We start from the raw sequence: 69,271 nt of genomic DNA on the forward strand, positions 1-69,271 counted from the left end.
GCGACGAGCCAAGACTTACGTCCTCTGCAACGGCGAGTTGTATAGGCGTAGCCCATCGGGTATTCTCCAACGATGCATCACCACCGAGGCTGGCCACTCCCTACTTTGGGACTTGCACGCGGGAGTCTGCGGGCACCACGCGGCGCCTCGGGCGCTCGTGGGTAACGCCTTCCGCCAAGGTTTCTATTGGCCAACGGCGGTGGCCGACGCCACGAAGCTAGTACGCTCCTGCGAGGGATGCCAGTACTACGCTCGACAGACGCACCTCCCGGCCCAAGCCCTCCAAACCATCCCCATCACATGGCCATTCGCTGTGTGGGGGCTGGACATGGTTGGGCCTCTGCAGAAGGCACCCGGGGGCTATACCCATCTGCTGGTAGCCATCGACAAATTCTCCAAATGGATCGAGGCTCGTCCGATCACTCAGATCAAATCCGAGCAAGCGGTGCTGTTCTTTACGGACATCATCCACAGGTTCGGGGTTCCTAACACCATCATCACTGACAATGGGACACAATTCACCGGTCGCAAGTTCCTAACGTTCTGCGACGACCACCACATCCGGGTGGCCTGGTCGGCCGTAGGACACCCAAGGACGAACGGCCAAGTAGAGCGTGCCAACGGCATGATCCTACAAGGCCTTAAGCCAAGAATATTCAACCGGTTGAAGAAGTTTGGCAAGAAATGGCTTGACGAACTCCCGTCAGTCATCTGGAGCCTACGAAACACCCCGAGCCGAGCCACGGGATTCACACCGTTCTTCCTGGTCTATGGAGCCGAGGCCATCCTCCCCACTGACTTAGAATACGGTTCCCCGAGGCTACAGGCGTACAACGAGCAAAGCAACCGCACCGCCCGCGAAGACGCCCTCGACCAACTGGAGGAAGCCCGAGACGTCGCGCTGCTACACTCAGCCAGGTACCAGCAAGCCCTACGACGCTACCAAGCCCGGCGCGTCCAAAGCCGAGACCTGAAGGTGGGCGACCTGGTGCTGAGACTGAGGCAGAGCAACAAGGGCCGCCACAAGCTGACCCCACCCTGGGAAGGGCCGTACATCGTCGCTCAAGTGCTGAAGCCCGGGACCTACAAGTTAGCCAACGAGAAGGGCGAAATCTTCACCAACGCTTGGAACATAGAACAGCTACGTCGTTTCTACCCTTAAATTTCCAAACGTCGTTTACATTGTTTCTCGAAATACAATAAAGAAGCGTTCTTAGTTGTTATAATCTTTCGAGGAACCCCCTTATAGACAAGTCGATTGTATAGAACCTAAGGACAGTACGATCGTCTCAAAGGCGAAAAGGCCGGCCGAGCCGTGAGAACGGCCTACGCCTCCGGGCTACGGCAGCTCCCTCACCACCTTTTCACCCAAAGGACAACGTAGGCTCCGAGGAAGTTCTGTACAGAGAGCTTGTCTATCAATAGGGGCTCGACGTCACAATAGCGCTATAAGGGAGACTCGGCTCTGCCTCTGCAAAGCCGAGCCTCCCTCGGGGGCTAAAAAGGGGGAACCCCCTAAGTCCCGAACACCGTTTGTTAATGGTCTTTCAAAAAATTTCTACGCCAAACTCTCTCGCGCTCCGACGGACCTTCACAAGAAACCCAAAGACCAAAAGCTTGTCTCGAGGCCAAAGGGCCGGTCGAGTCGTGAGAACGGCCTACGCCTCTGGGCTACGGCAGCTCCCTCACCACCCTTCGCCGAAGGACGGCTTAGGTTCCGAGGGATTTCTTTGCGGGTTCCCAAGATCGAGACAGAGGGCACAGGCTTAGAAGTAGAACAGAAAATGGTTAAAAGACCCACGTACACAAATAGTTTAAAGGCCTCGACGGCCACAAAAACGTCACGATACGGCAACTAACTCAATCCGGTTACATGGCCCCTTTTGGCCCAGGTCAAAGCTCAAGGATCGGTGGCCGGCGCGGGAGGGACCACCTCTTCTTCAAATAGACCAGCCAGCGCTGTGCCAGGTGCCTCGGCCGCCTCCAACAGCTTCACGACCTCTGCATCAGCTTCCTCGTCATCTTCTGGCAACACATAGCCGTCGCTAACAGCCTCGAGGTTGATAGCGTAGTGCGAGGAAACGATGGCCAGGGCACGCTTGACGCCCGTGTGCAACGCCCCCCTGGAGCCTCTTGTGGACGTGGCCACTCAACGCAATCAAGCGGCTCCCTAAGGGAGCTGGCCGATTGGACTCCCTCGACGTCTAGGGCCTCGCAGGCGGTACGGACTAGCGCTGCGCAGCGCCTCGTGCTCCCGGACCTCAACATCCAGCGCCGCTTGCGCTGCGACGGAGGCCTCAGCCGCCTGGGAGGCCTCTTTCTCTAGATCTACGTCGCAACGAGGGGTCAGGAGTCAAACGCGAACCAGAACAAAAAGAACAAGGAGCACGGTTCGGCGGAACTTACCCTCGGCCTTGCTCTTCCAGTCTAAGGCCTCGACCCGAGAGGCCTCGGCCGCCTTGGTAGCCTCGGCCAAGGCGACTTTCGTCAGCTGATGCTCGCTCTGCTCCGCACCCAGCTGCCCGGCTATGGCCTTGGCAGAGGCCAGTCGCTTCTTGGGCCCGAGACCTGGAGGCGTCTCGCTCCTCCTCCAGTTCCTTGATCTTCGCTACCAGAGGGGCAGACTGCTCTTTAGCCGTGGCCAACTCGGCCTGAATGTCAGCACAACGAAGGCGGAGGTCCTCCACTTCCGCACTCCGCGCTGACAAAAGCCCCTGAGCATCGGCGAGCAGGCCCTTCTGCCACCGGAGCTGGTCCCAGATATCCCTCTCCCTTCGTAGGAATACCGATTTCCCAAGGGATCGGGTCTCGAGCTCCTAAAGAGGCAAAACAAAAAACTGCACGTCAAACATTGCGAGGGGGCTCGGAGAGAAAACAACGCGGCACGGGAGAGGAAAGTACTTACCTGGGTGACACCGGGCAAGTCCCCTCCCATAATAGTCATCGCTGTCTGCAGCGACCGCACTGCCAGTTGGCGGTACTGCTCGAGGGTATCCCACCGCCCCCCCTCTGCGATATCTTCAAGGGCGAACACAGGCTCCCCCTCGGGATCAGCCCGGTTCCGCCAGAAAACACGCGGGAAGTTCCACCCACGGGGCTCGGGCCGTAGCCGGGCAAGGGCCGAACTCCCCTCGGCGGGATCTGGGACTGGCTGCTCCGCGGTACTGGCCGCCTCGACGTCCGCCGCCTCCTTCCCTTGGGAGGAATCATCAGACGAGATTGTCTGAACCAGGGGCGGCGCCAAAACTTGCTCCGTCTCCACCTCCATCGCCTCGGCCTCGACGGATCCAGGGGCTCTGGCCTCCGCCATCTCTACCTCGGTGGCCCCGGCGTCCACCGCCCTGACTTCGGAGGTCTTGGGGGCTCCGGCCTCACCCTCAATGGCCTCGGCAATGGTGGACGCCCCAGCCTCCTTCGCCCCAAGACTCACGACATCGCGAGGCGTGGGCTCCTCCTCCTCCACTCGCTCCGCGGCCGCCTCGGCACCCTTTTCCTGGGCAGCCGCCTCCTCCGAAACGGCCCCGCCCGACGCCGCGCCACGCTGCACGCCAGCCTGCGCCTCCGCTGCCTGATGGGCGGAGGAGCTAACGTTCACCTTGAGCGCCTTACAGGGGCGCCAAGGCAGGATCTTCCACCAGATGCTTCTGGCTAGAAGCAAAGACACTCCCAAGGTCAGCATGCGACCAAGGGGCAAACAAGAAGTACTACGGACTCCACCAGAAAAGACGCTTACCGTGAACAGGGGATGCAGCCGCTTCGACACCGCCAGCCTCCTCTACAACGGCGGTGGTGGTGGCAGCAGCGCGGCCCTCGGTGTCCCACCGGTGCCAGCTGGCCTCCGCCGGACCCCGGCACCTCCTCGACCCTTCGCGGAGACAATGGGGTCGCCCCCACCGTTCGCTCGCTCCACCTCCACCGTCGAACCCATCGGGCTGACGGCACGCTCCTCCGACACCCGCGCCTCGGGCGTGTCGGCCTCGGCCCCTAGGACGGGCCTACCACCGGCCCTCGGGACACCTCCTCCTCCTAGGAGCGTCAGGCTCCTTGCCGGCGCCCCGGGCACCATCTCCCTAATGTCGGGGAGGTGTTCCAGGCAGGCCGTCCCCACCTCGCGCCCGCCGCCAGTCGCCCGAAGAATCCGACACCGACGACGAGGGAGACTGGCTCCAACGAGAGACCGTCGAGCTTCTGACGCCGGCGACGGGCGTCCAGCTTTTCGCGCGCGAGGAGGCTTCTTCGTGCGCTTCGCCTCCTTGGCATCTTTCTTCTTCTTCTCCTCCTCGGCGCGCGCCCTGTTCACGGCTCGCCGCCGGGCGTCCTCAGGAATGGGCGGCGGGGAGTCTCGCACGTCTCTTATCCCCTGCGGGAACGACGAAGTAAGACAACTAGACAAAAAAGGCGGAAAACAAGAAGGCCGCGAAAGCGTCGGCAACATCCAACTCACCAGTGAAATGTGCCCCCGCGACGGGCGCATCGGGAACGGCATCAAATCATCGATCTTCGGCTTCCCGTCTACCGCCTCTCTCACCCGACGCAGGGTCTCATCGTCGGTAAGGGCGAAGGCGGACATCTTGATACCGGCAATCGGGTCGCTCGGGGTCATCTCGAACAGCCGCCGCCAGCCGGGCCATCAGCGGCAACACCCTCCGGCGGTGAAAGGCCGCCACAACCACGGCCGCCGAAAGGCCACGGTCACGCAGCTTCCCCAAGGCCCGCAAGAGCGGCTCCAGCCTAGGCTGATCAACCTTGATAACGCCGTATCCCCATTTCTCTGGTTGACTCTCTACAACCCGTCCGGTATAAGGAGGAAGTCCTCCGTCGTCATTGCGGAGGTAGAACCAGCCGTCGTACCAACGACGGTTGGACGATGACAGCTGGGCCGGGATGTAGAGGGACTGCCGGTCTTGGCGCACGTGAAGGGTGCAGCCGCCGGCCCTCTGCACCTTCTGAGCCCCCCTCGTTCCCCCCGGCTTGGTGGTGAACGTCGCTCGGAACAAGTGGAGCCACAACTCCCAGTGGGGAGCGATCCCCAAGTACCCCTCACAGACGGCGACTGAAGATGGCCGCCTGCGCGATGGAGTTGGAGCTGAAATTGTGAAGCTCCATGCCATAGTAGTGCAGGAGCGCCCGCATGAACTTATCCTACCGGCGACCCAAGGCCTCGCTCATGGAAGACGACGAAGCTCACCACGTAGCCGTCAGCGTGGCCTCGGCTCCGACTCGTTCCCCGGAGCAATCCACTCTGGCTCGTCAGGGTCGGTGATCGGGCGAAGAAGACCGGCCTCCACGAGCGACTGCAGCTTCTCCTCGGTGACGTCAGACCGCTCCCAGGGATCCACCGGGAGGATGACGGGACCACCAGCCATTGCGCGGTGGAGGTCGCTGCTACGGCGGTAATCTCTCTCTCTCTTTCTTTCAGTCTCTCGCTCTCGCCCTTCTCCTCCCCGGCGCTCTATGCTCTAGCAACGGCACAGAGGCAGCGAAAGCGAATGTGGAAAAGGTAAGAAGGGGGAGGACGAGGCTCTTTGCGTATTTATGCAGGGACGAGACGAAACCACCGGACGACGAAATCGGGGAAGTTTCCCCCAAAAAATCTGGCGCGGTTATCCAGATCCGGTCTTACCGCCCACGCACCCACTCCCTCCTCATTAATCGCACGTGCAGATACGTCCCGTCGGCTGACGCCACGTCGCGTCCAACCACAGCAGCAGCAGGCACTATTTTGCCTCCCCGAAAAAGCCGCCTCAAAAGACGCGCCTGCCATTATTAGCCGTAGGGAGAGAAATAACCCCCCCCATTCCTTTCAGGCAAAGGAACTAGGCACCGAGCCCGCTACGGTCTAGGGGTTCGAAGGCTGGGCCCTTAGGGGTTTCGACAGCCGCCCCAGGGCAACAGAGTCAGGGGTGACTATGGGCGAGCCTATACGAGGCCGAGGCCCAAGCAAGCGAAACGCTTGGGACGCCCTGTGTCGTGTCCGAGACCGGTAGGGAGGTCTCTGAATGGGATCCCACCGTAGGGAGGCACCGAGCCACCGAGGCCCAGCGAACGGCCTCGGCACCCACTAGAGAAACCCTCCGGTACTCTTGGAGCACGTCTCCGGACCGCTAGCCGACCCCCAGCGAATGGGGTACGGGCCTCCACTCGGACTTACCCGATAACAGCTTACCGGAAATGCCATCGCTCGCGCCCACCGAGGGTAGCGCGGCACATTCCACCCCTCCTTCCGAGCGAAAAGGAAGCACGAGGGTCGAATAAAAAAGTCAGGAGAATCCCCGACGGCCCTCTTGCTCCACGCAGAGGCTAAGGGACTCTTCCTGCAAACCATTGCAGAGGCCCAACGACTTGGGCTCGCACACGAGGGGGCTCGGCAAAACAAACCCTCCTTCTAAGCGAAAAGGAAGCGCGAGGGTCGTTCAAAAAGCCAGAAGATCTCCTGACAGCCCTCTTGCTCCGTGCAGAGGCTAGGGAGCTCCTTCTGCAAAAGACGCCGAGACCCCGCGACCTAGGCTCGCACCCGAGGGGGGCTCGGCAGACAGACCCTCACGCGCGAGGGGTGAACCAAAAGCCAGGGGGACCTCTGACCGCTCTCTCGCTCCGTGCGAGAGACTCGGGGGCTCCTCCTGCAACTTTGCCGAGACCCAGCGACTCAGGCTCGCACACGAGTGGGCTCGGCAAACAGCCCCCCGTCCGAGCGAAAAGGACGTGCGGGGGACGGACAAAAAAGTCGGGAGGACCCCTGACCACCCTCTCACTCCGTGCGGAGGCTCGGGGGCTCTTCCTGCACCCAAGATAAAGACAAGCGACCCGAGCCCGTTACGGTCCAGGGGTTCGAAGGCTGGGCCCCCAGGGGTTTCGACAGCTGCCCCAGGGTAAAGGAGTCAGGGACGACTACGGGCGAGCCTGTACGAGCGCGCCCTGTGTCGTGTCCGAGATCGGCAGGGAGGTCTCCGAATGGGATCCCACCGTAGGGAGGCACCGAGCCACCGAGGCCCAGCGAACGGCCTCGGCACCCACTAGAGAAACCCGCCGGTACTCTTGGAGCGCGTCTCCGGACCGCTAGCCGACCCCCAGCGAACGGGGTACGGGCCTCCACTCGGACTTACCCGATAACAGCTCACCGGAAATGCCGTCGCTCGCGCCCACCGAGGGTAGCATGGCATCTTCCACCCCTCCTTCCGAGCGAAAAGGAAGCATGAGGGTCGTACAAAAAGCCGGGGGAACCCCTGACAGGCCCTCTCGCTCCAGGCGGAGGCTATGGGGCTCTTTCCGCAGCATCGTCGAGGCCCTGCGATCCGAACTCGCACCCACAGGCCCGTCAAACACAATGAAAACCCCTCACTCGAGAGAGAAAAAAGCCCCTGAAGAAGTGAAATCACTCCTCCAGGGCCTCGGGGGCTACACCCGGCGGGTGCGCTCGCGCGCACCCACCGAAACCTCGAGTACAAAACACCATCCCAACAGGAACTATCAAGAGCCAATTCTCGTCAAAACCTCAGGGGGAGTGCCTCCACTCCCCCCAAGGCTTGGGGGCTACTGTCGGATACCGTGAGAAGGGGTACCCTAAACAAGAACAAAAAAACGACTGCTTAGACTTCATAAAGGTCGAAACCAGCTAAACACCACTAGCCTCGGCCGATTCTCCGACTCGCCCGAGGCCCCCTCACCGCTGACCTCGGGCGATCCCCCACCAAAGGCCTCGGCCGACCCCCTCTCGTCGCAGGCCTCGGCCGGGCCGCCGACCCTCCGTCTCACGCGAGGCGGGCTCGGCAGCACTCCGCTGCCTCTTCCTTCACCCGTCCCTCTGACAAAACGTCGTGTCGCATTAACTCAGCCAACTGCTGCCCCTGACATCGGCCGCATGCTCGGCACAGTACAGCGGAATGGCCGACGGGACAGGAGGCAGGACTGGGCAGGGGTTACCCGCCACTGTGCTAACCACTATGCACATGGTTGACGCCCATGCCTCACTGTGCTGCTAACTCCTGCTCCGAGAACAACGCAGCGTGGGGAGCCACGTCTGGGATACTGTGGCCTCGGAATCAGTACCCAGGACCAATAATTCCCTCCAAGGCCTCGGCAGTTTGCTTCAGGGGCTCGGCAGCCTGAGGATCCATGTTCGTCGAGCCCCCCACGATGGCTCGGCCTCGGCATCTGCAGAGCCACAGCTCCCTACGACGTCATCACACGATGACCAGCACGTCGCCCGCCATGTCCTGCATCAAGCTGTACTGGAGCCCCACGACGCACAAGATCAAGTATGACCAGCGCGTCACTTCTACACGACAAGGACGGGGCCACTCCATCGACCATACCACAACAGTGGCCGGCTACAGGGCTCGGACACGCCACCCCCATTTATAGAGCGCTATGTATGGACGTCCCTAGTTCTCCCTTAGAGTATAAAAGGAGGGACCGGGGCCATTTCTAGAGAGAGGGGGAAAAAGACGAACACACCGATAGAACTACACACTTCTACGCTGCTTGAAAACGACGCCTCAAGCAGCCCGCACCACCCTCGCCGAGACCTGGGGCTAGCTCCCTCTCTCACCTAGCTTGTAACCCCCTACTACGAGCACTCCGGTGCAAGGAACAGAAGATCGATCTCTCAGACTGGACGTAGAGCCTCGATTGGCTGAACCAGTATAAACCTTGTGTCTCTTTGCATCATCATCCGGGATTAGGGGTACGCAGCACAAATTCACTCGTTGGTTGAGGGACCCCCGGTTTCAAAACACCGACACGCGGCAAACCACCTTTTTGTGGAATTGTGAAAACTCTATAGAAAAACATTCTTAGGAGTTAAAAAAATGAAACGATGCACATCCATAGTGAATCTATAGGTGTGTATTGTCATAAAATTTGAGATTCAAACTCCGTCTATAAAAAAAACCATACAAAAAGAACACATTTTAGTTAAAATGAGTTTGAGTCTCAAATTTGGTGGCAATATATGTCTACAGATGCACTATGATACATGGAAAAGAGAAGATAGGTGAAGAAAAAAGGGCAAACGTGCATACTAGAAAGCTAATTGAACGGCTGGTCAGCCGTGCGTTAGCTGCATCTCAATCTTAAACCCTCCTGCTAAAATGTGGTCACTGATTTTTCATCCTCTCCGTGATAAGCCAAAACATAAAGAACTTGTGATGTTGAAAGCACTACTACCGCAGAAGTTATTTTTCTCTTGGCACTACTCGTATCATTTGAGCGTGTAGTATTCTAGGTAGCCTGGCCGCTTGGGGTTCTAATTCTAGCGCGAAAGCTAGCCGTCGGTACCTCACCACCGTTCTCCGGCATATACTGCTATACTTTAATTGGTGGATGCGGCGAGCGCCGTTGGTCAAATCGCGGCCGGCCACGTCTCTCCTCCACCGGCCATCCCCCACCCTTCTCCTGGCCCCGATCCTTGCGATGTGGCCGCTTCTAGGGGCCGACACGTCCGCCGGCAAGGGCCCTGGGTCTCTGACTTCCAGAACCTTCCTGCCGCTTCCTGGCCACGAATGCCCGTCCCAATCCAGCGGCCCAGCGCGCGCCACTTGTCAGGGACCGGCCACGTCGGCGTCCGATGTGGCGCCCCCGCCCCCGAAGAAACTGATACGGCCCCAAACCTCGCGGCTCTCAGCCTCACGCTCGGAAAAGCAAGTGTCCGCAGCAACCAACACCAGCGTCTTGCTTGCTTGCACCGCTGTCCGCGGCCCGGCCGCCAGCGATCGAAATTAGCGGTGGATTTGGAGAGGCCAAGTCTCCTGGAGGGGATGAACGGCCGCGGCGGCGGAGGAGGAGGGGGAGGGGAGGAGGAGATGGAGGAGGACGGCGGCCCCGGCTGCGCGCAGGGGCCGGGCTCGGGCGCTGGGAATAAGGAGCGGGTGGTGCTGATGTGGGGGTACCTGCCCGGCGTGTCGCCGCAGCGCTCGCCGCTGCTCGGGCCGGTCCCCGTGAGGTTGCCCCCGTCGGCGGCGGCGGCCGCCGGTGATGGGTGGAGAGACGTGTGCGGCGGCGGGTGCGGCTTCGCTATGGCCATCTCTGGTGACGTATCCTGTTCTCTTCCTCATTGTTCCCGTGCTGATTCTCTGCTACCTTTCAGTTCGTTGGTTCTTCGCGTGGGATGCGGTAGATCTGTTGGGGTCTCCGCCTGTGCCGTTTTCGCCCCGGATTGCGTAGGAATCGTTGGGGGGCGATTTTGTATGAAGGATTCTGACGAAATTTTGCGAACTGGATGGTGTTAACCCTCGATTATTCGTGTTTTCGTTTTTGTGGGGAGAGGGCGGTTGCTCCTCTTGAATTGAATCGGTGCTTAAAGGCTGAGCTCAGAGCGGAGAAGTTTCCTTAGTGTGATTTTGCTTTAGGTATAAGAATCTGTTAGGAATGAAGTAGGGATTTGATTACGAGTGTAAAGTGGTTTCAATGCTGAAGGTGAGCCTACAGGAGGCAAAGCAACATTGTTGAGTAAAGTTCCCTTTCTTAGTTTTTTTCGAACCTGATTCCTGTTATGAGGATCAAACAGTAACTGACGGTGCCGACAAAGTAGGGTAAACAAGGGTCTTGGAATGCCATTGCTTCTTTCTTAAACATGGTGACAATCATCCTTGTTTACACGTGCTATACGCGCCTTGCTGGCTTATCATCTTCCACAAAGTTCATGCAAAGTTCAACAAATTACTAGCTCTAGGCTTTTAGCTACAACTAGAAGACTCCATTAGTCCATTTGTCCTCTTATATGTCAAATTGCACATTTCCTTTGTTATACTCCCTCCGTTTCAAATTATATGTCGTTTTTAGCTTTGTCCTAAGTCAAACTTGACTAACATTGATCATGTTTATAGAAAAATATATTAGCATCTACAATATCGATTAAATATACCCTATCAAAATATATGTCACAGTGTATCTAGTTTGATGTTGTAGATGTTTGTGCATTTTGCTATAAACTTGGTCGATGACAGAGTAGTTTGACTTGGAACAAACTAAAACAACTTACAATTTGGAACGAAAGAAATAGTTGCTAATTTGTTGTCATGCAGTTCGACCAAACTCTGAACCTATTTCTTTTCATTTTTCTAATTTTCTCAGAGTCTGGAAAACTCCTCACTTGGGGTTCTGCTGATGACATGGGCCAAAGTTATGTGACTGCTGGGAAGCACGAGGTGATATAGCATTGACGCTTTTTTGCTTTCGTGCCCCATGTGAGAAAGCTCAGGACCGATTACTAAGATAGAATATTATACCTCTCAGGAGACTCCAGAGGCTTTTCCTCTTCCTAGTGGCATCGCAATAGTGCGGGCAGATGCTGGCTGGGCTCACTGTGTTGCAGTAACAGGTATTTAGCGATCCAGGTTCCTAGTTTTGATCTAAACATTGCTCATAATTGTGGTATTGTTCTTATTATTGTTTTGCTGGAACAGATGAAGGTGATGTTTATACATGGGGTTGGAAAGAATGTGTTCCAACTGGAAGGGTTATCGGAGACCAATCTTCAGTTGGAACCATGGAGAAGGATGAAAGACAAATGGCAATGGCCACTGACCAAGGTGGTAATGCTTATTTCCTACATCGTTTGCTTCCTGCCTAAAAAATATAAGCTTCTCTACACCAATTGTTTACAGATATAACAAAGGCAACTCCATTACAGTGAGCCCCAGGTCGCAGGTGTCTAGGACAAGCAGCGGAGCAGCATCTGGTCCTTCTGAAAGCAGAGGCACTGATGATAGCACAAAGCGACGAAGGTTGTCTTCAGCAAAACATGGACCTGAGAGCTCGACATCCAGTGATGAAAGTCTTTCAGCACCCCCTTGTGTTGTGACATTTAATACAGGAGTGAAAATAGTGGCTGTAGCTGCTGGTGGTCGTCATACATTAGCACTATCAGGTAACCTGCATTTGTCATTATGACACTGACAGTTGCCCTGTAAGGATATTTACTGACTAAAATATTTTTTCTCCGAACCTTCAGATTTAGGTCAGGTGTGGGGTTGGGGATATGGAGGAGAAGGGCAACTAGGTCTTGGTTCTAGGATCCGAACGGTTTCTTCTCCCCATCCTGTACCGTGCATTGAATCAGCACTATACAGCAAGGATCGGCCATCAGCTATGAAAGGTAACAAGGCTGCTGAAGGACATGTCAGTAAAGTCTTGGGAAATTGCGTGAGGGCCATTGCTTGTGGAGGTCGTCACAGTGCTGTAGTAACAGGTCAGTTATATATTTTTAGTTTGTTTCTGCTAGTAATTACTATGTTCATGTCGAGACATCTCTGTCATTCTGGATCTCAAGGTAGTTTGAAAAGTTAGCTCTATGGAAAACAAGAGATTTCAAATCAACATTTTATGTCTGCTCTGTAACAGTATAACCCTAGACTTTGGACAAACACTTTGACTTCCCAGGCTAGTAAACATATATTTACCATTTTGCAAGATTGTAGAAAATGCAAGAGCTCAGACAAAAAGGTGCTCAGTAGACATAATATTGTAATCCTGGCAGTACTTTTCTCTCTTTTTTAAGAGAATCATATCTTCAGAATGGTTATCACGTTTTTTACTATACAAGAGGAAATATAATTCTGGAATCTAGTCTGAGGATCTGAGTTGCTACTAAAGGGCTTTCTAAGCTCAAACCACAATACTATTTTTCAAACCACCTGCAACTGCAAATTTTTAGTTATCAGATTGTAGCTAATGGTTTAGTTTCATGTGAAGTTGAAGTTTTTCCAATAGATATGCAATTGTAGTCAAAATTTGCCCTTGTTTTTAATGTTCAAGTCCTGCTTGCAGATTCAGGAGCTCTTCTTACATTTGGATGGGGGCTGTATGGACAGGTTAGCTTTTTCTATCTAGCCAGTTATTTGGTCAAACAAAATTTTGATCCTTTTTCCTTTGAACCAAACACACACATTGAAGTAGCTAACAAAAAACTATATGCTCAGTGAGCAGCATTCTATGTCTTAGTGTTTGGGTCAAGGATTCAACTAGTTCAATGAGAACGGGAATTAATCATAAAAAAGCTGCCACCCTCATTTGAGTATGGAGAATATAGCAATCTTGATATTCTTTCAAATTGTCACATACTTCATAACAAACCCATGTATTAATTCCTTTAGTTCATTATTTGTAGTCTATGTATATGTTGAAATTTGTATCATTAAAAACGATGGGTACCATATTTTCACACTTCTCCTTTTTAATGGCATGTTTTGCTGTGTGCATCTATTTCTTGCTTTATATGTTATATAGGATTGTAATGTACCAATGTGCTTCATTTGTCACAACCATGCTCTTTGTTCTGTACCAATGTGCTTCATTTGTCACAACCATGCTTTTTCTTCTTCAGTGTGGACAAGGGAATACAGATGATGTTCTAAGTCCGACGTGTGTATCGTCTATCCTGGGAATCAAGATGCAAGACGTTGCCGCAGGTTTGTGGCACACTGTATGTACATCTGTAGATGGTGATGTGTATTCGTTTGGAGGAAACCAGTTTGGGCAGCTTGGCACTGGTTCTGATCAAGCTGAGGTATAGAGTTTTCGATGTTAATAGATGGCACTACAGTCAACACACTTTTGGTCCATAGAGATGCCCTTAGTTGTGGATGATGTTCACGTACCTGATGGCATTTGACATCTTTTTATTTCAATGCAGACTGTTCCAAAATTGGTAGATGCTACAAGCCTGGAGAATAAGAATGCCAGATCTGTTTCTTGTGGAGCTCGCCATAGTGCTATCATAACAGGTAATTTTTTGTTGTTCTAATGTTTGTTTATAGGGATCTCAGTTGTGTCATCTTGTAAACACCTGTGCCTTTCTTACATGACTACACTACTCATGTAGGGTATATGAGTTCTAATCTTCTTTTACTTATATCTTGCTATTAGCTTTATTATATACGAGTGCCTTGTTGCAAATGGACCTAATGTTACCTCATCTTTTTTCTGAATGCCACCTCATCCTTGGATGCTCTCATTTGAATCAAGAATAAAAGGTTCTGTGCTAATCAGTGACTGAACTGATATATCATTGGTCAACCCAGGAATAGACTTTTTTTCTTTTGATTATTTCATTAAGTTGTTCTTGCCAGCCGGTAGAAGTATCACAGGGGGTCTGCAGTCATTTACACACATACATATTGATCCCGCAGGTCTACTCGAAGTAGACCAGGGGCAGAACTAAGGCAGTGAAAAAAAAATGTATCTAGAGAAATTATCAGGAATTGTTTCCATCTGACAAGGGTTACACACAACTATTGCAGATGAAGGCGAGGTATTCTGCTGGGGATGGAACAAGTATGGCCAGGTGGGTGCCCCTTAACATACCTTTTACATATTGAAATGTAAAGTTAGCTTGATTTATCAAATTTGTATTCGCTTATGCAGCTTGGTCTTGGCGACTCAATGGACAGGAACGTGCCTTGCAGTGTTCCTGTGGACGCTTACCACCCGCTAAACGTGTCTTGTGGCTGGTGGCACACCTTGGTGCTCGCAGAGTCGCCTACTTGAAACCTGAAGAAATTACCTTAGATTGACAATTTTGTTAGGAACTTGTAGGCTCGTGCAGGTGCGGTGATGCTGCATTTCATCGTGTACGTACATGGCAGTGCATACAGATATGTGTATTCATTCTTTGCGGTGCGCTCTTCAACCTGTGCAACGTAGACAAAGCTTGTATCGCATTGCGTATACACAGTTTGAGTAGGATTGCCTCGACAAATTGTGCTTGAAACTGGGCTCTATAACTCCTGTCAAGACTCGAGAGGTTACGCTGCCCCTTCATTACAAGTGGAAAAAATGTCTACAGGCAAGTCGGGGTATAGCCGGTTTCCGAGACTGCTGACTCCAGACGCACGCGTTCCTCGTTACAGAACACGGATCTGCAATATCGTGCTGGTTGTGAGTGCGAATCAACTATGGGTCTCTGGCAGGGCTTTTGTTGTGACTTCATCGATTAAATTTAAAATCCTACCAAACGAGGCACAAGAACGGTTTCTAAATCTTAAAAAACCAAGATCCCTTTGGCAGGGGTAAACGGGGAATCCAAGAAAAGCCACGTTTTAGTGGATTCAGCTTTAACAGTTTCACCATTTTTTAAGTTAAAAAGCCATTCTTATCTGTATCCATTTGATAGGGCTTCTAATTAAGCCCGTGGAAAAGCTCTAACAAAAACTCAGCCGAAGTGGGCCCAAGTCATAAACTGTGAAGCCGAAGCCGAGGGCAAACAAAAGAAATCACCCATACGTGGCTTTTCCTGGCTTCTCTTCTCTGCCAAAGAGGGACCGTGGAAAAGCTCTAACAAAAACTCAGCCGAAGTAATTTTGCTGTCTGAGGCTTGCCAGCGTGTCTGATAAGGCATAATTGCTCAGTAACTAAAAATGACACCAATCTTACACGTCATTAACTTATATAAGTTGCATGCATGTATTTGTTCACCTACATAGCAACATCAAAACTGGAGACGATAATGCCCCGTTGCAAAAACATTTATATACAACAGATGGGGGCATTTACAAGCACAAAAAGAAATAAAGTTACATACGACCCCAGGTTTAGGATCTGCCGGAGACGATTGGTAAGTCAGCAACTGCTTTCCTGTAAGACACAAGCATCTGCAGTTTGCCACAGATGCTCGTGGATTTATTGTGCTTCCACTTGCTAGCAATCCTTGAGTTAGAGCCTACGGGCTGTTTTCGATGTAGATTGTCCTGAAACCTTCAGAAGGCTAATTGTAAGAACCACCAGAACATTCAGTACCCTGACACACTCCACAAATATTTAGCATACGCTAGATAGCTTGGATGCACAAGTTGCTTCAATCTCAAACGAGGATGAGGCTTGTTTTGAACTTTTTGCTACAGGGTTAATCAATCTTGAAGTACCATGCATATATAGTCCAAAAACTTAAAAGTATAAAATGGCAGCTACTGAGACAACGATACTAGTAAACAAGGGTATGAAACTAATAATCCTGGGCAGTTAAATATTAACATTAAAAACTAGAAAGCATAGCATTTAGTCACTCGGTTAACTTACAGGATTTTTTTCTTCAATAGGGAAGAGCAGCATAACCCTTAGAAGCGGGGGGCTTTCGATAGAGGGCCCACTGTTGGCATTGCTGAAGGTTCTGCCATCGGAGGTCGTATTTGACGGTTGCCAACAGAGTTATTAGCACCAAGTTTATTGCTTGTGCCTCTGATACCAGTAGCATCACTTTCTGATTGTTGGGGATCTACCAATGGCTTTACCTGTTGCAAATTAAAATTCAATCAACCTTCTGTTTGAGCATTCATGACAGATTTCAACCTTACAAAATAACTTGTAAAGCCTACAAAATAAACTCAAGCAAAATTCACTACCATAGTGAGGACGTTGATGTGAGTAGAGTCCAGTGGGGCTTATTGTATACTTGTATAGCACAAATGCAAAGACAAAGGAACTAAAGATAAAATTGTGCCTCTGTGCAAGATAGGTTAATGAAGAACAATAGTAATTGCAAAGTGATGTGATCTTACAGAATTTCTTTGAGGATTCTTATCCTCCCTTGAGAAACCAGGAACAGATAAATGCCAATTTCTTTCTGCAAGATAACAAATTGAAAATTAATGAGTAAAATAAGAGGTAGTAGCGCATGTGTGCATGAGAGCATGGTGAACCTACTGACCTAAGTGCAGCAACACATCCTTGGCTTCAACAACTGATGATTTCCTGTGCTTTGCCAAGGTACACGCAAATGCAGTCACCTACCGCAAACCCATGTCAGCTGAATCACAAGATATCTCCACAGATAACATATGCTCAAAACTTAGAAGAGGAAGATGCTCAAATTCTGAATTTGATAGGAAGTTATACTCTCTAAACAAATAGCAAAGCAACAACATTACCGAGTCAATGAAGTCATCAGCGATTTCTAGAAGTAAATCCTCCACTTCAGGGTCAACTTTGCCTAGGGGATCTACCTGTAATAAGACTATTGTTTAAGAACAGACCAAAGTATTATATTCAACAATAAAAATAAGAAACCTGTTTCCAATCAAAATGTGATTACGACCAGTAACATTAATTACACCAGTGACAGTGAAGTTGAGGGGCACAGAAAAGAAAAGAGCTAGGTTGTAACCTGTGCAACCAGATCTTGTATTTTTCTTTTCCCAAGAAGTTGGCTAGTTCCTTCAGCTCCCTGACTTGCACTTCCACCAGTCATAGTTCCAACTGACAAAGGTGTACCCGGTTGTGAGCCTGTAAGGTTCGCAGACTTCTGCGAACCAGATGCTGAAACACGTGGAGATTGTAGCGGTTGCTGCTGCTGCAACTGCTGCAGAAAATGTTGCTGCTGAATCAGCTGTTGGGCACTGAGATGTGGATGCTGTTGTTGGAGTTGGAGAAGTTGTTGTTGGCTCAATCCTGTCTTCTGCTGAAGTTGCTGCATCAACAGGAGCCTCTGCTGGTGCTGATATTGTTGCTGTGGGGAAACTGGTGAGCCCATGGATGATTGCATTTGCTTCAACCACTGCTGCTGCTGTTGCTGAGGCACAGACATTGCCACCATCTGTCCATTTTGTGATGATCCAGACAGTTGTGAATTTAATGCTGTAATTGACGCTGTCCTCGACAGACCTTGACCAGGTACCTTCTGTAAACCAATCATATGTAAAAAGTTACGGTATTCCAACGGAAGAATAGTAAATACTACATAAACAAGATACGTGGTAAATGGTTAAAAATAAACAAGATACATGTAGCAACTTCAGCATGCACCATGTGCAACTCAGGTTGTTAAAAGATAAATGGGAAATAGGAATATAGGCACACTGATCTCAAAACTCAAAACAGTTTTAGTAACACAGTGGATTAAAGAAAGGCGAGACATGTTACGAACATACTGTTTATTACTTTTTTTCAGAATTGGGACATAAATAAATGTGCTCACAACTAGAATCTTAACACACTGCATCATTCCTTATTACTAGACCGGGCAAAAGACCGTGCATACGAATTTGTGGAACCTTATCTCTTGTCGCTAGGTTGTCAGGGTACCTGTGGAGACAGTGCAGGTTGTTGAGACGCTTGTGGCCTCATTTGCGCATGGGCAAACCTTTGTTGAGCACCATAGGGAATAGTTCCATTCGGTCTCATCTGGTTCATCCCCATAGTACCCATGACACCCATGGGCTGCATCCCTTGCAGCACTTGAGCTGTATTAGCATTATTCAACTGTGTGCCTTGTGCCATGCCCTTCTGCCTAGCCTGCAGTAAAAGGAAAAGTCAATTACTCTACAAGTAGTCACTAAGAAATAAAGAAAGTAAGAAACAAAATACTATCCCTATATTAACTTAAGACCGAGCTGGATGTAGCTACCTTGAAATGAAACACTTTCCTCTCGCGATAAAAAATTGCAAAGGTAAACTGGGGACATTATCATTCCTTTTAACAGACCATTTATTCATTGTGCCATTTTTATCAGTAAAATAAGTTTACTACCACTAGTAGAACTGTACTATTGAACATTATTGCTAAGAGATATCATAACCAAGTTTAGATAATTTACATTCTTTCACAGTCCACCTTCACATTCAAGAGTAACAACCATCTGTATTCCTTGTCAGTGTCATGATCGCACAGAATAAATAACATTGAAAGAATGCCCTAAAAAAGAATTAGATATCATGTGGATTCGCTACTCATTTCCTATTAACTGAGCACAGATGGGTAAAGGAAATCTATTCAACTTTGCTTAATAAGCTTTGACTACCGATGCATATTCTTTCATCATTCCATTTGTTTGGCTCAGTGGCTTGCAATAAAAATACGAAGCTGTTTGTACCCATCAAAACCAAACTGATTGAAGAGAGTAAAAGGTAAGGAATTTCTAACCACCAAATTCTATCTGAAATTGTTCAGATTGCTTCAATAGCATGAGAAATGTAAAGCAGAAGTCTAAAACCCATGACATTTTATCCTTGGCGGTTATGGTGGACACTATGCACGAGGAGATGCAAAATTATGTTTACTTGGGGAGGTCACAATCCTCCAAATTGAGTAATTCACCTGCGCCATCATCTGCGACTGAAGCCCAAAATGTGCCGCAGATGCCGCGTTCCCCTGGCCTTGCAGCATCCCCAGCTGGCCCTGCCCAAGCATGGGGGCGCGCCCCGCCAGCTGCTGCTGCTGCTGCTGGCCCACGAGCCCTCCGCCACCCGAGAAGCTCATCTGCCCGCCGTACATCCTAGCCGCCGCGTACTGCTGGAGCTGGCTGGCCGTGGAGAGGTGCGAGGCCGACCCCGAGCGAGGGATCTGGCCAAACCCGGAGGCGCCGGCCCCGGCCTGCGTGGGCGAAGGCGCCTGCAGCTGCGGCGGGCGCGGGGGGTAATCCATGGATCCTCCGCCGCCCGAAGCGGCAGCTGCCGCTGCTGCGGCCGCCGGGTCGAGCTGCTGCGGGGACGAGATGTGCGCGGAGAGGTCAGAGACGGTCGGGGACGGGGGGATTTGCGGGGAGAGGAGGTGGTTAGGGTTGGGGTTCTGCGGGGTGGACACAGAGGCCGCCGCGGCAGCGAGCTGGTCAGCCTGCGCCGGCGAGGCGGAGGCGGCCACGGGCGGCGGATCCGCCATGGCGCGGCGAGGCGCAGGCGTGGCGTGTAGGGTTTTGGCGGCGGCGGTCGGACGCGGTTGCGTCGGGGGGCGGGGGCGGGGGCAGGTACGGCTCGTGTGGGACAGTTTGACGTGTGCGCGTAGTCTTTTCGCGGTTGAGTCAGAGAGGAGGGTTAAGTGCTGTTTGGGTCACTGGCGGACGGGCCCTACGGGATCTTTTAGCGGATAAGAGACCGGATCGGGGGGTTCTTGGTGACATACTACCGTACTGCCGGCTACCGCGAGTATAGCAGCAATAGCACAGCATGGCAGGAGCAGCGAGTCGTGATCTCGTCAAAAAAAGACGTTCTGCACTCACTGGTATCTGGATCAGACACTCTGCTTAGCGACATTCGTGCAAAGTGCAAGGCTTCGGCTGTGTATGTGTAGGAGTATTCTGCAGGCAAATACTACTAACCCTGTTCATGGTTTGGTTATTGCGGCTCTGAGCGGATTTGCAACCCAACCCATTCTTTTAGCACACAAATTGGGTTGGTCCGGTTTATACGGTCACACAAGGAGGATGTTCCATGGTTGGATTTTGAGTTGATAAGCCGATTGATGCTGATTTATTGTGAGAGAAAAACAACGTCGGCAGACAGGCTGAAAGCACGGCACGCTGAATGGCTCCGACGTCATAGCTGGATTGGCTTGGTCTGGTCTGGCACACGGGTTTACACGGGTTAGTACTTGCAACATTGGATATGCAAATGCATTATCAACGCTGGATACCTCCAAGTGCCCTGAGCGAAGCTGTCGCACTCATCGCTCGCCGGTGCCGCGCTCGACCTCGCGCCTGCCAATGCTGCGCTCGACCTCGCGCCCGCGACCGCCGCTGCGCTCGAGGTCGCGCTCGCCGCTGCCGCGCTCGAGCTCCCGCTCGTCGGTGCCGCTCCCGCCGCTGCAGCGCTCAAGTTCGCGCCCGCCGCCGCCACGCCCCCGCATCGCTTTTCTTTTTCTGGGTTTCGATGGTTTAGATGGTTTCTGACCATGACCGGAGGCTCTCGAAGCCTGGTTGGGTAGATGGGTCCAGCCTAGACCGTATTGTAACCGTGACGATGGTATTGGCTGGGCTGGTTACGGGCCGGCAGCCGGTTTTGTTAAACCGTTGTACAGGGTGAAATACTTCAACTCATCCACTATGGGGGGTGATTGGTTGCCCCGACGGGGCGGTCCTAAGGGCCATCCGGCACGAGTTGGTGCAGTGAGGGTGTGATTGATATCCCGACTCGCACCATTTGCCTGCTCCTCTCCATACCTTTCCCCTCCGTCATCCCGCACGCCTCCATCTTCTCGATTTCTCCTTCCCTCTCGGTCCTGGCTCGCTCGATGCTTGGCGGGAACCTTCACGCCGAGCGTGGGAGATGAGGCCGTCCGGGCCATAAAGCGCGCGCGCGGGTCTCGGCTAGGGTTACCACCCTCACTCTTCGCTTCTCCTTCTACCATTGCTCTGGTGCGAACTCCCATCTTGCTCCCTCTCGACCTCGGTAGCCCTACCGAGGTGACCCTCGCCGACGGATTTCTCTCTGTCCTCCGGCGCTTAGACGGTATATATGCCACCTGCGCTCTTCCCCTCCTCTTCTTCACTGTCGTTTTTTATTGATTTGTTGGTGGATTTTGCTTGAAATGCCAAGAAATCAGGGTTCTTGGTTTGACATCCTCAGATCTGTACGATGCTATACCTGATTTACCTGTTCCTAGCTCAGATCTGTACATGATGCTTCGTTTTTGGTTTATACCTTATGTTTTGTGTAGAACTTGTACATGCTGATGCCTATTTTGTTGTACACACTGAGCAAAGTGCCTAGAGGTCAATGATGTTGATTGGTTAACAGTATATGCTGAAGGAGCACCCTTTGGTGTGGCAGCCGCGTCTTTCATTGTTCATTTTGTCTGATTTTTTGCTTGCTAAGCAGTACATACCCATGTTGCATGTTTGCTTTCTAATGTTGCCCTCCATCCTGTTGTGGTAGACATGGCGTTTGAAGCTAGGCGAAGGGCTGCCGCTGTTGTGGTTATTGCAGTGACGGCTTGGTTTTTTATGTGGTTTAGGAGGAGAGTTGAAGATTCGCGCCCAGTCACCTATGGTCTCTTGGCTGAGAGGGACATACAGAGGATGAACAACCTTAGATACATCTATGAATCTGATGATGTGCACTGTGTCAACCTTCTTAGAATGAGGAGGGCCCCTTTTTCTAACTTTGTGACCTTTTCTGTAGTAGAGAGCTTGTCACTAACAGCATACATGCATTCGTTGAAGAACAAGTAGCCATGTTCTTGCATGTTGTTGGTCACAATAAGAGGTTTAGGGTGGTTGACCTTACCTTCAGGAGGTCCACAGAGACAATTAGTAGGTTCTTCCAGAAGGTGTTATATGCGGTAGGAGAGCTGAGGAATGAATTGATTGTCCCTCCTGCTACCAATGTCCATCCTAGGATCCTTGGGAGCAGAAGGTGGTACCCCTATTTCAAGATTGGTATCCATAACTTGTCATACATAGGTCTCATGCATTATCAGTTTAGTGTCAATGTTCATTTGCACTTATGTTTTTTTCAATTAGGACTGCATAGGAGCAATTGATGGTACTCATATATTAGCTAGAGTGCCTGTGAATATGCAAGCTGCCTTTAGAGGCAGGAAGCACACCATCACACAAAATGTGTTGGCAGCCGTGGACTTTGACCTCAGATTCACCTATGTGCTTGCTGGTTGAGAGGGATCTGCACATGATGCTCTTATCTTGTTTGATGCTCTTGAAAGAGATGATGGCCTTAGAGTGCCACCAGGTATCATTCAAACCAAAAAAAACTTTGACACTTTGCTTAATCTTAAATGAAACTACTAAAACATGTTCCTATCTGCTAATTTTTAGGCAAATTCTATCTTGTCGATGCTGGCTATGCAGTGAGGCCTGGTTTCTTGCCACCATTTCATGCCACAAGGTACCATTTGAGGGAGTTTGGTTCAAACCGACCTCAAAATCAAAGAAAGCTTTTTAATCTAAGGCATTCGTCTCTTAGAGTAACAGTTGAGAGGGCTTTTGGGGCTCTAAAGAATAGATTCAGGATATTGGACAGCAAACCTTTTCACCCATACAAGACCCAAGTTAAGCTTCTTCTAGCCTGTTGTATTCTTCACAATTGGATCCTCAGGCATGGGCAGGACGAGCATGTGCCTGCTGAATCCACATGGACACCTAACATCAATGATAATGCCTCACAACTAGATCATGACCCTGATAATGGTACCTAGGCACAACAGAGGGAGACATGGGCTGCACAGATGTGGCAAAACAGGGGAAATTCTAGTGTGTAGTGGCATGGTGTGTGTACTATTTAGTAGCATTGGAGAAACTTGTATTTTTACTGAGACCTATGACACTTTGCAATGATGTAGTACCTATTCCTTTTCTACGTATTTGATCTGTTCAACTTGTATTTTATACCATACAATTTGTTTTCCTTACGTACTAGTTGTGTTTTCTCATGTCTTTCATCAAACCGTGGGATACATCCATTCCCAAGCAACTGTTGTAGGCATACCTACCGAATGGCTGGGATGGACGTGTCCCATGGTTCCATGGGAGTCATAAACTTGCCTTAGCAATTTGTGTTCTTATTTGCCACCTGGGATGATTGCAGTTTTTGACTGAGGCTGATACAATTGTGAGATCCTTTTCTTGCCTATGAAGATAACAGTGCCAGTTTGAGTAATGGACTATGCACATTGTTGACATTGGACTTGTGAGGTACCGGAGCATTGTTTCTTCTATCTTTTGCTTATGCTTCTCATGGCTGTAATCAAACCATGTGAGACATCCATGCCCAAGCAACAGCTGGACAATTCTGATGATCTGATGGCTAGGCTGAATGCCTCTCATGGTTTCATTCCTGTCATGATCTTGGTTTTCTACAATCTGTTTAAGGTTTGCTGCTGTCTATGTTTCTTAAGCTCCAAGTTCAAGGTCAAATAAAAAGGCAATTAAATCTGAGGCAAATCGATTGAACTACCCTTCATTTTGTCAACATCTTATACTTGCTTTTATGTGTTTTTTAAGGGGCAAATGGCTTGGTATGTTGTGTACCGTGGAAGAGTACCTAGGGTATATTCAACCTGGGCTAGATGCAATGCCCAGGTAACTGGTTTTAAAAACAACAGCTACAAGAGCTTCCTAACAAAGAAGAGGCAGAAGCATCATACTTAGAGTTCATGGGTTGTGAAGATGATAAAGTTTTTGTCAATCCTCCACCAAAGGTGCTCAGCAACAAATCGATGTTATTTATTATGGATGTGGTGCAGTGTTTTCTGTTGCTGGTGCTCATGTGGTTCGTTCTTGCTCATTGCTATAACTGTCTGTGATGCTCAAAATGCCATGACTTGGTAAGTTGCCTGTAGGGGAAAGTAGCCTGGGGTCTATGCCCTAAAATGCCTCCTTGCAGTTCTTTGGTCAACCAATGAAGCCCTAAAATACTTGGTTACCGGCTATTGCTTTGGTTCGGTCGTTTATTTTGATGATGCTTGAGTTTTTCATTGCTAAGCATTGTTGTAGGTGCCTCTAATTGTTTCATATTGCCTGTGATGGTTTCAAAATGCCATGAAAACGTGTGGAGACAATGACCTTATGAGAAACTGTGACTTTTGGACAACCAATCATGCCCTTGTTCATGATTTGCTAGGAGTACTATTGTCGTGTTTATGTCATTAGAAGCTCCAAGGTCATTGTCAATGCCAAGCTTGTTGAACTGAGGCAAAGTTATCTCTGTTTCCTTCTATTCTTCTTCATTCTATAATAGCTGGTGGTAACCACACCAAACTCATACATACCTAGGGCAATGCGGCCAACCAAACAAGAACTGGAATCACCAGTTCATACACCGAAACGGTGCAAACGGGGAACCAAACACGACGCTGCTCATCCGGTATCCTGTACTCGGTTGCAACCAAACACACCCACTTGCGTGCTTCCATCATGGCTAAGAAGAGCCTGCACAGGCCCTCCATCCCGGATCACCAATACCAGAGCAACCAATCACGCCCTATATCTCCGAATCCGAGAGGCCGTGTTGTTCGACAACGTAGCACGGCAGCGTTTCTGGCCAAGGAGTATTTTCGAGCGCACATTTGCACCCCCTGTACGGTAATGTCAGAAGCACCACTGAACATGTCAAGAAACCGACTGATGAATGGATACCGAATCGATCATCATCGGTAGATCGAAACATCTTCGGTCGGTCGTGCGCTGGGGGGCATGGCTTTGATGCCTTCATCTCCCGGTCCCCGCTACGTTACCTTACTGGCACTGCCGATGAGCGAAGCACGGTATGTCGCGTCATGACCAATTCACCACCGCCGTGCACATCAGCCATCAGGGCCCCCGCCAGAGACCCCGAAATTTTTACTTTTTAGCTTTTTTTTAGTTTCTCACAATTAGACCTCTGGAGGAAAGATTTTAGAATGTAGACCCTTAGCTCGGCGCCATCGATGCTGACGCTGAGCTAACATGTCTCGGCGTCAGCGTTCCTGACGTCGAGCTCCTAGACACGACGCTGATGTGACGCTGATTTGGTAGATAGCTCGACGCCATAGACACTGGCATCGAGCTTGACGCCTTGTACAGAGAGGCCCTGATGGACCACTCCAGATCTTGCACAGGGAAAGATTGCCATGCCTCGCTTTTTGATTGGTTGGGTTGGGTCCGGCCTCGGCGGGACACTGGAGGCAGGTGAGGTGGGGCACCACTGAAATGGCTTCTGTATTCTGCCCTCTGCACGCAGCAGCTTTGCTGTGTAGCGAAGGAGCGAGCGGAGGGCATACCGGAGGGAGAACAAGCATTTATGATAGCATAGTGTTTCGCACGGATACCGAGACAAAGTGGCAGACGCCACAGACAAAGCTTTTGAATTAAAGCATGGGCGCTGCTGCTGTTAGACCTGTCAGTCTCTGCTTGCTTGTCGGGCTGCGTTAAACTGTTCTTCAAACTGTTGATCTTTAGCGAACAGGGCGCAGATATATTGCACCACATGAGATGAGGATCCTAGAAAGTACGTATTTTATATTACTAAAACATTAGCAACCGATCCTATAATTTCAATTATTTTTAAAGGAAAAAAGCAACCAGCTATCTTTGTACCACGCGCAGAATATATGTACCTCGCTTATTATCTATGGTACAGTATTTTTCTCTTACAACGAATCAGTGAAAAATATTTTTCAGTCTGGTTTTTTCAGCGAAACGACAGGGCCGAGACACAAAACCTCAACTAATTACATGAGAACTTATATATTTATTTGTTGCCAGCTTTCCTCAACGACTGCCTACTTTCTCTCTACTGGTCTACAGTACATACGCTGCATATACATAGACCCTGGCCCCAAACCTGAAGGTGCCGTTGCAGGCTGCTATTGTTTGTTGGCTAAGACTGTCTCCAACGACGCACGCAAAAGACGACCCAAACCCAAAAAACGTCGTGCATAGTGTTTTTACATCCCAAGCTCAAGATCCAACGGAGGACGCATTCAAGCCAGCCATTTTGCGTAGCAGCGGTGCCGAAACGCAAAAAAGCGTCTTCGAGAACGACGACGCAAAACAGAGAGAGAGAGGGAGGAGCGACCGCCGGGGCCCGGCACAGGGGCGGGGCCGATGGAGGTCGGCAAGGCGCGGCTGCCGTCGTGGAGTCTGGATCCGCGCTGCACGACGGGCTCCCTGATGGGCTCTCCGCCGATGAGCAGAAAGAGAGCCGCTGCGCGCCTGCTGCCGCGTGAGCGCTGCGACTCTACTCCGGCGGCCGCGTGAGCAGCTCCGCGCCGGTGGCTAGGCGAGCCAGGGTGAGGCGGCCGCGGCGCACGCGTGGGCGGTGGTGCGAGCGGCCGCGCTGGAGCTCCGCACGGCGAGCGGTGCGCATGGCGGGCGGCCGCGCTGGAGGTCCGCAAGGCGCGGGCGGCGCGCATGGCGTGCGACGGCGCCGGACGGCCGCGATGGAGGTCCACGCGCCTCCCGGCTCGGCTCCCTTCCCTACTCGTCTCAGGCACGCCGCGACGGGACCTCTCTAGCGAGTTGGTCGCGGCCGCGTGGCGCACAGGATCTAGCGGAAGGAGGAAGAAATCAATCCGTCTCGGCGCTCGGTGGCTCGGCGGGGATGGAGGCGGGATCTGCTCGGCTCACGAGAGGAGGAAGGGAAGAGGAAGCTCTGTTGCGCCCGACGGTTGGAGAGGTGAGTTTATGGGTGACGGACCTTTTCACTGTGCACGACCTAAACCGGTGAATGTGTCTTGTTTTTGGGTTAGATCCGTTGGAGACAGTCTAATAGCCCACACATCTTGTACTGTACATGTGTAGGTGCTGCGACAGGCCAGCTACCAATGTGAGCAGCTTGTAGCCCTGGCCAGCCCTAAGCTTAGCTTCCCTACTGTCTTCGGCACCCTTTTGATCCTTAGCTGCTGTGCGCCCCTATTTGGCACGCATATTAACAATAATAAAAATCTAGCAACAAGTTCGGCTGCTCCACATTTGACTGATGTCGGCTGGGCTGCTCCTACTGTTACAGGAACCGGAATCAGCCAGCTACAGTGCCCGAATCAGCTGGAATCAGCCAGCCGAATGGCCAGCAGCCGGCCAGGTACAGTGCTGCGTTTGAATTCAAAAAAAAAGGCGCCAACAGGATGGTGTTCCAGGCATTTGAATTCAAAAAAGGCACCGGTAACCACTCCAGTCAATTTACAAGTCATGGAAAATTCATTTTACATCAAGTTGATTACAGACACAACAAACAACTCATGCCATTCATTTCCAACACAAATCACAGTGCTCTGATCGCACTATAGAATCCTTTGTGCCATCACCCTGTTCGCTGGTTGGTGCTGGTGCTGATTTGGGTTGGCTGGTGCTGGTTTTTTGTGAGAGGAAAACATTGTTGGCTGATTGAATAAGCCTGGCTGAAACCAACAAGCGAACATGGTGTTTTGCTGCACCAATCAAAGTGAGGCTGCAAGGCCATACATCCGACGCCACAGAGGTATCTACCCCAGTTTAGGCTTGGGTAAGCATGCAGGCTGAAATACTTGATAAGAATATCCAGTGTGTTAGTTGTCATACCTGATTTTGCGGCCAGCAGATACAACTCTTAACCAAGCAATGATGTTATGAGGCGGACCGTTATCAGAGCTACCTGGTAATGAATTGCAATAACCTTAATTGGAAATATGCAAGCAACTGCACACTATTTTTTTTAAATGAGCCGAATATTTCAGAATCTTCACCATCTCGAGGGTGACAATTCCGAAATGGAGTGCATTGCATAGTAGCTAATTAGGGAAGGAAGAAAAAACTTGTATGGAACTAACCTGCAGCAGTGCTTCTAGAGGTTGAAGCCTTAGTGCCTGGAGTATCAAATAGATACCCATAGCTCAGCATAGCACGTTTTAGAACAGAGTAACTTGGAAAATACCCAACGTTGACCAGCGGTTTACCAGCCTGCAATCAGTAAAAGGAAGATCTGCTTGCTGAAGATTCAATGAAAGAGCAAAAGGATAACATGTTTCTTTAATTATATTACCTCATCCAAGGAAAGAATGCCATCCCAAAAGTCGGCTGCAGAAACTTGGAACTTCTCATTGGATGAATGCAACACTGACATGTAGTGGCTATTTGTCAGATGGATTACTAGTGAATAACTATGTGCCAAACGTGGTTGAGTTAATCTCCTCCTGATTCAGATGGACAAAGCACAACTTTGTTCAGTTTCATCGTGATGTATCTAAAGTCTTCTGTAGATACTGTTGCATAAAAAGTTCCAGCTTCAGATTTTAGATGTACTATACATTAATATGAGATTTCCATGGGAACTGCTCCATTTTTCTCACAAAAGCATGCATGGAACCTTTCTTGGATGGCACGACTATATAAATGCTAAAAGAACAAAGGCTTGGCAGGTATTACTTTCAGAGCAGTGACACTAATCAATAAGCCATTAACATTTTTCTCTCTCGAAGAGGTTCAGTGGTATCAATTACTTACCTCGCTATTTGCATCCCTCCCACCACAAAGTGAGAGAAGTCCATCAGAACGTGCACTTGCAATGGCATACCTGAACAACAGCACCCCACAGGAGAATTACAGAACAATACCGAACAAAACATTTTGAGTTTTTTTTAAAAGAAAGAATGTAAACTCATGAGATAAGATCACAAGAAAATGATTAGTAGCATGGTGGAACTACACTGCCACAGCGAGCTACTACTATGCCATATAAAATAACTAGTCTCATAGAAAACTTATACAGCAATATGGCATGAGATAGTCAATGCGGTTTAATTTATTGTCATGGAAATATTTTGAAGTTTCAAATCAGTGACTAATAAATTAATCTTAGGCTTAGCTCAATTTAATATACTTCACAAATCACAAGAAAAAAGTAGTTCATATCCCTATTGGCATACTTACATGCATGGAGGTGGTCCTTCACCTTCTGGTTCAAGTTTCCTCCATTCATATGGCTTAGCTGCAGTATGAAGGGCCCATACATCCGCCAGAGGCCACTTCCCTAAAGACATGAAAACAGTTCCAGTATCAGAAGTTTGGAACCATTCAGGCTGTGCCATAGTGAAGGGAAACGTAATTTAAAAAATTACAGATGTCGAAGATAGGTTTTGCATTACTGTCATTTCCAGCAATAGTCAACAAAAATCTCTGTCCAACCAAGGCCATCACATGACCGTATCGTGGACCTGGACCAGGTCCTTGAACCACCACTCTGAATATGTGCAGAAACTTTAGCAGCAATATGAAAAATAATATTTAATCATCCAAAAACACTGTTCACCGGACCATCCGAACGAGCTGATTATATGCAATTATAAACTCAGGTTGAGAATACTAATTACCTGTGCCATCGTTGTATTTAGATATATTTGAAGATTTCTGCATACTGCCAATATAATCACCATGCTACCAACAAACTTAACTACATGAAGGCACCAAGTACTAAATGTTGAAAAATGTCAAAATCATTTATGGAATACTCTACCTGCTCCACTTGTTCGATGACATGTCATAACAATGGACATCTGCTGTGGCACCAGCAAGACCTAAAATAGAAGACATCAGTGAGAAACCTGTTAGATTAATTTGGGCCAGGCCCATTATTTATTCTAATTAATCAAATAAATTTCAAAGGCCCACAATTATTGTTAAGTGGAAAAGTGATTAGTACCATATGGGAAATTCACTAAAAAGGTTATCAACTTAAATAGTGAGTCTTAGGACTCTCACATATACAAGTTGAGAGGGAGAACCGGGAGGCCACACGCGCGCGACGTGACGCGACGCGCCGGGCCGGGCCGTGGGCCATGGGCCGTGGCCTGGCTTGGTTTGGCCTGGTTTTGTCGCTTGGCCAATAGGGGCCTAACGGACAGATGGGGAACTGCGTGGCTATAATGAGGGGGGGTGCCCCTGTTCCGGTTGCGCGAGACCCGGGCGCCCCTGTTTTGGCTGCGCGAGACCCGACTCTTCCTCTTCCTCCTCTCCACAACATCTAAGCGCTGAGCTGTTCATTTGCATCTCCGACCGGAGTTCCCTGCGTGCACAGGGAGCTTCGGTAGCAGGCCTCCGGAACTTCCCCCGTCAAGCGTACCTGCACGGGTAGGCGGGGAATCAAGTTTTTGGGGAGCGCCGGCTTCCCGGTGCGACTGCTGCCCCGTCTGCAATTTTCTGTTCGGGGGCTTCTGCTTTCTGACGGGAGAGTCTCGTTCTACTGCTCCGACACCGCACCTGCAGGAGCTTCCCGGGCTACTGCTCCGACACCGCACCTGCAGGAGTCTCCCGGCGCGACCTCCTCGGAGCTTCCCGTGCCACTGTGCAGGAGTCTCCCGGCGCGACCTCCTCTGCAACATGGTGGACACGAGGAGGACTGGTGGCCACACCAACACCAACGACGGAGAAGATGGTGGCTCACTGTCCGCGGGTACCGGCAGTCCCACCCTAGGGTACAAATCTAATCCCACTGTGCACTATTATTCATATGCTATTCTGTTAGCATTTTTAGCGTACTTGGTTGCTGCACTATTAAATACTATCTGCAGTAGTGGTGGTGTTATAGTATGGTTAGTGGTACTATTACTATTGTTTAAGTTGTATTTATGGATTAATATAAGTCGTAAATTGACCAAATGTTCAACAATCCAAAAACTTGATAGGTCATTTTCGGCTGCTAGTTTTGCTGCGTCACTAAAACCACCACCATTGAAAGATGATGGATCCAACTATAAAGTGTGGTGTGTCTGCTCCAAGCTATGGTTCACTAGTATGCGTTGTGAGCACGTGATCAAGGGAAAGCGCATTGAACCTCCTTTCTCTCACAAGGAGGAGATTAAGTTCAATGAGGTAGATAACTTGTTCAAGGGGGGTCTCATCAGCATATTAGCTGAAAGAATGGTGCAAGTGTACATGGATATGGACACTAGCAAGGACATGTGGGATGCACTTGAGGCCAAGTTCGGTGTTGCCGATGCTAGCACTGAGTTGTACATCATGGAAAAGTTCTATGACTACAAGATGGTCGATGACCGATCTATAGTAGAGCAGGCTCATGAGATACAGATGCTGGCAAAGGAACTCCAGAACAATGAGTGTGAGTTGCCTAACAAGTTTGTGGCCGGCGGTATCATCGCTAAGCCGCCACCTACTTGGTCGAGCTTTGCCACTACTCTAAAGCACAGGAGGCAAGTGTTCAGTGTGACTGATCTCATTGCTACTCTTGGTGTGGAGGAGAATGCTAGGGTAAAGGACACTCATGGCAAGAAAGCGCATGAGGAAAGTTCTAGCGCCAATCTGGTGCAAAAGAAGAACTTTCATGTCGCACAGAGGAAGAAGAAAAACAAGCCTGCAGTCAAGCCTAAAGCTGCAACTTTTAAGAAGAAGGGCAAGGAAAAAGAAAAGGGCCTTTGCTTTGTCTGCGGTGCATCTGACCATTGGGCAAAAGAGTGCCCTGACCGCAAGGACAAGTAGAAGAAGTCCGCAAACATGGTTGTTAGCGAATCTAGAGGATCTGGGTATGGTAATCATCTACCTACATTTTTTTCAGTTTATCTCTCGCCTGAGTGGTGGGTTGACACGGGTGCTAACATTCATGTTTGTTCTGATGTTTCTTTGTTTTCTTCTTATCAGGAACAAAGAGGTTGCTCCTTGCTGATGGGAAACGGTACGCATGCTGCTGTACTTGGTGTTGGTACGATCAATCTAAAGTTTACTTCGGGAAAGATCGTGCAGCTAAAGAACGTGCAGCATGTCCCCTCCATCAAGAAGAATCTCGTTAGTGGATCTCTATTATGTAGAGATGGCTTTAGACTTGTATTTGAGTCCAATAAATGTGTTGTATCCAAGTATGGAACCTTTGTTGGAAAAGGCTATGAAAGCGGAGGCTTGTTCCGCTTCTCTTTGATGGATTCTTGTGATAAAATTGTGAACCATGTGAGAAATGATGATGAGTCTAATGTTTGGCATTCCCGACTCTGTCACATCAATGTTGGTTGTATGACATGCTTAGCTAGTTTAAAATTAATCCCTAAAATCGATCTGGTCAAAGGGTCTAAGTGCTATGCTTGTGTTCAAGCGAAGCAACCTCGCAAGCCTCACAAGGCTGTGAAAGAGGCGAGAAATTTGGCACCACTAGATCTCATTCATTCTGATCTGTGCGAGATGAATGGTGTGTTGACCAAAGGAGGAAAGAAATATTTCATGACTCTTATTGATGATAGCACTAGATTTTGCTATGTGTACTTGCTAAAAACAAAGGATGAAGCAATGCATTATTTTAAAATCTATAAAGCTGAAGTAGAGAACCAATTGGAAAGAAAAATCAAATGGTTGAGGTCTGATCATGGGGGAGAATACTTTTCACATGAGTTTGATTCATTCTGTGAGGAACATGGAATTATTCATGAGAGGACGCCTCCATACTCCCCCCAATCCAATGGGATTGCCGAACGAAAGAATCGCACTCTAACTGATTTGGTCAACGCCATGTTAGACACTGCGGGACTTTCCAACGAATGGTGGGGTGAGGCTATATTGACGGTATGTCATGTCCTGAATAGAGTTCCTACAAAGAATAAAGAAGTAACACCATTCGAGGAATGGGAAAAGAAAAGGTTGACTCTCTCATACCTACGCACTTGGGGATGCTTGGCCAAGGTGAATGTGCCAATCATCAAAAAGCGTAAACTTGGACCAAAAACTATAGACTGTGTGTTCCTCGGTTATGCTTTACACAGCATCGGCTATAGATTCCTAGTTGTAAGCTCTGGAGTACCTGACATGCGTGTTGGTGCAGTGATTGAGTCCAGAGATGCTACATTCTTTGAGAATGAATTTCCTATGAGAGGAAATGAACCTAGCACATCTAGTCAAAAACCTGTTGATTCCCCCGTAGCGCCAACAGAACATCTTGAACAAACATGTGTTGAGAATCCTAAGGAGGATAATAGTGGAGCTACTCGAAAGAGTAAGAGACAGAGGACTGTAAAGTCTTTTGGTGATGATTTCACTATATACCTCGTGGATGACACTCCAAGCACCATTGCTGAGGCATTTTCCTCTCCCGATGCTGACTACTAGAAGGAAGCAGTGCGAAGTGAGATGGATTCAATTATGACCAATGGAACTTGGGAGATTGTTGATCGTCCTTACGGGTGCAAGCCTGTAGGATGTAAATGGGTGTTCAAGAAAAAGCTTAGGCCTGATGGTACGATTGAAAAGTACAAGGCAAGGCTTATGGCTAAGGGTTATACCCAGAAAGAAGGCGAGGACTTCTTTGATACTTATTCACCAGTGGCTCGATTGACCACAATCCGAGTACTGCTTGCCCTGGCTGCGTCTCATGGTCTTTTCGTTCATCAGATGGATGTTAAGACGGCTTTCCTAAATGGGGAGCTAGATGAGGAGATCTACATGGATCAGCCTGATGGCTTCATAGTAGAAGGTCAAGAAGGAAAGGTGTGTAAATTATTGAAGTCTTTGTATGGCCTAAAACAAGCACCTAAGCAATGGCATGAAAAGTTTGATAAAACTATGACATCTGCTGGCTTTGTTGTGAATGAAGCCGACAAATGTGTGTACTACCGCTATGGTGGGGGAGAAGGAGTAATCCTGTGCTTGTATGTGGATGACATACTAATCTTTGGGACAAGCCTCAATGTGATTGAGGAAGTCAAGGACTTTCTATCAAAGAGCTTTGACATGAAGGATTTGGGAGTGGCTGATGTGATACTAAACATCAAACTACTAAGGGGAGAAAATGGTGGGGTAACACTTGTACAAACTCACTATGTGGAAAAGATACTGAGTCGCTTTGGTTATAGTGACTGCAAGCCCGTGTCCACTCCCTATGATCCAAGCGTGATCCTGAGAAAGAACTGAAGAATAATGAGGGATCAGTTGAGATACTCCCAAATCATCGGCTCGCTAATGTACTTGGCTAGTGCAATGAGGCCTGACATCTCATTTGTTGTGAGCAAATTAAGCCAGTTTGTTTCAAATCCGGGAGATGATCACTGGCGTGCTCTTGAAAGAATATTGCGCTATCTAAAGGGAATGTCGAGCTTTGGCATTCACTATACTAGGTACCCGAAGGTACTCAAGGGCTATTGTGATGCAAATTGGATATCTGATGCTGATGAGGTAAAAGCCACAAGTGGATATACATTCACACTTGGAGGTGGCGCTGTTTCCTGGAAGTCTTGCAAGCAGACCATCTTAACAAGGTCAATAATGGAAGCAGAACTTGCAGCACTTGATACCACTACTGTTGAGGCTGAATGGCTCCATGAGCTCCTTATGGATTTGCCAGTGGTTGAAAAACCTGTGCCTGCAATTTCTATGAACTGTGATAACCAAATAGTAATTATCAAGATAAATAGTTCAAAGGACAACATGAAGACCACTAGGCATGTAAAGCGGCGGTTAAAATCTGTCAGAAAATTGAGAAACTCCGGAGTAATAGCATTGCACTATGTCCATACGTCTAAAAATCTGGCAGATCAATTTACTAAGGGACTATCGCGTAATATGATAGATAGTGCATCGAGTGAGATGGGACTGAGACCCACATGAAGTTCTATCGTGGTGGCAACCTGTCCTATGTGATCGGAGATCCCGTGAATTAGGATGGTGAAACAAGCTATGGGTAGACTGAGGGAAGAGACCCTTTTTAATAAAGGTCAATCTCTTGAGTAATGCACTTCTCTTCCTATCTATATGGCAGGTTGGTAAATACCTCAATGTGATCCGAGTGGCTTAATGAGAAGCAAAGATGTCGGCCTATAGGGCATCTTAAAGGAACACACCTATGTGAGTTCGATTGCTAGTCGCAATCTATGAGATTTGGGTGATCTCTAGATACTCATGAATAGGCTAGGAGTATGACTTATATGCTCCAACCAGAGGGGATGCTACAGGCAGCCTAGTATCAGTAAAGGAATCGAGTGAGCCTCACTTTGCACAAAACTGTCAATTCAAGGCATAGTCCATTGGTCAGTTGTAAATGAGTGTAAACTCTTTTTCTAGATGGATGTTCAACTTAACAGTCTCCATCGAAACACTGGTATATCAAACAAGCTCAGAACTGAAGACATTAACTGTGGACTTCTGAAGTTTGGTGGGGATTGTTAGATTAATTTGGGCTAGGCCCATTATTTATTCTAATTAATCAAATAAACTTCAAAGGCCCACAATTATTGTTAAGTGGAAAAGTGATTAGTACCATATGGAAAATTCACTAAAAAGGTTATCAACTTAAATAGTGAGTCTTAGGACTCTCACATAGACAAGTTGAGAGGGAGAACCGGGAGGCCACACGCGTGCGCCGCCGCCGCCGAGCCGAGCCACGCCGCCCGCCCGCCCCCGCGCGCGCGCGACGCGACGCGACGCGTCGGGCCGTGGGCGTGGGCGTGGGCCGTGGCCTGGCTTGGTTTGGACTAGTTTTGTCGCTTGGCCCAACCAAAACCCTAGCTACCATAGCCAACTCCCAACGCCCAACCACCCTGTCCAGGTTCATTCTCCCGACAAGGGCCTAACGGACAGATGGGGAACTGCGCGGCTATAATGAGGGGGGCACCCCTGTTCCGGCTGCACGAGACCTGACTCTTCCTCTTCCTCCTCTCTACAACATCTGAGCGCTGAGCTGTTCGTTTGCATCTTCGACCGGAGTTCCCTGCGCGCACAAGGAGCTTCGGTAACAGGCCTCCAGAACTTCCCCCGTCAAGCGTACCTGTATGGGTAGGCGGGGAATCAAGTTTTTGGGGAGCGCCGGCTTCCCGGTGCGACTGCTGCCCCGTCTGCAGTTTCCTGTTCGGGGGCTTCTGCTTCCTGATGGGAGAGTCTCGTTCTACTGCTCCGACACCGCACCTGCAGGAGCTTCTCGTGCTACTGCTCCGACACCGCACCTGCAAGAGTCTCCCGGCGCGACCTCCTTGGAGCTTCCCATGCCACTGTGCAGGAGTCTCCCGGCGCGACCTCCTCTGCAATATGGTGGACACGAGGAGGACTGGTGGCCGCACCAACACCAACGACGGAGAAGATGGTGGCTCACTGTCCGCGGGTACCGGCAGTCCCACCCTAGGGTACAAATCTAATCCCACTGTGCGCTATTGTTCATATGCTATTTTGTTAGCATTTTTAGCGTACTTGGTTGCTGCACTGTTAAATACTATCTGCAGTAGTGGTGGTGTTATAGTATGGTTAGTGGTACTGTTACTATTGTTTAAGTCATATTTATGGATTAATATAAGTCGTAAATTGACCAAATGTTGAACAAAACCCACCTTTATGTTTGACTGGGAAACAAAGAACTTCAACTAATACTATATATAAGTCTCACCAATGCCAAGATGGGTGTTCACACTAGCATATCGTGCAGGTCCTGTCAAGTTCTTGTTCTCACTGCAGCATTTACAAGCAAAGAAGGAAATTGTAAACACATGCTATAGATGGTATTGACACCCAGTTTATTTGAGGAACACATTTACATGACAGCACATAGTTTTATTTGAATTCATGACAACACAACTCACATAGTTCGTGATACAGGCCACATTACAACAATGAAAAGGAAACGAACAGACACCAGTTCAAACAAATCAACAGACACGAATTCAAATAAAATAAACCAAGGAAGCATCCAATTGCAAAGCAGCTGTAGATCCATCGCACTACTAGTGGCTGGAACTGGTGGTCACTGCTGCCTGCCTCCTCGATCCAGCTCCTTGTGTCCTGCAAATGGCATTGTTAGTGCATATACAGCATGTTTAAATTGCAGCAAGCACACAACAGCCTTTGTGTACATACCTGTGCACTACATAGCCCATAGTCCCATGGCGATCCAATCTCGCACTTCTAACATGTCTTCACTTTCAACTGATGTCGCCCATGTTGAGAGGTTGTAATCTACACCCCTATGAATATTCCTCGCCGCAGCCCTTCATCCGTTTTCGCCCTCCACAAAATTGTGTAGAGCAAAACATGCAATTACCACCTTCACTTGCTTAGGTCTCACATAATTTGGGACTTCGGACAGAATGTGCCAACGAGCTTTCAGCTTCCCAAATGACTGTCCCACAACATTGCGAAGCCTTGAATGCTGGTAGTTGAATTTCTCCATATATCCATCTGCCTCTCTGGCTCTGAAGTCATCCAGATGGTATCTTGTATTCTGATATGGCCCCATATATCCTGCGCGCACGGCGTATCCAAAGTCCACTAGGTAGTATCTTCCTGCCACTCATCAAGTCATTTCACCCATTACTCACAAAGGTACTCTTACAATTTGACAACGTAGTCAATGATAATGCAATATTACCTGTTGGGGGATGCGGGTAATCTGGTCGCCCCATATAATACGTCAGAACTGACATGTCATGAGAAGACCCCGCCGATCCCGCACCAACATATGTGAAAAGCCCATCCATGTCCACTATCCCTAACACATTCATGGTAACATCTCCTTTTCTATTCATGAAGTCCAACCGTGACTTGCGACTAACTTGCACTTTGATGTGTGTTCCATCCAAAGCCCCTATGCACCCATCAAAGTAGGGTCTGAATTCATCGAACCTAGGATGTATTTTTCTATACTCTGGATCCTTTACCGCAACAACCGTCTGGGCAAAGGAGTACATGGCGTCTACAACCTCACCCATCTTCTAACTAACTGTGCCCATACCCCTCCCTAATCTTAGGGTTATCTATCTAGTTGCCTGCTTCGTCGCACACACCCACAAGAACATAGCTAGTGACTCATATGACTCCATGTCTTGTGAACTACCCAGCCCATGATACTGCACTAACTCATTGTGCAACTTCAAGAAAGAGTGAGGATACATCCAAAAGTTGTCGAAGCACATACGTTCGTTATGCAAATTTGCTTCCACCCATTGTCGCCCGGTCATGTCTTCGAATGGGCATTGAGGATTAGGCACAGGACTTTGCCTGGAACAAGCCACAGCAGCAAGCGTAGCTCCAAGACCCACCAACTTGACTATGTTTGCCTTCAGTTTCTTCTTCGGGCCATCACTGGAAGTTGTGCTCTCGCTGGACTGTTCGTCGGAATGTTGAGTGCTGTTCATTCTACAAAACAGCAACTGAAACATTGATGCCAAATCCAAGGCTCCAAAGAGGTGGGACAAATCATTGAAAACGATGAAAAAAGATTACTAAAAGAAAAGCAGCAAGTGAATCATGAAAGAGAGCAATTGGAGACATACAAAATGGAGTTGGAAAGGATCAAATCAGCATTAGAAGCTGAAAAGGAAAGAATATAAGAGGAGATGGAGGATTTGAGGAAGCAACGACAGAAATTTGAAGAAGAGTGGGAACAACTAGATGAAAAAAGAGCCCTCCTAGTAGAGGAGGAACAAAAAGCTGAAAATTGAGAGGATGAATTTAGAACGGTGGCGTAAGGAAAAGGCTTTGACTGATGATATAAAGCACAAGCAAATGGAAAATGATGATTTTCTGGAGGGAGAACGCGCTGATCTGCAACGTAAATTGCAGCTGAAACAGCATGAATTGGAGATGTAGATGGAGCAAAAACAAGCAAGTAAAGAGAAGGAACCGGAAGAAAAGGAAAATGAGTTAAATAAGAAAATGGATTGTGGAAAATAAGCTCCGACATGGTATTGAGTTGAATGAGTCCAAGATTCAGAAGATATTAGTGGACAAAAGGGAGCTACAGATGGAAAGATCATTACTGCTAGAGGAAACACCTTATCGATCTATCTGAAAAGTACAAGGCATGCAAGAACTGCTCATTTCTATTTAAGCTCTAAAGACTCAAGCTTTGTACCATACAACCACGGCTAGCACCTAATAATAGACTGAGCTAGTGCCTCTTGTTAGGCTTTCAACTATCATCTCAGTACACCATATAACAGCTTTGTATCATCAAATGCTAAGGAGCTATTTGGCTGTCAGCTGGACATGTGGTGGGATGCCTCATGGTTGCAATGACATTGGGCTTCCCTCAAACAGCACAAATCCTCATATGTGAAACACTGAATAGGACAATCGCCTAATAATATGTCAAACAACACAAATCCTCAAACAACACAAATCCTCATATGTCAAACAACGACGGCTAGCGCCTAATAATAGACTGAGCCCAAGACAAAGAGCAGGTGACAAATTAATCGAAAGCAAGACTTGATTATAGATTTACAGTTCAATACCTGACAGCCCGCAACTCACTGGATAGTCAAATTTAGGCTTGCCACCCTTATAAGGCTTCTTCACCTATTGTCAAGTACAATAATGTCAAGCTTCCATGGAGGAATACCAATGTTGATAAATATGGAATAGATGAAGAAAAAACATACAAATCAAGAAAATAGCATGACCCTTGAGAAGGAAGAAATGTACAATCCTTTGCTGTTGCCTTGTTACGCAAATATGAGTAAATAAATAACATAAAAGAAGGAAACCGAGCAAAAGTTTATTATGATGCAGTACACAAATAACAAAGAGTTCATGCCAAACGCTCATGGTACATGAAACGAATTCAAACCAGCAAACACACATCAATTGAAACATTTGAACACTCATGCAAACAAATTAAACGAAGGATGCCTAAACATCAGCGTTGCTACAGTTCCATTTGTCCACTTGTTTTCCTAGTTAAAGGTGATCCAAGACAGTCGGCCATCGCGTGTTTTCATGGTTAGGAGCGTCCTACGGTTGAGTTTCTTCCTGCATAGGTACGTGGCTCTCAGGAACTCCTCGGTCCCCTCTGGAAAACCATCTTTTTCTAAAATCTGACACACTTGGTCCATCTCCTGTTCCTCCCGGCTGAGTTGTTGACCACCCGATGCCATCTCTTTCACGGTGTCTGATATGTCTCTCACGCAGTCCTCCAAGCTGACACTCTTCTTTTTCTGCGGGCTGTCCACCACATGGTCCCTGGTGCGCCTTTTGGATGACTGACCAACACTGGATCTAGCTACGAACTCCTGTGACATAGCTATAGGAGTGGCTTCGGTCATCCGTGGCGGTGTCCTCTCACGGTGCCCACCGGCACTGAGCATTGTGCCCCTATCTTTGGTTTGGTGCCCGTACAGAGTGGTCAGTTCATCAAGGAACTCTGGCGGAGCCCCAGGATCCACACCTTCCTCAGTACAGTCCTACAAGTGAACAAGATAGTTATTCGAACAGTACATGTCATTGCACGAGTAGACCCAAAGAATAGATGAAAGGAGTTACCTCTTCCTCTTCTTGGAACAAGCTGGGATTAGCTATGACAGCTCCAGTTTGGGGGTCACGGCCGAGGCCTATATGGGTGATACGGTCGCGCCAGGCGAAGTAGTGTCGCCGTATGGCCGATAGCTTGTTCTGCAGCTTCTTATTGGCCAACTAAAGGCCAGTTTGTGAGGCGAATCTGCGGTACACATTTCTCCATCCCAGTTTAGTTAAGCCAAACTGGTTGAAGTTCATTTTATTCTTCTCAGCAATGCAAAGGTCCATGAGAATTTTCGTCTCCTCATAGCCCCAATGGGCTCGGTCGCTAGACGTCTCTCCATGAGTCCTCGACATCTGTACCCAGGTGCAGTTACTATGGTGTTGTACTTATGCTAGATGTATGTGGGGCTACAGTAAAGAAATGGGCATGATGCACGAAGCATATAGGCAACATAAGTAAGGATATGTGTAGGTTTTTGTTGAGTCCAGTGACCTAATTTTTGGATACAAAGATCTCTCTTGAATAATATTATGTTGTTTATACAATTCATTTAACAGGGAATGAGATTTATAGCTGGGCTGCTGCTTCTTTATATGAGTGAGGAGGATGCATTCTGGTTTTTAAGTAGCATTGCTGAAGGGAGCTGTCCATGCACCAATGTAAGACTTGTATCAGGTAGTCGTTATTATGTTGCGATTACATTTGGATTTCCAGTTGTTATAATTTGAGGGCTTCATAATGCTTGTTTGAGAAATTAGGTATGGAGCTCATGCCAAAATTGGGACAACACTTTGTCGAAGAAATGATGAACCCAAGCATGTATGCCAGCCAATGGTTTATCACAGTTTTCACATATTCCTTCCCATTTTATCTAACTCTTAGAGTTTGGGATGTGTTTCGTTATGATGTTAGAATCTTATCCTGCCATATGTGTATTTCGTGTTCAGATTGCATCTTGGTTTATTTGACTTTTGTCTAGGCAGTATTGCTTTATAAATAGTATACTCTCTTATATCTGTACAACTCCTTTCATTAGGAAACCCCACTGGTTTACATAAAGAGTTTTGACTTAAGATATACTACCTCTGTGCACGAAACATACAGGCAAGATGTATGTGGGGATACAGTAAAAAAATGGGCATGGTGCACGAAACATACAGGCAAGATAAGTAAGGAATAAACTAGAGTACACTTGCCTTTTCAAGCAACTTCGCGTGTTTGGAATGCCGATAGTAATGCCTGGCTTTAGGTGGCGAGCACGACGAAGAGGAGGTTTGTGCCAGTGTGGACACCGTTGCACTGGAGCCGTCGAAAACTTGAAGAAACCACTGAGAGGGGATCTGTGGAGGCCGAAGGTGATGGCGACGAGCTGCAAGGCGGAGACGTTGGCGCCGATGGAGAACACCCGGATCTGCCCACGAGGCGGTCAGAACCGGACAGGGGGAAGAAGGCGGGCTCGGATCCGGCGACGGAGTGGGGCGGGGGTGTGCCATTGGCGGTCGCGGCGGCTGGCGTCGGGACGAGAAGACGAGGCTAGAGCGACCCCAAACCCTAGGCGCGGCGCGATGGGGATGATATTAAGCGAGGGGGGATGCCGGTGTTGGATCTGTCGGCGGCGTGGGGCGAGGGTGCGCCGCTGACGGCCACCGCGGCTGGCGTTGCGAGGAGAAGACGGGGGCAAGAGCGGCGCAGAAACCCTAGGCGCGGCGCGATAGGGAATGGAATGAGGGAGGGCGCGCGCGGGTGTGGTCCTTCGCTTGTGGGTCTGCCGAACGGCTGCGGGAGCTGGCTGATTTCGGTTTCCTTTAGCAGCAGGTGCAGCCCAGCCGACATCAGCCAACCGTGGAGCAGCCGAACACGTTGTAGGTTGTGCGCAAAAAAAAGGGTCTAGCCGTCTAGGCTGTGCGCGCAAAAAAATAAAAAAGGTCTAGCCATCTACAGGGCGCCGAGCTCGACGTCAGCGTCTACGGCGCCGAGCTGCCTACCAAATCAGCGTCACGTCAGCGTCGAGCCCAGGAACTCGACGCCAGGGACGCTGGCGTCGAGACATGTTAGCTTGGCGCCAACATCGATGGCGCCGAGCTAAGAGTCCAAATTCTAAAATATTTCCTCAAAAAATCTATTTGTGAGAAACTAAAAAAAAGCTAAAAATAAAAAATTTGGGCGGAGACTGGCGCCGGCTGGACCGCCGGACCGGGTAAACCTGGGCCAAGAAAACCACAAAAAGGTAGACGTGTCACGCGTGCATGGCGCCAGCCGCCAGTGCACCTGGGCCAAGGCCTCGGCTTTGGAGCCGGTGGCATCGCGACCACGAGTATGACTGGGCTGCACCGTCACGCTGGCATCGCGACCACGAGTACAGCCAGGTGAGCCTGTTCCCACGAGTAAATCTCTCGTATCCTGGTTGGCTGGTTCGTGTGAGAGTATGGTTGCTGATTCGTGAAGAAGTACTGTTGGTTAGTTTGTGTGAGAGAAAAATACTATTTTGGTTGGAAATTTACGATCGTTTACGACGAGCCACAGCCAAACGAACAGGCTGTGATTGTTTAAGGCACCGTTTGGATGCCGAATTTTTTGGCGAAATGTTACCATAGCATTTTCGTTGTTATTTGGCAAATAGTGTCCAATCATAGTCTAATTAGGCTTAAAAGATTCGTCTCGTGGATTTCGTCTAAACTATGTAATTAGTTTTATTTTTTATTTATATTTAATACTTCATGCATACGTCTAAAAATTCGATGTGACAAAAAAATCTTGAAAAATTTAATATTTTAGAATGGAACTAAACAAGCCGTAAGTCCGAGCAAGGTGGAAGTGAGCCCGGGCCGCTTTTCCTGCCCCGTCCCGGCGGCCGGCGCGTCGTCAGCAAACGAATTCGTCGCCGCGCGCATATACGCCTGCGCCAACCGAAACCCGCGGCCGCTCCTTGGTTTTTGCCTTTTGTTCGGACAGCCTCTGCCTCGGTCTCGGTTCCGCTTCAGAAGATGATCAGTTCCAACGAGAATTTCCGTTTGTACTCCTCCGTCTAAAAACAATCTGAATGCCGTAAAGAGCAAGAGGGTATTTGGTTAGTAGATATACTTTGCCACATCTCACATTAGATAAGTTTAATCAAATTGACAAATTATCGACTAAACCTAGATAAGTTCTTTTAGCCTTCACATGTCATAAATAAAATAAAAAAGTGTGGCAAAATTTACTCCCTATGCCTCAAAATTCATAGTCTTCTAAAACAATAGCCACTGCGTAGGGTGTATTCCCAATAGGTCTGGATGAAAAACTCGTAACTCGCTAGCTCGCTCGTTAGTGAGTCAGCTCGAGCTCGGCTCGTTTGAATTTTTATTTAACGAGCTAGCTCGTGCCAGCTCGGTTAATTAACGAGCAGCTCGTGAGCTGCTCGCGAGCCAAAACAAGCCAAGGTAATTTACATGACAACAACTACAATCGTCCCATATATCTCTCGGCCTAGCCAAATACAACTTTAACCAATCCATATATGCCACGGCCTATGGCCTAACACGATTAAACACTACAATCCTAGACCAGTAGACCCTAGGGCCCCACCCAGTTACCCCACCAGCCTACCCCATGGCATCATGTTCACGCGAGACGAGTCCAAAATTTATATGTATTTTGTTTATTCCATTTTAAATATGCATGTTATGTATTTGTTGCTAGCTTATAGTTATAATCTCTATATAATGTGTTTTTGTGTTTTGGCTCGCGAGCCAAACGAGCTAGGTCGAGCTTGCTAACGAGCCAGAAGCCGAGCTAGTCTCCTGGCTCGTTTGTATAACGAGGCATAACGAACCGTGCTAGCTCGATATCTAGCCCTAATTCCCAACTACTGTAGCTTATGAGCTTTCTCATTTTTAGCAAGAAATGTTTTTACCACCTTATTTACAATGGAACCTACCAACTAGTACAACCAAGACAATCAAAGTTGTCTCAGACAAGTGAATTTAGTACACGCTCCAAGTTTCAAAAAAAAAAAAAAACGTGCAGCAAACTTGTGTGTGTCTGTCGTTGCAATGTACGATTGGTAGTAATTTTTTTTTTAAAAAAAATCGTTCCAACGAACCTCCGACAGCACTTGGTCACGCTCATCGACCTGCTGGAAGCTATAGCTGCGACACCGTGTTGATAAGCTTCACTCTCCTATTCAGAGGGGAGAAAAGGACTTGCAACCCCTAATTCGCTGGATTCCAGTGGATTACGCCACCCGGCAGTAGAAACTTTCCACTGCAGGGGCATCATCACCTGAATATATTCCATCCATCGATCGACATCGAAATAATGATCCTGAAACGGTCTTCTTCTCCAGCGGAGCAGGTAAGCTGTAGGTTTCCGTGAGCTGAAAAAAGTGCACAACCGATGTGATCACCGTCCAATCGCAAGCTCGTCGTGTAAGGCTACGCAAAGCAACCGTTTTCTTCCAAGTGATCGATCCTGGGATGAACTGCCCCAAAGAAAACCCATTGGCTGTCCATTCCGCGGCGATGGAAAGCACAAAACCAATGAGCTGTCCATCGATCCAGGGCCAAAGTATTGTTAAGGTTCAGAGCGGTATTGGATATACATTGTTTCGGGTTCCAGTCGGTCTCAGTTCAAACAGTACAGGTTTCAAAGTCTTTCTTGCTAGGCTATTGGATTAGTTGTTCTTGTTCACGTCCCTTTCCATGGCGACTTTGCATTGCCTGCCCTTTTTATACCCCCTCATCTCTCAAGCGTCCTTGGCCACACTACACTACTCATCATCCTAGCCACCTCGCTCCCTCAATTCACAAGTCACAGGGACGACAATAGCTAGCTTCTGAGATTTCTCAAAACCACTCTAGTACATAGTGCTCTAGCCTCTTTCAAGCACAACCGGCCATGGAAGGCATCATCCCGTTCATCTTCAAGGTCATAGCGCAGTACAAAGAAGAAGGGCAGGCCGCCTCCTTCGGTGGCATGGCCTCTGATGATTCTGTCGAACCCTCCCCGGTGTCGTCGTCGTACGTGCTACTGCCTGGTGACTCCGACGGGCGCCACCGCGACGAGAGAGACGACGGCCGGCAGCTCTGCCCGACGTCCGTGGACTCCGAGGCCGTCACCACCTGTACCGCGAGACCGTCTCCGCTCCGATGCTCGACGCTGCGCCGGCGAGCCTAGGGCGGTGGATTTTGCAGGTTTGGTAACACCAAGCATTGCCTCGCAAGATAAAACCAAGTATGGTGTACTAGGTTCAAGTTCTGTATGCATCTTTTTAGCTTTTTTGCCCCTTTTCTTACTCTGTGAAAGGAGCTTTTATGCCTCGCTAATGAGGCACAAGTCTCAAAGGAGGCTTCGCAAGTTAAACATCGAGGGGGTTTGCAGCGTGAAAAATAACAGGCAACCAATAGCCGGCACCGGCATGTGCGCAACAGCACGAGGCATGTAAATTGAAATATCTGTATCATGGTTGCAGGAACCGTTGTGCTACTTATTATCTCGTCACTCAATAACTTTTTTTTTAAACTCACACAATACCGGTTTTCTACTGTACAGGATGTTACTTCTGCCAGTCATCTTCTTGGGTGGAAATTCTGTCATTTTTCTTTCTGTCCCACGCTGGCCCAATTGAAAGCATGTGTCCGAGTCCTAACGCGTAACAAAGTTCAGCCCAATGGGCCATGAGTCCGTATGAGATTAAACGGAGCTGTTTTCGAGTCCGTACAGCGAGAAAAAGAAGATGCAGAAGCTGCACACCAAGACGTGTGGAAAGGCCCATTGTCGCTAAATTTTTCTTGCAATATAAATTTGTTTAAATCCCCTAAAAAAAATATATAACTTTGTTCAAAGAAAAATGCTATATATCTGTCAACAGATTTTCTTTTTTTTTATCTGTTAGATCTTGGGTCGTTCATTTTGTTTGGAGGTTTGTGCTGTCCTCTGGATGCACTGTGTAGCTATCAGCTAACAGATTTGTTCTGTCAAAATCTATCAGATTTTGACCAATAAAAAGATGATAACTCAGCAAAAAAAAAACATAGACTTTGTACTGCTAGGTTCAAAAACTTTGAATTGTCACATTATAAACTTTGTACTGCCAGATTCAGAACTTTACACTCAGGATTTATAAAGTTTCAACTATGACATTACAAATTTTTTACCGCTAGATTCAAAACTTTAAACTATCACATTATAAACTTTGCACTGCTAGAATCAAAACTTTACACTCAGGATTTATAAACTTTGAACTATGCCATTAAAACTTTATACTTCTAGGTACCAAACTTTGATCTATAACATTATAAACTTTATGCTGCTAAGTTCAAAACTTCACAATTAGGATTCATAAACTTTCAACTATGACACTACAAACTTTGTACTGCTAGGTTTAAAACTTTAAATTATAACATTATAAACTTTGTAACTGTAAAGTTCAAAACTCAAACGCAAAATTCAACAGATATAAAGCCGACAAAACTATCGATTGATTTATATGTATATTATCTATCAGATTTTCTTTTCGTGAGTTGTCTTCTTTTTTGATTGGCCAAAAATCTTATAGATTTTGGCAAAAGAAATCTGTCACCAAATTGCTAGACAGACCCTTGTTTAAATTCTGATAATATTTTTACATCGCTCCTTTATTAAGTGTCTATAAGGGCATCTTGTCAGACCCTCGAAATTCCATAACATGAGACCTAGTCGACTGAAACAAAACCGCGGCTCACCTAATTTTTTATAGCAGCAAACTACTTCCTCCTTCCCGGGCTCACCTAATTTTTTATAGCAGCAAACCGTTTCCTCCTTCCCGGGCTCACCTAATTTTTTATAGCAGCAAACCGTTTCCTCCTTCCCAAATTATAAGACGTTTACTTTTTTGACATCAAATTTAACCACTCGCCTTATTCAAAAATTTATAAGAGCCGGCCAAACTAAGAAGCTAACCATATCTGTCTTTGCAACAAGAAAGGCCATATTTCTGCATATTCACTCGTGATCCCAGCACATTCAGGTTAGAGCTCAAAGAGAAGAATGGAACGCTGAAATGACAGGATTCAACTAGGGGGGTGTTTGGTTCTTTAGTCATTCCTAAAATTCATGTTACATTAAATGTTTAGATACTAATAAAGAGCATTAAATATAGATTAATTATAAAACCAATTACATAGATGAAGGCTAATTTGCGAGACGATTTTTTAAGCCTAATTAATCTGTCATTAGCATATGTTTACTGTGGCAACACGTTGTCAAATCATGGACTAATTAGGCTTAAAAGATTCGTCTCGCAAATTATTCGCAAGTTGTATAATTAGTTTTATAATTAATCTATATTTAATACTGTCTAAACATTTGATGTGACAGTAATTTTAGGAGCGGCTCAGTAGTTCAGAGTTCAGGGCTCGGGCTATGGCCATGGCGCAACGCAAGTAGTATAATACTGTACTTTAGAATTCAGCAGAAACATAGGCATGAAATCAGTCGGTGTCGGTCGCAGATTCATTCGTAGCCCGTCGGTCGCAGATCGTGCTTGCAATCTGCAAGCAGCCCGAGCGGTTCGTTGGATTCACCGACACTGCAGCAGGGTTGACCTCAAAAGACCCGAGATCTGCCGGGTTTCGCGACGCATCAGAAGGTGCGTGCATGGCGCGGCTATTGCGAGCTGCATGGGATAAGATAATCACAGCCCCAAACAGGCGGTCCATGCCCGTGGCGTCGTCGAGGAATCAGCTACCAGAATATGCCGAAACCATTGGTGGACTCGTAGTACTTCGTTGTCATCAGAAAAAGGAAAAAACGGAAAAGGGTTGCGGCGCTTGTTCAGCACTTTATCTCGGCTTCTAGTTAGCTGACACATGCACAGGCAGACAGGCGACTCGGTGCCTTGGGCTCGGGAAAGTAGCCATGGCAAACTGGACCGACCGGAAGAAGCAAGCGCCTGCTTTTCCGTCGACGAAGGAATGTGTGTGATGGATGCCTCCGGCCGGAGCCCAGAGAAACACGCTAGCACAGTATTTCCGATGGACAGACAGAAGAGGCGTGCCTTTGCTTCGGCGCAAAGCCGGCGATGTCGCCTCGCCGGCCCAGGCCAGCTGCGAATGGCAGCCACGGAAGATGGGCGACGGGAGAGGGAAAAAAGTGACAGCGTTGCAGACGGTGGTGCCAGAGCTACACCGCGCTGACGTGGCCGCCCCGGCCCCCGAGTGAGATCAAAAGGACGGGGGCAACCGTGGGCCCTATATAGCGGACCCTCTCGCTGGAGCTGGGCCTCCGAGCCCAACCGTTGAGGAGGAGAAGCTAATCGCCAGAAGCGGCAGCAGCCTCGCGCAGCGGTCTGGTGGTGGGTGCCCTCTTCGCCGGTGACCGGAAGGGGAGGGGGAAGCCGGAGGACGCTCAAGGAGAGGCCGGCGGTCCCCAAATCTCACTTCCTCCCTTTGGTACCTCTCTTCTTCTGTTCCCAAGCACCTGTAGCCCTGGATCCTCTCCTCCGTCTCAGTTAGTCCCGAATTTGTTTAGCCTTCCTAGGCGCGCGAGATCGATCGGTCTCGGTTGGCGCCATAGGGTTTGGTACCCAGGGCGCAGGCGACCTTTATTTACCAAACTAATTTGAAGGGTTCAGTTAAGCCCCTTGCAGATCGATTGTTTCCATTTTCCGATTCTTTCATTTTGTTCTGATGCGTACTTGACAGCATGATGCTATGTTTCTGATGGCTTGTTATGTGTGGCAATAGGGATTGAGGGAGGAAGGAAAGGAGGTGCTTCACCATGAAGGCGCTCATTCTTGTTGGGGGTTTCGGAACCCGCCTTCGACCTTTGACTCTTAGCTTCCCGAAGCCCCTTGTGGATTTTGCAAACAAGCCCATGATTCTTCATCAGGTAAAGATACTCGTTTTAAGCTGATATAACATGAGCATTCTAGCACCTTTTGAGAGCGGGAATGAGCATTGTGATACACTATCACTATACATGCTACTTATACTGGCATGAAAATCAGTTTTCTTTGTAATATGTTATCAGTGGCCTCGAAAGTAATACTGAGCTCAATATGAGTAGATATAGTTACAGATTTATAGTTGCTTTGGTGTTTCTTAACCCAAGACCACATCATGTCAGCATCCATCATCAGTATATTTTGATTGTTGCTGTGCCAGAAGTTAGCTTAGGAACAATTTAGCCATTCAACTATTACTTTCCTTTGTAGTCACCCCTTTTTTATTTATAAGATTTATCATCAAGTTGGGAAAATCACTATGAATTATCAATTTATCGTGTAACTTCCTCTCTTCATTCTTTTCCATAAAAAATGCAAAAGCGAAACGAAACAGATATCATCTAGGAATTTTGCTTTGTGCCCAAGTACATATTTAAACATCAACCAAGACTCTTTTATGTGTGTCTGGCTGCAAGAATTAAAACCTATTCATTCTGTGCAGATCGAAGCTTTGAAAGAAGTTGGGGTCACAGAGGTGGTTTTGGCCATCAACTACCGCCCAGAGGTAGAAATGACAGACCACTCATCCTTTCTATTGTCCCACTTGGGTCTGGCTTCTATGATCTAATTGATGTGTTATATGTCTTCCAGGTAATGATTAATTTCTTGAAGGACTTTGAGGATAAGCTTGGCATCACAATTACATGCTCGCAAGAGACTGAGCCCTTAGGAACTGCTGGCCCTCTTGCTCTAGCAAGGGACAAGCTTGCAGATGGATCTGGCGAGCCGTTCTTTGTCCTCAACAGCGATGTCATAAGCGAATACCCATTTGCTGAACTCATCAAATTTCACAAAGGTCATGATGGTGAGGCAACAATTATGGTCACTAAGGTAAATCCTTTTGGACACTTTTTTTTGTGGAATCAGCCTGTATATGTCAACTGAATTTTCTTTTCATATAGGTGGATGAACCATCAAAATACGGTGTTGTGGTTATGGAGGAGGCAACTGGCAGGGTGGAAAGGTTTGTTGAGAAGCCAAAAATATTTGTGGGCAACAAGATCAATGCTGGGATTTACTTACTGAACCCATCTGTCCTTGACCGCATTGAACTGAGGCCAACATCAATTGAGAAAGAGGTCTTCCCTCAAATTGCAGCTGATCAGAAGCTCTATGCAATGGTCCTTCCAGGTTTTTGGATGGATGTTGGTCAGCCAAGGGACTACATTACTGGCTTGCGTCTTTATCTATACTCTCTTAGGAAGAAATCAGCTGGCAGGCTAGCTACTGGAGCACATGTTGTTGGCAATGTGCTGGTGCATGAGAGCGTCAAGATTGGAGAAGGTTGTCTGATCGGTCCTGATGTCGCCATTGGACCTGGATGTGTTGTGGAGGATGGTGTGAGGCTTTCCCGCTGCACTGTCATGCGTGGTGTGCGTATCAAAAAGCATGCTTGCATCTCAAATAGCATTATTGGGTGGCACTCAACTGTTGGACAATGGGCACGAATAGAGAATATGACTATCCTGGGGGAGGATGTTCATGTGTGTGATGAGGTATACAGCAATGGCGGTGTTGTTCTCCCACATAAAGAGATCAAGTCAAGCATTCTGAAGCCTGAGATCGTCATGTGAGCTCTCCAGTTTAGCTACAGTACATTCTTAAGTTCTTTGACAGGGAGGATTGCAGATTCCCTTTTATAAACGATATTGCCTGGTATATTCGACCTAATGCAAACAGCTTCATACATGTTCGCTTGTTAAACTATTGACAATGTATCCTTGTTCGTTGTTGAAAAGTTTAGTACTTTAGTGTCTATCATATTCCACAAGTGATTGTGATATACTGAGCTTGGAGGTTTTGGACCCTTGATCTGCAGAAGTTCAATACAACAGCATGGATAAGTTAAAAAAAACTGTGGCCCAAGGTAACTTTCAGTAGTAATGTTTGTGTGCCAAATGCTCTTCCCGGAGAAATGTACACACAGCCCATGTGTGATGTAACCTAAGATGGCTCGAATTTAATCTTTGTACCAATAAACACGCTGTCGGTCTCTTACCAATGAATATACTGTCGGTCTGCTATCTTGTCCGTGGCTCCCAACTCTTTAGTTACTACGTAGTACTTTCTTTAATTTTATTTTTAAAAATAATTTTGGCAGGAGCAGTGTCGACAAAAGATGTTCGGCTATCTATCGAGGGGTATCCCGTGATGGTAGATTGATCGGTAGAGGTGCGCGTGATCAGGAACCGGATGGTGACACAAGGCGCAGAGACAGCGATTTAGACAGGTTCGGGCCGTCTGATCGACGTAATATCCTACGTCCTGTGTCTTTGGTGTATTATATTGAGTATGAGATGTATCGATCTGTCCACTAAGGGACCCCTGCCTCTCCTTATATACTCCGGAGGGGTAGGGTTACAAGAAAAATAGCCTATTTGGTACTATACAATATCTTGCGGTGCATGCCGAGCAGCGCCGTGCACGTCTTGATCTTGTGGGCTGAGCCACCTCTGATGGTGCGGCCCATGTCTTGTCTCGTGGATACCGGAGGTCATACCCCCACAGCCAGTCCCCGAGCCTGACAGTAGGTGATGTAGTCACGTGGTGTCAGGGTCAGAAAGTAGAAGACCAGCCGAGCAGGCAACAGTCCCCGGGCGTAGCCTCAAGATGAGAAAAACGCACATTCACCGCAAGGTGAAGTGTGTCCACTTAGTCCCCGAGCCTGCTGGAAGATGAAGAATGAATCTTGTAACAGGGTCAAAGAAAGTAGAAGACCAGCCGAGCAGGCAGCCAGTCCCTGGGCGTAGCCTCGAGATGAGAAAAGCACACATTCGAACAGCATGGAGCAGCTTGATAGCACACCGATGAGACGTAGCAAGATCCGACCACCAAAGGAGTCCCCGGCGTAGCTGGTGACGTCCGAGCACCGAGGAGATCCCGGCGTAGCTGGCGATGTCCGAGCACCGAGAAGTCCCCGGTGTAGCTGGCGATGTCCGAGCGCCGAGGAGTCTCCGGCGTAGCTGGCGACGTCCGAGCAGCGAGGAGTCCCCGGCGTAGCTGGCGACGTCCCAGCAGCGAGTCCCCGGCGTAGCTGGCGATATCCGCGCACCGAGGAGTCCCCGACGTAGGTGGCATTGTTCGAGCACCGAGGAGTCCCCGACGTAGCTGGCGATGTCGGAGCATCGATGAGTCCTCGGCGTAGACGGCGATGTCCGAGCACCGAGGAGTCCCCGGCGTAGGCGGCGATGTCCGAGCACCGAGGAGTCCTCAACGTAGCTGGCGATATCAGAGCACCGAGGAGTCCCCGGCGTAGGCGGTGATGTCCGAGCATCGAGGAGTCCCCGATGTAGCTGACGATGGCGGAGCACCAAGGAGTCCCCGGCATAGGCGATGATGTCCGAGCACCGAGGAGTCCCCCGCGTAAGTGATGTCCGAGCACCGAGGATTCCCCCGCGTAGGCGGCGATGTCCGAGCACCGAGGAGTCCCTGGCGTCGGTGGCGAGGTCCGAGCACCGAGGAGTCCCCAGCGTAGCTGACGATGTCCGAGCACCGAGGAGTCCCCGACGTAGCTGACGATGTCCGAGCACCGACGTAGCTGGCGACGTCCGTGCGGTGAAGTGTGCCCACTTAGTCCTCGAGCACGAAGAATCCGAGCGCCGAGGAGTAACCGGCGTAGCTAGCGATGAAGCACGAGCGACGAACAGTCTAGTCAACTGGTCGGCGGCGAAGTGAGCATTGAGTAGAAGCAACCGGCAAACAGTCCGATCAACTAGTCGGCGACGGAGTCCATGAACCAAGCGGTCCGACCAGTCGATCGGTGGAGAAGTCCGAGCACCAGGTAGTCCGACCATCTGGACGATGATCCTGCAATACAAACATGTAGAACGGATAGTACATGATGTAAAGATATATGAACTCCGGAGAAAAAAATAGCATATGTAGCTCGACGATCAGTTGGAGCGAAGATGTATTTATATTTAATATAAACCGTCCGACCAGTTAGTGTGTAGCTGAGTCTCCAGCCCTAGCTAGCCCATAGTCCATAACGTCGAGCACGGAGCCCGTGCACGTGTAGGAGGAATAGGCGTGACCAAGGAACCGCTGCCGACCACCCATAACGCAGAGCGTGGAGCCCATAGCACATGTAGGGAGGAGCCGGAGACAGGGCCGTCTCTGGAAGCGTCCGAGCATCAACATGACTGTTTGGGGGTTTCGAAAATCATTTGGAGAGCAAACATGGAGAAAACAGTTCGGAGAAATATCATGGCGACATACGAAGATTGAAGAATATTTAGGAAAATATTTAAGCGTGACTTAGCTTTAGACAGAACGTCTGGTCGGCGACGTATGACGTTATCTGATCGGCGTTGACGGCGAGCACTTGGCGGGCGGTGAGTTGTTGGTGAAGACGACCTCGGAGATGGTTCTGAGATCGGATCTGCTGTCGCGGGGGCTGGTGTAGCCAGCGATGAATCGTTGTCGTGGACCGACATGGATCTCCACGAGATTGATGACGAGAACGCGCTGTTGATTTAAGGTCCATCTGTCTCGTCATGGGATCAAGCGCACACCCCCTACCTGGCGCGCCAACTGTCGACAAAAGATGCTCGACAATCCACCGAGGGGTATCCCGCGATGGTAGATTGATCGGTGGAGGTGCGCGTGATCAGGAACCGGATGGTGACACAAGGCGCAGAGACAGCGATTTAGACAGGTTCGGCCCGTCTGATCAACGTAATATCCTACGTCCTGTGTCTTTGGTGTATTGTATTGAGTATGAGATGTATCGATCTGTCCACTAGGGGACCTCTGCCTCTCCTTATATACTCCGGAGGGGTAGGGTTAAAAGAAAAGTAGCATATTTGGTACTATACAATATCTTGTGGTGCACGCCGAGCAGCGCCGTGCACGCCTTGATTTTGTGGGCTGAGCCACCTCTGATGGTGCGGCTCATGTCTTGTCTTGTGATATCGGGGGCCATATCCCGAGAAGCAGGCTAGTGGTGAGCAAAGAAGTAGGTCCTGTTTTGGCCCGGCACCTGAGTCCTGACTCCTGAGGGTTACATTCAACCCTATCTGTAGAACTCCGTTTTCAGTTTGAATAAAATGCTGGAACCATGGCATTATGCATGGGTACGATGTCTTAGAAAACAATGTGCCGATGTTTTCCCCCCTCTATATTGGTGACTGTTTCTATCATCGTCATCGTCTTCTCTTTAAATCATTCTAATATAGTCTGGAATTAATGTGCCGAAAGAGTGATGGATTATTGGTTCTGAGCTAGTCAAACAGTCAGTCATGCAATTGTAGCCAACAAAATGAGGAACCATACTTGGGGCTCGTTCGGTTAGGTTGAAATCCACCAGGAATTGTTCCAGATGATGAGATGTTATATAAATTAGTATAGTGATCCTGGTAGGAGTAAATCCAGGGTATGAATCTCTAGGAAACGAACGAGCCCTTGGGGTTTCATATCGTGCTACTTGTCCATCTATGAACCTCGGAGAAATTGTGTGGATTGGAACTGGTCTGCTCAAATTATTTTCCAGATATATTCCAGAATTGGTTACAGACATGTATAACAATATGGCCTGGACACGTGCGCGCAGTGGACTGAGTACGAAAAGCAACATCATAAATTTGTATCCCTTTCCCCTATTTTCTTGTTGGGATAAATGACTTATCATGAGATAATCATACAATATTTCTGCGGTAGAAAGTTGAAATAACATCTCTTTCGGTTGCAATCATTGTCGTTGGGCCCTTTGGAAGACTTGCTAGATCTCAATGTCCCTATCATATTAAATCATCCAAGGATTTCTGCAATGCTTGCTACAAGAAAATGGGGGAAGAATATATATGAGGTGGCTCGATGTGTCATTCTCAGCCTCTCAGGGCAACATGAGTTCGAAATTGACATCGGGAATCCAAGAAGAGCAGCAATCGCCAACTCCATGAAGATGCAGAGCTCAGGTACCACAAGCAGATGCCGCCGTGACCAGGTATATCCCCCCAGCAACAGAGCTATTATTTTGTCCAAAGCATTTGAAACAAATGTTTGTGATTGGGCAAAATGGCTAATGGAATATGTATTCTTGTAAGAAGAGCTCATGGAACTCAAGTCCCAGAATTTTTAGAATTTCTAGTGTGCGGTCTGCTAAAAAAATGAGCTTATATACAAAAAAAAGAGAGCATGTTCGAGATATACGAAGAGAGCATTACAGACAGCTTACACAAGGTCAGTTTTCACAAGGAAGCAAGAAGCCAAAACATTACCAGAGCAGATGCAGCACTAAATGTACAGCAAAGAAATGCAAATGCAGCAGCAACTTCGAATCTTCCACAAGGGAGTTGAGGATCCCTTCTGCAGAAGTATGCATCCCTTTCGAAAAGTACCACTACGCCTGCAGCTGAGCATGCAGCAGCAAATGAAAGAATTGCCGTTACCTGCATCATATAGTGCAATCAGTCAGAACTTCACAAAGCCACATTTCAAAAGTTCAATATCAGAGATATAACGTGCTTCATAAAACAATGCCCAGTATGTCTTTTTTCTAGAGTGGCTTGATTGTTCAAGTCCTGGTCATGTATAGAGCCACCCCGCACCCTTTCCTTTTCGGTTGGGTGGGTGTGTGGTGTTTGTTTGTTTTTTGGCTTGCTGGGTTTCTTTCTAAATCCAGCAGGTCTTGTATTCCTCTATCTTAATGAAATGACACACAGATCTCCTGCGTAGTCCGAGAAACAATAAAACAATGCCCAGTATGATTATGTCTTTGATCCTACCATTCAAAAAAAAAAACTTCCATGTAAAAAGTCATAGATATTACTTGAAGTTCACAACTTCACATATGTTTCATTCAGGTTCAAATTGGTAGTGATCAAGGTGACACCAAAAATACTAACAAAACTAGGAAAAGATGCTTCAACTTCATGAACATGTAAAGCTAGGTATAACAGTGTACCTGATATTTTACATGTCTGCAACAATCGAACAGAAATGGGATAATTTTACAGTCACTTATATGATATATAATGTGAAATATGAACAAAAACAAAATAAAGCATGAATGAGTGGAATGTTTCCAAGTACTGCAGGATATTTTACATCCAGGTGATAAGGTTTATAGATTGAAAATGCCACGAAAAAAATGGGTACTCAATTTAGTTGTAGGATGCAGTAATTGATAACTTTGGATGGTAGCAGAAACAAACGAGGTTCAGTGATATAAAACATGGATAAAAAGATGCCTTAAATAATTTACCCAATCGCCAACAACAAATAAACTCATGAGAAAAGCTTGCTGAAGATCTCTTCTCAATATCAAGGCATAGCAATCAAGACATCCAAGCCCCAAGCTCCACAGTGCTTGTAGTCCCATAGATGCAATCAAGTAGCTGAAATTTGGTAGAAGCGGCAAAGATGGGTTATGCAGTTGAAAACCAAGCCCTAAATGAACAGATGCATTGTATATCCAATTTCTACACCTAACAGAGATGAAACAAAGGCCATTCATCAAGCTGAATGAAATAAAGTACGATATATAAAATAATATAACAATTGAAATGAACTACACATTTGCCTTCCTATAGTTAACAATGACAAATCTTCAATTTGATCACTACAAGAAAAAATGGTGAAGTGTTTATCAGTATAGAGACTAGAGAAATGGTTGGACAGACTCAATAAATTATTGTGAATGCACGTACATACTGCAAAATTGGGACCTCCTAGCGATGGCCAACCAAATCATAGGTTCAGTGCTGGCAATTTGCAGGAATGCTGGTCGGGTACCAATGTTTAAGGTAAAGACATGTTTTCATTTCAATTTTTCCAAATGCACAAACTGCATCAATAAACAAGGTGTCTTGCAAATAAATAGTATATCTGGTACTATTCTGAACAAGAAGACGACGTCCACACTCCACACTCCACAGGGAACCCTCCATATCCCATCACACGGCAGGTAGTTCAACGCAGACAACAAAGCAAGTAATCAGGCAAAATAATCATGCTACATGCAGATACGGAGCAGATCCCAACCCCATGACCGCACTATGTCCTACACGCAGATACGGAACAGAGATCACAATGAGTGTGTTTGGTTCGAGGAATGAGATGATCCATCATCTTCTCGCTCATCACTTTTTTGTATTTGGTTCTGTGGAATGAAATGAGTTGATCTATCATCATCTCATTCCTCACAGACTAATAATTAGTATATGTATGAGAAATGAGTTGATTCCACCAAAACTCATGGGATGAACTCATAATGCATCACATGGACCATGGGTGACTCCACCAACCAAACACGCCAAATGTTCACGAGCAGAGCACCGCCATATAGGCGCTACGCTAAAACAATCAGAGATTCAGGATTTTAGGGGACACAGGTCGCAAGCAGTCTGGGACGGTACCAGAAGGCTGTGTAGTTGGTGAAGCCGGGCGCGGAGGCCATGGCGCAGATGGACGCGGCGGCGAAGACGAACTGGCCCGCCCGCAGCGCCAGGCCGCCCGACGTCCCGGGGCGTCCGGCCAGTTCCGTCATCTAAGCCGGCAGCAGGTCCTCCAGCCGCTTCCTCTCAAACGACGCCGCTTTGTTGGTCGGCGGCCATGTATTGCGCGCGGCGGCGCGGGTCTCGGTGGGCGGCAACGGGGCTTGCGCGAAAGAGCGGCGAAAAGCTGGTGCTTTCGGTGCTGGGGCCTCGCAGGGTGAGGACTGAGGAGGATTTGGGAATTTTCAACTTTCAAGGACGGCGGATGGGTGTCCTGCTAGTGGTTTGCAGCCTTGCAGGAAAAAAGATGGCGCCTTTTTAGGATCGGCGGCGACCAGGCGTTGGTGGAGGCATCGGTTAACCGCCGGCCGATCAGCAGGCAGCGGATTGCTGGCTTCCTTGGGTTTAATGATCTGGGCGCGTCTCTTGGTCAACTGAGACTGAGAGTGACATTTGCCAGTCAGTCGGTCCACGCTCAACTTGCATCTATCAATGGAGAAGATCGAGGGTAGAATGCACGATGAATAATTCCAGCTCACAAATTGTTGAAGCAGTCCACCTAGGAATTATTGACCTTATTCTGAATCAAACGAACAAGCCCCGAAGAGGATGACAACTTCATCAGCAGCACTAATCTTGGCGCCAATCTAAGGGCGAGCAAAACTGGCTGGAAGTTTACTTGCATCAACAACTTTCCAAGCGTGTCATGACAAGAAAAATCCCATGACGATACACTTCGTTGTCAAATCATGTATGCTGTGCACGCATCTCGTGTTTTCCATTTTGAACCAGGACCACTACACTACTACAGATCATGCAGCCAGGTGCGGCCATCGTACGCTTTTCGCTTGGGATGTGATGAGTACTGCTGCAGCCCTGCAAGCTGGAGGATTCGATTCATGGCGGAGAAATCTTGTTGGAAATGAACTGATTGCACCGATTGAAAATGTGATGGATAAACTAAAACAATGAAATCGAAGAAGTTACTAGTAGAAATACAAAGTTTGCAGCTGTGTGCCGAGACCTTCCTTGATGTTAAACGCTGAAAGATTGACGAGGCAGACTGCTGGTAGGTGTTAGGATGCAAAAGGATTGATATTTGGTATGATCTGAAAGGGTGGGATGTTTAAAAAAAGGATTGTGGGATTGGTTAAGCAAACTAAGATACCAAGGAATGGTTGGATGTTTTCGTCGAACTGAAATTTGAGTAAAGTGTAGGGAAAACGTGTTGGTATGGTAATTTTGGACATGCTGGCGTGCTCGAGCTGCGCAGGGAAACCACACTGCAAAGTGCAAACGCAGGGCGTGCCACCACCTGCTCGACTGGTTTGCTACTGAGGTCTCGTTTAAATCCAAGGTGTACAGTTTTGGACGTCACATCGGGTGTCATATGGAGGTGTATGAAGTGTTCGGATACTAATAAAAAACAAATTACAGAATCTGTCAGTAATCCACGAGTCGAATTTATTAAGCGTAATTAATTCGCTATTAGCACATGTGTTACTGTAGTACCACATTGTCAAATCATGAACTAATTAGGCTTAAAAGATTCATCTCGTAAATTAGTCGCAAACTGTACAATTAGTTATTTTTTAATTTATATTTAATACTCCATGCATATGTCAACCATTCGATAGGACATAGAGTAAACTTTAGATGGAACAACTCAACAAGGCCTAACAGTTCTCTACACCCTACTACATGCGCAGGCAAGTTTTAGCAAAGGCCTAACAGTTCTCTACACCCTCCTACATGCGCAGGCAAGTTTTAGCAAAAGTTGACGTCACGATCGATGGCAGGGAGGAGGAACGCTGCAGAATCGACGGCGATCCATCATCCGTGGGTGGTTGCTCTGTGACTCTGAGGGGGCGTTTAGTTCCCACCAAAATCCTAACTTTGGCACTATATAAAAATATGATTCCCGTCACATTAAACTTGTGGTATATGTATGGAGTACTAAATATTGATGAAATCAAAAACTAATTACACAGTTAGGTCGTACTTTGCGAGACGAACGTTTTAAGCCTAATTAGTCAACGATTGGACAATTATTACCAAATACAAATAAAATGCTACAGCTACTTTGGGCAACTAAACCAGCCCAAGTCTCCGATACTGTGATGCTGATGCACGCAGTCATTTTCTGACTCCGGTGTACTAGTGCCCCAGCCCCCAGAAGACAAAACAAATACGCCGGCATCTGCTGATGCGCTTTCTTCACCAGAAGACGCAAGTCATCATCAAATAATAATGCATGCAGGTGCCGTCTTATGCGTTCGTCGCCTTGCATATTCATCAATGTTGCTCGTAGTTACCATATCGACAAGAAAAAAAAAATGTTTTCTTTGCTTCTTTCTTCAGCTTCACGTACGACGGAGACGCCGATCAAATCCAGGGGACGGCACGACGGACAAGAATAGGTAGCCGAAATTAATCGTATATTTGTGCCGTGCACGAACGCCAGGAAGTTTATATTAGCCTTTTCTTAGTGGAAATTCCAAGTTTCCTCTTGGATAGGAAATTCAGATTAGCTACTAGTGTATCGTCGCCGCTCTTTGTCACGCTGCATGGCACCAGTGACCAGCCTAGTAATAACTGCCACCACCGCGGAGCCCCCATCGAACGAGCCCACCAGTCGCTCCTGCTGACTGTGCTTGCGAGTTTCGACGAAGCGGCCACGCCACTGTGCTGTGCTGTGCTGTGCGTCAGCCTGTCTCAGTGCGCGCGCGTGTGTGTGAGGCAGGGGAGGGGGGGATGGCGAGGCGCTTCGTGCTCAACACCGGCGCCGAGATCCCCTCGGTGGGGTACGGCACCTGGCAGTCCAAGCCGGACGTGGTCGGGAACTCCGTCTACGCCGCCGTCAAGGTTCGCATACCTGCGCCTCCACTCGCGCCTACCGATCGATCTCCTCTGTTCCACACGCGCTTTGATTTCTTGATTCAGATCATTTACCCCCGCCGCCCTAGTTCGTTTTCTGAAATTGTTGGGTGGTACCATTGCCTCCGGGAGAATCACGGATGTGAAATTGTTTTCGGATCGTGCAGGCAGGGTACCGACACATCGATTGCGCCAGGGCTTACCGCAACGAAAAGGAGGTAATCGCTCCTGCATTCCAAGCACCACACCCATATATATGTAACTCACGAGCAGCATCTTTTTTTTTAATAAAGGATAAAATATCCGGCTTCATCTATCCAAGGATAGAATCAGACCAATTATTACAGACTCCAAACCTGGACACAAAGTTCGCCTGAAGTAAAACTTACAACCACACACATGACTAACGAAACAGGTAAAAAGTTTTTGATTAAACAAAACCAACATGCCTTTGTGAAAGCCAACCATTGGATCCAAAGAAATCTAAAGCCGACGTCTCTAGGTGTTGTGCCACAGAGATCATTTGATCTTTAAGATCTTCATGCCGCTGTAAGTTTGCCCAATAACGAAGCCAGTGCGTTCCTCGGAATAGTACCTGCAAAAGAGATTTTGGTTTGCATTTGTCAAAAACCACCTCATTCTTTGTTATCCAGATTGCCCAAAGAAGTGCGGAAGCTGCTTTTTGTTTCCCAATTTATACCAATGATAGAACAAATCATCTATATTTGTGGGAGGTGATATCCCAAAAAGTATATGTATAGAGCGCCACAAAAATTTGGCATAAAAGCAATCAAAAAAGAGATGGTGAATTGTCTCTGAAACATGGCAGAAACAACAACTTTTGTCTCCATTCCAATTTCTCCTAGCCAAATTGTCTTTGTTTAGAATCACTCCTCTTTTTAGATACCACATGAAAACTTTTATTTTCATTGGTAGCTTCGTTTGCCAAATATCTTGCAACACTCTCACCCCATTGTTAATTAATGCAGCATACATAGACTTGACTGTAAAAGCTCCAGAGGCATTTAAATCCCATATAAACACATCTCTTTCTTGTAGTAAGTTAATCTGTTGTAAAGAAGCTACAATTCGATGCCAATTTGTTAAGTTCACACCCACCAAATGTCTCCGGAATGAGATATTTAGTACCGGGGAACTCAAGACTGTAGCTATAGTGTCTTATTTTCTTCTTACAATATTAAACAACACAGGAAATCTATCTTTGAGAGGTTTGTTGCCCAGCCAAGTATAACCCAAAATCTGGTTTGTGTCCCATCTTTGACATTAAAATGTCCTAACTCCATGTAGTTATCTTTAATATTCATAAGGCTTTTCCGGAAATGCGAGTCCGTTGGTTTCTTTTCACAGCTTCCAAGAGTCTTATTTTTAATGTACTTATTTCTTAATAATTCTTGCAACAGCCCATCCTCATTTAATAACTTAAACAACTACTTACTGAGCAAACATTTATTTTGAATATCTAAATTATGTATCCCTAGACCTCCCTGGTCCTTAGGCTGACACATAACTTTCCACTTGACTAACCTGTATTTCCTTTTGTGCTGGTCATTTTGCCAGTAAAAGCGAGACCTAAAACAATCATTTTTTTCCATCACCCCTTTCGGCAGTTCGAAAAATGACATCATGAACATCGGTAAACTGGATAGCACCGAGTTTATGAGTACGAAACGACCACCGTCTGTAAGTAGTTTCCCTTTCCACCCACTAAGTCTTTTCTCGATTCTCTTCTATACACTTCCAGTCTTTATTATATAGTTTCCTAAAATGCATAGGTAAACCCAGGTAGCGAAATGGGTATTTACCAATGGCACATCCAAACAGCTGCGAATAAAACTCTTCATGATCTTTAGCTTGTCCAAAACAAAACACTTCGCTTTTGTGGAAATTTATCTTTAGGCCAGATAGTTGCTCAAAAGTACTTAGCAGTAGTTTCATATTAACTGCTTTTTCAACATAATGGCTCATGAAGATCACTGTGTCATCCGCATACTGAAGAATGGATAAGCCATCCTGAATTAGATGGGGAAAAACCCCTTCTATCTGCCCTGCTTCCTTTGCTCTGGCAATTAGTATGGCCAACATATCAACCACTATGTTAAATAGTATGGGTGACATGGGGTCACCTTGCCTTAAACCTTTTTTTGTCTGGAAGTAAGATCCGAGTTGGTCATTAACCTTAATATTTACATTGCCTCCTTGTGTAAAACTCTGCACCCATTCACACCACTTTTGTGAAAATCCCTTCATCCTTAATGTTTGCTGTAGAAAACTCCATTTTACTTTATCATAGGCTTTTTCGAAATCTATTTTAAAAATCACACCGTTTCGTTTTTTCGTGTGAAATTCGTGAAGCGTTTCATGTAATATAACTGCGCCCTCCATAATATTTCTTCCTAGTAAAAAAGCCGTCTGAGTCGGTCTTATTAGTGTGTGGGCAATCATAGATAATCTATTTGTCGCCACTTTTGTGAAGATTTTGAAAGAGACATTCAACAAACAGATACGCCTGTATTGTTGAATAACTCTTGCATCCTTCTTTTTGGGCAGCAAGATTATGTTACCGAAATTAAGACGATTGAGAGGTAAGGTTCCCTGATAAAAATCAGAAAACAGAGCCATCAAATCGTCTTTAATTAAGCCCTAGAAAACTTGATAAAACTCCGGAGGAAAACCATCCGGCCCAGGCGCTTTATTATGTTCCATTTGGAAAATTGCCGCTCTGACTTCCTCATGAGTGAAGGGCTCGGTCAAGAACTCATTTTCCAGATCCGAAACTTGAGGTATGTCCTCCGTCTGAGATTCATCTAGTGGAATTAGAGAATCTTTAGATGGACCGAACAGGTTTCTGTAATAACTGGTAATATGCTATTTAAGCTGAGCATCACCGGTTATAATACTATTACCATTCTCAAGCCGAAAAATACGAGTTTTTCTATGCCTACCATTGGCTAACAAGTGATAATATTTTGTGTTGGCGTCTCCTTCTAAAAGGTGTTTCACTTTAGCCCTTTGGTACTACTTGAGTTCCTCTTCTCTAAGTAACTCCGCTCGGACGCTAAGTATTACTAAATCTATTTCAAATTATAGTTCGTTTGATTTTTTCGACCTCACTCGTCTTATTCAAAAATTTGTGCAAAATTTCATTTCTTTTGTGGTGACTTGCTTTATTAACAAAATTTCTTCAATAATGAGCCCTTGTTTAGTTCGCGAAAAGTTTTCCCAAAAAGTGCTAAAGTAGCCATCACATCGAATCTTGCGATACGTGCATGGAGCATTAAATGTAGACGAAAAAAACTAATTGCACAGTTTGGTTGAAAATTGCGAGACGAACGTTTTGAGCCTAATTAGTCTATGATTGAACACTAATTGCCAAATAAAAACGAAAGTGCTACAGTAACCAAAATTTTCAACTTTCCACCAACTAAACACGGGTTGACTTAAATTTTACTATGTTTGTACAAATTTTTAAATAAGAAGAGGAGTCAAACTTGGGGTAAAAAAAGTCAAACGAACTATAATTTGGAATGGAGGGAGTATATGCTTGCTGTGTGCAACGATTCAAATTGATGAGTAGCAATATTTTTTTAGGGTAAAGTCCAATTTACACCCTCCAACTTTCACCGAAGTCCGGATTTTAACCTCGAACTTCAAAACCGGATAACTTTGGCCCTCCAACTCTTGAAACCATTCAACTTTCGACTTTCTTGGCGGTTTTATGGGTGAACAGTAACTTTTGATATTTTCGGGTGGCGCTGAAATTTTATATTATTTTTTCAAGCATCTTAACGTCCTCAAATGAAAAAACTCAAAACTACAAAGTTGTAGATCTCGTCGAGGTCTACAATTTATATATAAAAATTATCTTCATCCGACATCGTATTGAAGGGTTTTCTATTTTTTGAAATTTGAGTCTCATCACACGACAAAATATTACATGGCACTTGCAAAAACACCAATCCAAGATTCAGCAAGGTTGACGTCTCGCTTTGGCAGGCGCAGCTTCCATAATTTGACCTCTTCCAATCAACATCCAAGTAGTTGATTGAGTAGCAATTATTGGAGTATGGAAAGCTTAACATCCACTTTCGTTCGGATTATCCAGATTGGTTTGGCGCTGCAGAAGCTATTCGAAGAGGGTGTGGTGAAGCGTGAGGATCTGTTTATCACCCCTACTGGTATTTATTGAATTAAAGAAACAACGCAAATAGTACATAATAGGTAGAGGGGAAGGCAGGGAGGGAGGATTCAAGATACAAAAAAAAGACGTAAAAAAGATCAAAAGCTCAAAACTCTAGGGCTGTTTATTAGTTCACTTTCTTTCAGGAATTTCTTTGCAGTTCAAGCTTACTGAGCAACCACATGCTTGTTTGGAGGTTTTAGTCCTCACGTCTAATTGATCTGTGATTGGCTATATGTTTTAGGCATGATCATCATGCTCCAGAAGATGTGCCGGAGTCACTCGACAAAAGCCTGAACGACTTGCAGCTTGAGTACTTGGATCTTTACTTGTATGCATCTTCCATTTCAGAGTCATGTTTCACTACCTATTTGCTCCAGTCTTGCCTTTGTCTTATTACTATTTACTGTCTCACTGTGTGTACTTAACATTGAGATTTCTACTCTACTTTTAGATACTCCTTTTTTCTTCTTTGGTTAATATAAGGCACCTCAGCAAGCAACGGGTATTGACCTGGATTGGACTACAATAAACCTAAAATTTTACAAAGTTTTATAGACACATATGTGTTATCCATGCCAGTCCATTGCTTAGTAATAATTGTATATAAAGTTTATAATCTGGAAACATGATCTTCTATTGTCCATGGATATGTGGGTTCTGATTCCTGTAATCTAGTCACACATCCACATCCACATCCAACTCAACGATTTATGTTCAAGTATCCAGCATTTAACACCCATACATTTTTCTTCATATGGTTTGCTATTGATTTATATTATGTTTTACTTTTGGTATGGTGTGCATTGTTTTATTATCTAAAGGTTTCTCTGGGCATCATGTTTGGCATCTTGAATACATTATAGAAAAGATATTATCTGTTTGGTGAACTTTTACCGCTTTATTTTAATTGAATTATGTTTTCATTTGAGGTAGAGTTAGATGATTACCTATTGGAGCTATTTAACATTTTAACCTTGTTTTAATGAATTGTTTTGGAAAAAAATTGGTGAATAATTTTGTAGATACATTGGCCATTTAGACTCAAGAAGGGGACCGACTGGAGTAGCCCTGACAACTTTCTTCCGCCTGACATCCCAGCTACTTGGGGAGCAATGGAAAAGTTATATGATAGTGGCAAAGCTCGCGCAATTGGTGTGAGTAACTTCTCAACAAAGAAATTGGGTGACCTGCTTGCTGTAGCTCGTGTACGTCCAGCTGTTAATCAGGTGGAATGTCATCCGGTTTGGCAGCAAACTAAGCTCCATAGCTTTTGTCAGTCAACTGGTATTCATCTCTCTGTAAGTCTGCAGCACACTTAAGGATCTGTCTTGCTTATGTTAAAGGCCTAGTATGTTCTTATTCTTACCGACTTTGTGTCTGCATTTTTGCAGGCGTACTCGCCACTAGGTTCACCCGGTACAGCTTGGATGAAGAGTAACGTCCTGAATGAACCAGTCGTCACCTCGATAGCAGAAAAACTTGGGAAATCTCCTGCACAGGTGGCCCTGCGCTGGAACATTCAGATGGGTCACAGTGTACTACCAAAGAGCCTGAATGAGGGAAGGATAAAGCAAAATCTTGATGTTTATGATTGGTCTATTCCAGATGACTTGCTTGCAAAGTTCTCTGAGATTAAACAGGTTTGTCATACTTTTTTTAATACTCATTAAATGGGGACAGTATTGCATTGATATTTTTATTATGATTGGACATCTTTATAGGATGAGATTATATTTTGGAATTTCACCATGTGAAAATTCAAAGGATTTGACACTACCCTGACAACTGCAAAGAAATCCATGTGTTAATCTCTGTGCTTGGTTGGAGGCTTGCAGAATGAAAATTTGCTAGAATCAAGTCTCTGCATAGCACTTTTTTTGTTGCTTGATGAACATGATAAAAAAAATCATCTTGACCCCTCACGTTACCAATTGCTTCGTTGAAGAATAGCTGTAACACCATTTCCAAATGTTTGATGCAGCCTATGTTGTGCCGCATAGTGGCGTTACCGGTTTGATGCTCGCTGTCGCTCAGCCCGTTGTTGCTTTTAGTCCCTCTTGTGGTAGTAGCCGGGCTTCGTCGTAGTTTTCTTTAGTTTTTTTCGTTTCTGTTTTTTTCTTCCTTCTCCTCGTCTAGGAAATCTTTGGTTACCTAGTGTTGAGCCGTTTGTTATTTGGTTTGGTGTTGTCTACTTCCTCTTAATGAAATACGTGCTACACGGCATGTTCGAGAAGAATAGCCGTAACACCAATTCCAAATGTTTGATGCAGCCTATGTTGTGCCGCATAGTTTTTTTTTCCAAACATTTTTTGTTCAGACTTAAAGATTCTCTCTTTTTTTTTTTTGTATTTCAGGAAAGAAACAAGTTCAGAGGACCGTTTTTCATTTTTCTAGGTATTTTTTCAAATCAATTTATCTCGCTATTATTTACTTTCTCCTAGAGTTTTTTTTCCATAGCGCAGACTCTGCAGAGCGCATCTGACTACCTTATTTTGTGACCTTCAGGTTCGGCTGGTCAGAGGCGACTTCACGGTTAATCCACAGAGCATTTACAAGACCCTTGAGGAGCTCTGGGATGGGGAAATTTAGTATCGACCTTGGAGTTTATCCTGAGCAGGGAGAAACCTATACTAGTGCCGAGCACTTGGCATACACACCTCCATATTCGCGCATAGGAAATGATGGTTGACCGCTCGTTACCTAGCACTTCTCACGAGTCACGAGCTAATAAGCGATCTCATCCCTAGTGTCACCTTGGATGTTGGTTTTCTGTTCTGAATGAAGCAGTTAATCACCCTGGCAGGTGGCTGCATTTTATCCGATCCTGTGCTACCAGTACGTATCTACATCAGACAATTGGCATCCGCACCTTGGTGTGTGTGTGATTGAAAGCAGAGCAGACGGGCAAGCAACCTGGGCGTCCTGAGCTGAGCTTCTTGGAGTCGCAGCCGTGGCGTCGTGGGGGAAGGCGCTCGATGAAGACTTTGGTCTCGTTGCGGGCCGGGCCGTCTGCCTTGCCAACGGCCCAATGGAGGGGCCTCTGTTTCTTTTCGAGCCCAGCATGTCTGTCCTCGGCAGCGTGCAGGGCCCGGAGGACTTGCTGCAACTAATTGATGATTGCTTGTCTGGGCCGGCAGAATCTGATGCTGTGGGCTCTCTGTCCCCAGCCCACCATATGCAGGAGGTGGCCTTCGACTTTGGCACGGTCGACGACGCAGCTGGCGATCAGACGGCCCACCAGTCGGTCGACTCCTTTGTTGACTCCTTCAAGAAGCCGCTGGTGCAGCCCATCCTGCCCTCCACGCCGCGGCTGCGCATGACTTGGGCCCCTCGAGCCGGTTACGATGAAGACTGGATCCCCAAGCGTAGCGCGCGGCTCGCCGCCAAGAGCAAGTTCCGCGCTCAGAAGCCAGAGGCGCAGGCAAGAATGGTGATGATGAGACGCCTTGGTCTCGAGCAGGAAACGGTCGTGCCGGACGAGGCATCGTTCGAAGAGTTCCAGACTGCGTTCACCTTGCCATTGTCGCCATCGAAGCGGGAGGCCATGAAGGTGCTTTTTCCAGGTAGGAAGCAGCGGGCACTGGTGCCGTTTGCGTCGCCTAGGTCATGGGGGTCTGCGTCGCTTAGCTAGTTTCCCATGTTAGCTCAGAATATCCTAGTCTGGAATGTGCGCGGCCTGAACATGCGGGCTCGTCGCGCTGTCGTTCGCGAGTTCCTGTCGCAGGAGCGCGTTTCGTTGCTGTGTCTTGTAGATCGATGTACTGTCTGCCTCCATGGCTTCCGATCTAATGGGAACTTCGTTTGATTATGTGTGTTTGCCTGCCATCGGCGCCTCCGGGGGCATTGTCGTTGCTTGGTACCGTGACGCCTGGAATGTGTCTTCCCAGACATGTCGCTCCCACTCTGTCTCTGTGTGCATCGCGCCGGCGGAGAGGCCTGACTCAGCTTGGTCGCTCACTGCGGTTTACGGCCCGGTCGATGATCTCCTCAAGCCGGCCTTCCTTGATGAGATCCACGCGGCGCGCGCTTCATCCCAGGACCCCATGCTTAATCTATCAGGCGGCACGCAAAAGCAATGATCGTCTCAACCGCAGTTCTATGCGTCGCTTTCGTCGGGCCATCGACGACGTCCAGCTCAGTGAGCTTTAACTACACGGCAGACTCTACACGTGGAGCAACGAGCGGCGTCGCCCGACCCTGGAGCGCATCAATCGCACGTTTGCCACCGCCGACTGGCTCGAGCAATTCCCCAATCACCACCTCAGGTGCCGGATTGCTCTGACCACGCGCCATTGCTGCTCCAGCTTCACTCTGAACCGTGTGGGCCAAACCAAGGTTCCGCTTTGAGGCGTTTTGGGTGCGCCTTGATGGGTTCGAAGAGGCGGTCAGGCAAGCTTGGGACTGCACCTTGCCCAATGTCGACGCTTGCAGGGTAGTCGATTTTAAGCTCAGGGCAACGGCTAAGGCCCTGCAAAG

At 47.4% G+C, this 69,271-nt stretch overlaps 5 protein-coding genes and 1 pseudogene across 8 annotated transcripts; 4 read left to right on the forward strand and 2 right to left on the reverse strand.

Annotated features, from left to right (window-relative positions):
* The first annotated feature begins 9,485 nt into the window (after positions 1-9,485).
* Positions 9,486-14,823, forward strand: LOC136450729 (ultraviolet-B receptor UVR8-like). The gene is made up of 11 exons (XM_066451320.1): positions 9,486-10,026; positions 11,071-11,144; positions 11,233-11,317; positions 11,403-11,528; positions 11,630-11,866; positions 11,951-12,187; positions 12,766-12,809; positions 13,322-13,504; positions 13,631-13,721; positions 14,238-14,281; positions 14,362-14,823. The coding sequence occupies exons 1-11, from the start codon at positions 9,501-9,503 to the stop codon at positions 14,482-14,484; spliced, it is 1,770 nt and encodes a 589-aa protein (XP_066307417.1). The 5' UTR covers positions 9,486-9,500; the 3' UTR covers positions 14,485-14,823.
* Positions 14,824-15,354: 531 nt separating this feature from the next.
* On the reverse strand, positions 15,355-19,681 carry LOC136450730 (transcription initiation factor TFIID subunit 12b-like). Of its 4 annotated transcripts, none has more exons than XM_066451322.1 (8): positions 19,025-19,680; positions 18,013-18,222; positions 17,096-17,608; positions 16,860-16,934; positions 16,640-16,718; positions 16,491-16,555; positions 16,012-16,223; positions 15,355-15,683 (listed from the first exon to the last, which is right to left on the reverse strand). In XM_066451322.1, exons 1-7 carry the CDS (start codon positions 19,583-19,585, stop codon positions 16,050-16,052), a joined length of 1,677 nt encoding a protein of 558 aa, XP_066307419.1. In that variant the 5' UTR covers positions 19,586-19,680; the 3' UTR covers positions 15,355-15,683; positions 16,012-16,049. The 4 variants fall into 4 exon arrangements, with proteins under 4 accessions (XP_066307419.1, XP_066307418.1, XP_066307420.1 ...); XM_066451321.1 differs by having other exon boundaries at positions 15,355-15,690; XM_066451323.1 differs by lacking the exon at positions 15,355-15,683 and adding an exon at positions 16,335-16,383 and having other exon boundaries at positions 16,046-16,223; positions 19,025-19,681.
* A 1,897-nt stretch (positions 19,682-21,578) lies between these two features.
* LOC136455321 (protein ALP1-like) lies at positions 21,579-22,918 on the forward strand (annotated as a pseudogene).
* A 25,610-nt stretch (positions 22,919-48,528) lies between these two features.
* LOC136453536 (probable mannose-1-phosphate guanylyltransferase 3) lies at positions 48,529-51,043 on the forward strand. The gene is made up of 5 exons (XM_066454095.1): positions 48,529-48,728; positions 49,023-49,167; positions 49,725-49,787; positions 49,874-50,113; positions 50,185-51,043. The coding sequence occupies exons 2-5, from the start codon at positions 49,057-49,059 to the stop codon at positions 50,854-50,856; spliced, it is 1,086 nt and encodes a 361-aa protein (XP_066310192.1). The 5' UTR covers positions 48,529-48,728; positions 49,023-49,056; the 3' UTR covers positions 50,857-51,043.
* A 3,831-nt stretch (positions 51,044-54,874) lies between these two features.
* Positions 54,875-58,077, reverse strand: LOC136453537 (CASP-like protein 5B1). The gene is made up of 3 exons (XM_066454096.1): positions 57,640-58,077; positions 56,487-56,619; positions 54,875-55,671 (listed from the first exon to the last, which is right to left on the reverse strand). Exons 1-3 carry the CDS (start codon positions 57,768-57,770, stop codon positions 55,471-55,473), a joined length of 465 nt encoding a protein of 154 aa, XP_066310193.1. The 5' UTR covers positions 57,771-58,077; the 3' UTR covers positions 54,875-55,470.
* Positions 58,078-60,469: 2,392 nt separating this feature from the next.
* LOC136453538 (NADPH-dependent aldo-keto reductase, chloroplastic-like) lies at positions 60,470-68,573 on the forward strand. Its single transcript, XM_066454097.1, has 9 exons — positions 60,470-60,582; positions 60,762-60,812; positions 64,718-64,800; positions 65,040-65,123; position 65,729; positions 65,818-66,093; positions 66,187-66,435; positions 67,150-67,189; positions 67,301-68,573. The coding sequence occupies exons 1-9, from the start codon at positions 60,472-60,474 to the stop codon at positions 67,330-67,332; spliced, it is 927 nt and encodes a 308-aa protein (XP_066310194.1). The 5' UTR covers positions 60,470-60,471; the 3' UTR covers positions 67,333-68,573.
* The last annotated feature ends 698 nt before the right edge of the window (positions 68,574-69,271 follow it).

Source organism: Miscanthus floridulus, chromosome 5 (genome assembly GCF_019320115.1).
Source record: "Miscanthus floridulus cultivar M001 chromosome 5, ASM1932011v1, whole genome shotgun sequence".
Taxonomy (NCBI): domain Eukaryota; kingdom Viridiplantae; phylum Streptophyta; class Magnoliopsida; order Poales; family Poaceae; genus Miscanthus; species Miscanthus floridulus.

What these genes read in the sequence shown, in the direction of transcription:
- LOC136450729 (XM_066451320.1), top strand. Translation starts at nt 9,501, where the DNA reads ATGCCCGTCCCAATCCAGCGGCCCAGCGCGCGCCACTTGTCAGGGACC. An exon ending in GATGGGGGCTGTATGGACAG is followed by an intron (nt 12,810 to 13,321) that starts GTTAGCTTTTTC and finishes TTTCTTCTTCAG; the next exon opens with TGTGGACAAGGGAATACAGA. An exon ending in CTGGTTCTGATCAAGCTGAG is followed by an intron (nt 13,505 to 13,630) that starts GTATAGAGTTTT and finishes ATTTCAATGCAG; the next exon opens with ACTGTTCCAAAATTGGTAGA.
- LOC136450730 (XM_066451322.1), bottom strand. Translation starts at nt 19,585, where the DNA reads ATGGCGGATCCGCCGCCCGTGGCCGCCTCCGCCTCGCCGGCGCAGGCT. An exon ending in AACCTGCACTGTCTCCACAG is followed by an intron (nt 17,609 to 18,012) that starts GTACCCTGACAA and finishes ATTGGTTTACAG; the next exon opens with AAGGTACCTGGTCAAGGTCT. An exon ending in CTGATGACTTCATTGACTCG is followed by an intron (nt 16,719 to 16,859) that starts GTAATGTTGTTG and finishes GGTTTGCGGTAG; the next exon opens with GTGACTGCATTTGCGTGTAC.
- LOC136453536 (XM_066454095.1), top strand. Translation starts at nt 49,057, where the DNA reads ATGAAGGCGCTCATTCTTGTTGGGGGTTTCGGAACCCGCCTTCGACCT. An exon ending in CCATCAACTACCGCCCAGAG is followed by an intron (nt 49,788 to 49,873) that starts GTAGAAATGACA and finishes TATGTCTTCCAG; the next exon opens with GTAATGATTAATTTCTTGAA. An exon ending in CAACAATTATGGTCACTAAG is followed by an intron (nt 50,114 to 50,184) that starts GTAAATCCTTTT and finishes CTTTTCATATAG; the next exon opens with GTGGATGAACCATCAAAATA.
- LOC136453537 (XM_066454096.1), bottom strand. Translation starts at nt 57,770, where the DNA reads ATGACGGAACTGGCCGGACGCCCCGGGACGTCGGGCGGCCTGGCGCTG. An exon ending in ACCAACTACACAGCCTTCTG is followed by an intron (nt 56,620 to 57,639) that starts GTACCGTCCCAG and finishes ACCAAATTTCAG; the next exon opens with CTACTTGATTGCATCTATGG. An exon ending in TATTTGTTGTTGGCGATTGG is followed by an intron (nt 55,672 to 56,486) that starts GTAAATTATTTA and finishes TATATGATGCAG; the next exon opens with GTAACGGCAATTCTTTCATT.
- LOC136453538 (XM_066454097.1), top strand. Translation starts at nt 60,472, where the DNA reads ATGGCGAGGCGCTTCGTGCTCAACACCGGCGCCGAGATCCCCTCGGTG. An exon ending in CCGTCTACGCCGCCGTCAAG is followed by an intron (nt 60,583 to 60,761) that starts GTTCGCATACCT and finishes CGGATCGTGCAG; the next exon opens with GCAGGGTACCGACACATCGA. An exon ending in AGTTCTCTGAGATTAAACAG is followed by an intron (nt 66,436 to 67,149) that starts GTTTGTCATACT and finishes TTTGTATTTCAG; the next exon opens with GAAAGAAACAAGTTCAGAGG.